A 71,510-nucleotide genomic window follows, 5' to 3' on the forward strand; every position below is an offset into this window, starting at 1 on the left:
AATTTACTAGACGTATTCTCCCAAACTACGCTAGGTGGCATTAATTTACCTTTCACTATGATCACACCAAGATTTCGTTATTCCTAAACCCACCTTTGAAACCTTCGTATTGATTCCCCACATACATTAGGAGTAATGATATTCAACAACTACGTAAATATGTACCATTTTTTAAGAAATACACACTAAATAGGCACACTCAAGTGAGGGTCCTTCAATCAACAACAATAATATCATAGTTGATCAAGTAGAGAAAATTCAATGGCAAATTTATATTAAACGCAATGAAAAATCATCCTCCAAGAGGTTCCATTAAGCCCTAGATAAAAAAGTTTAGCTACTCACAATTGTTTGCACAACTACAATATTAGAATTCATCACCAATAATAGAAAAAGGAAGAAGAAAGATAAAAACTCGTTTCCGAATCTTCCGCCTTGCTCATTGCTTGTTCTTGCCTTCAAAGATATTATATAACCCTTAAAAAGGCATTCTTTGATGTATTTATATTACTTAGAGTTGGTATGGGACGGATCAATCCAAACTCGGATGGGAAAAGCCAAAATCCGCGTCTATGCTTGCGTGTCGCGCGCCCATGGACGCGGATTCAGCTTTTGAAATTCTTCCATTTCGAGAAGCGATCCATGCCTTTGCTTCACTTCACTATTTTGTACCTTCAGTTGTCTTTTTTTTCGCGTCCGTTTTCATGCCATGTACGAGAAAAGACGTAGCTCCCATCATTCTTTCCATTTTTTTCTTTTTGGAACAATCTGATATCTTTTAATCTGTTATCATCCGAACTCACTCCTACACACAAGAAATACGTAATGAGTATATTTCATTTAAAAATCATGTAATCTCTCACACGACAAATGAGATGAAAATGCCTTCAAAAATATGCACTTTTGGTCATTTATCATTATTATTTTATACTAATTAAGTTGGAAAATGCGCAGACCAAAAAGAGTCCATATGTGCTTTTCATGTGATGAAGATTTAAAACGGAAATAACTCAATTAAATATGAGGAATAAGTGTTCGTAATAATTTTTTTGGGTCGACTCATAACAAGTTTTAAAAAAAATTGAAAGAATTACAAGAAAATACACTTGACTTCACACCATAACAAAAAATTGCCCACGTTTTTAAGTTTTACCCGACTTAGCTCATATTGTACTTATTTTGAAAGCACTAGCAAATTCAAAATCTGTATTCTTACAATCATTGCTTCTAAAAGCTATGGAGTTAAATCTGTGTTCTCACAACCATTGCTTTCACTCTCTCTTCTTCTCACATCTTCTACATATGCTTTAAGGGGCCGTCTGCCATAGTTGCTTCTCCCCATGTATCACCTGGTTGCAATGTAAGAAAATTGAAGAGTAGAAGTCTATCATTGAAGGCCATTCAAAGCTTTGCTTTCGAAAATAGGATTTTTTGAGTTTGTTAGTTGTTTGGATTGAGTGTTATTCCAATTGATTGAAAATATCAAAAGGTAGTTTAAAATTTAAATTTGAAGTGATTTGGAGTAGATTTGAGTTAAGTTTTAGAAAAAAACGCAAGGAAGAAGACGAAGTCAATTTTTTGTATAATCTTGTATAATAGTGTATAAACACATCTTATACACTATTATACACTTCTATACACCTTTATACAAGCGTCTCTAGACGAACTTCTTCCACGATTTTTAGTTGCAATTCTTGTTCAAAACCAGTCCAAATCTCTATTAAATGAATTCAAATTTTATATACAATTTTCTTATACTATTTCTAACAAGTCTAAATAACACCCACTTTAAATTTCTCACAAAATCAAATTCGAAATTTAAACCCACGTATTTAAGCTTGTTAAAAATCTAATTTTTATCACCCAAATGAATTTGGTTTGTTGAACTAATATTTGAGTCACAATTACTAATTTGAAAATTAACTTAAAAGCTTGAGCAATCTTTTTTAAAAATTAAATAGTAATTTCGAGAACCTATTGAAGTTGAATGTTGAATCTTAGCCTATTATTTTTAGGCTAGTTGGTTGTAAATTAAAATATGGGTTATAAAATTGAAAAGTAGGGAGCCCAGTTGTTCTTATGTGAAATTTTCTCAAAATTGAATAAAAACATCTCTAAGAGAAGTAAATATGTTTATAACGCAACATAAATAGGTAAAATTTCCTCTTTTAAGTAAAAAGAACACACTAGACTTAAACTTGGCAAAAGAAACCAGAGTACCCACACCAATACTTACATTAAATTATCTTACTTAATCGTAACTAAGTCATTTATTGAGATAAAACTATAAATCAATTAATCATGATTATTGTGATAATATGTGTTTAATAAAACACGTGTTATGTATTCATCACTTAGTATCAGATGTGAATAGTTTTTTTTTTCACGATTAGGAAGTATAATTTCACTTTGTGAGAGTATGCGATAAAAAGAAAGTCTTAACATTTCTATATGTGAAGCAGTAATGTTAGTAGAATTTAATTTATGTTATATTTGTATAAAAAGTGTTAAACATAATTTAACCAACTCTAATAGGTTATCTATCTTTTTGCCAGGATATCATTCCAAACAATAATGTAATATTTTTCTGCAATTAGTCTTTAAAACCTAATTATGTAAATATATTTTCACATTGCTAGCATATGAATACAACTTAAAGGCTCTCAGAAAAAAATTACTTACTAAACATTTTGCACCAAATTTAGGTCATTAAAATATATGGACGGTTTTCACTTTTCAGTATCACAAGAAAAGCTGCGTAGAAATAAAAATAAATAAATAAATAAAGGTTTGCATAATTATCAAAAAACTCGTTGCATGTAGTTGAAATTCTTATCGAATTTTATTACTATTTATATACAAAATAATGTATTAGACTCAAATATTACCTATTTTCTCTCGTTTCATTCTCTTTCACTTTTTCTTTCTCACGCATGATTGATTATTCAATCAAATTATTCTTTTAAAATTCACTAAATGCAACAATCATAATCAAAAGGACAAATTTGGGTACTCCATAATTGAATTTTCCAAGACCCAACTCCATTGTGAGTGTGATATCCATTGGATATTACTGGAAGCAAGATGCATCATAAATTTTCTAGTTAGTTCATACCTATATTTTTAAATTTTGATTTTAATTATTTAAACTAGTAGATATATGAGTAACATGACTTAATAAAAATATTTATTTCATGAGGTTCCTTTCGATTCCTTTTAAAGAAATAAAATTATGCTATGTGTTATTGGATTATTGTCATTGATGTTGAATCATTACCATTGATCAAATTGTTCAGCTTGTTCGCCTCTAGAAGAAAGATTTTGGATTCAAACTCTATTAATTCATTAAAAACTTCATTGACGACCATTTAAAAGTTTTGAAACTTTGATTTCGGAAATCGAATTTTGTGAAATTATTATTTATTTAGATTATGTGCTGTTGAATGATTGAGAATATCATTTGGAGCTTATATCTCAATTTTCAGAGAATTTTGTGAAGATTCAAGTTGATTTTTGTTGAAATTTTAGACCGAAACTCGAATACGACGACATAAATAAATTGTATATATTTTGTAGGTCGCGAATACAAACGACATATGAAATATATACAAATGACATAATTATATATAAATTATATGTAAATTATAGTTTTTGATCATGTTCTGTATATATAAAAAGTTAAATATCCCCCCGGTCCACAATAAGTAAATTTTTTACCTTTGGTACACTGCTTAAGAAAATACTAATTCCTAGATAAAAAAGATTTTTTTGACTAAATAACTTTAATTAAAATTTACATATTATTAACTTGATACATTGGAATATGTAAATAAGGAAAAATTTGAAAAACTAATGTTAATTCATTCTTGATTATGTAAAGAGAAAACTTATTTTGAACCAAAATAAAAGGGCAAAATGGTTACTTATTATAGACCGGGAGAATATTCAATTTGCATATACATTATAGCTTTTAACCCGATTTATGTATAAATTTTATAAAATACTTTATTTACTTTTTATAAATATAAAAATCTAGTTAAAAACGGGTAAATAAGTTTAAAACGTCGATAAAAATCCCAAAAGAAAAATAGGAAATTAACTGGCCTCAAACTCTTCAAATCTAAAAAGGCCTGATTTGAAGGCTCACATACAGTCCTGATTCCAACGTACTGCCCAATACATTGGCCTTTCAAAAGCCCAAAACTCCATGTTTAAAATGTAATCCACGTGGCTGTAACTGTAGTTGTTAAGGGTTTAGCTTATTTCATTTCTTTCTCAGTTCTCCCTCCCTCTCACACACAAACAGAGAAGCTGGGGTTTTAGGGTTGTTGTTGTGGTTCCAAAATGGATAGATACCAAAAAGTAGAAAAACCGAAGCAGGAATTACCCATAAATGAGAACGAGATCCGAATCACTTCACAGGGCTTGGTTCGTAACTACATCACCTATTCCACTACTCTTCTTCAGGTACTCACCATTCCGATTCCTTTTTCTCAATTTTTCCCGTTTCACTTTTGTTTTGTCATAACCAAATATTTGTAATGGATCCTGTGTGTTGTTTCTTCTTCTTCTTCTTATACATTTTTTGTTGTTGTATTGGATTGGAACGATGCTTCTGATATTTGTTTTTATTGTGGAATTAAAATGTGACTAAGGGGCTCACATGGACATAATGTAGTTTACGTGACTGCATTAACCTTTCAGCTTTATCATATATCTGTTAGGTTAAGTTATATTACAGATTGCAAACTTTATAGGAGTTAAAACATAATAAAAGGAAAAAAGTGATTGGGTGATGTTGGTGGTGGTGGTTGGGGGTGGAGATAGAGTAGGGAAAAGTGATAGGCTCTGCAAATTCTAAAGTGGCTGTGTTGATATGTACATATGTAGGAGAAGATTAGCAACACGTGAACGCACCTAGGATATAAAATGGTTAAGTGGACGTTTTGAAATATACCACAGATGTGACTCTGCTTTACAATGTGAAATATTAGGGTAACTTTTGCATTAATAGGCAACCTGCTTGCCTAATTTGATGCATCAAACGGCTGTAAATTTCCTACGCTACAGCAAATAAAAAATGGAAAGGTGGAGGAAAATGGGGTTTCTGTAATTGCTTGATATTTTTTATGATGCAGATTAGAATACTGCTGGTTTCTTCTAAAATTTTTATAATTTTTCCAGTATTTGTTCTTTGGACTGCTTTTTGTTGTGTTCTTACATCAAGCAACCAAAATTAGCTACACTTCAAAATATGTTCTCTGCTAATTCAAAAATATGCTTTTTGAATCAAGATGCGATAAACTGTTTGACAGAAGTTGCTGGTCTGAGCAACCTTTTTTTAAAATTTAACATCCTGAAAATATGATTGTTTCAAGTACTAACATGAGTGGTTATAACCAATCAATCTATAAACTACACTTCAATGCTACATCAGTTGGAGTGGCTATATGAATTCCCTATATTCATTTAATTCTATTCAAATCATTTCATTCCAATACTAAGTAATTTGTCATTTAATAAAAATATGAAATTATTGGTTTTCTGCATCTTACTTCGGACCTAATGTAAGTATAGAATATCAAAACTTTAACCTCATCTAATTGATAACACATTTATATAGATTCGGCACTTACGTTATGTTATGCTCTTAGCTAAACAACATGAAATTGTGAGAGATTTTGAATTTTTTAAGACAACTTTTCTCCATATCCTCTTTTAACATTCAATCAGCATAGTGTCGCATTTGTGTATTTGGAGGTCTAGTTAGAACATTGCAAACCATCTCAAGCAGCTTTGTCTCATTTTATCATCTATATGTTCTATTTGAGCCATCTGTCAGATGTGTTCTAATATCATATGTTCTTGCGTGACCACATGGTAGTCTTAACATCCAAAGTTCTGTGACACCCATCTTATTGATATGTGGTGCTTCTAAGGCTCAATATTTAATCTTACATGATATCGCTAGTTTCTTTAATTAACACAGTATCATGCAAATAGCATCCATTTTATGGAATTTCACCATTAATATTATTGGTCAGCTCATCCATTACTGGGAAACAAGCAGAGGTTTTAAGGAGTGGTTATATGTAGATTAAGTTTTTTTCATCCCTTTGTTTTTGGTGGGACGATTTTCTTGGTCATTTGGCCTTTGCAATAGTAAAACCAGCATTTTTCTGTTAGTTGCTAATACAAAGTTCTAAACATAATTGACTGTTCAGGAGAGGCGTGGGAAAGAGATTGTCTTGAAAGCAATGGGTCAGGCAATTAGTAAAACAGTTGCTATAGCAGAGATCATTAAGGTAGCTTGACATAGATGGTTTTCTTTCTCTACTTTTTCTCTTCCTTCTCCTACTTTTATATGATAAGATGTAACTCAATTATCTTAATCTTTTGCAGAGAAGAATGTCTCAACTGCATCAAGACACGGCTATCAGCTCAGTAAGCATAACAGATGTATGGGAGCCTCTCGAAGAGGGTCTTTTGCCGTAAGTTCCAATCCTGATTTACTCCCATAATGTTTTCTTTTTGTAGTGTATATCCCTAAGCATGAACAGTATGCATGTGGTACTAATTTCTTGAAATTGGTTTATATGCATTAAAGTGTGCATGTGGTACTAATTTCTTGAAATTGGTTTATATGCATTAAAGTGTAGAGCAAACCCGCCATGTGTCAATGATTTCGATCACCTTGTCAGCAAAGGAACTGAACACGAATTCTCCTGGGTAACTCTCTGTCTTTGTCTGATTCTATGAAGTTTGCTCCTCTTGCTGTTCAACATGCATTCTGGCAACTAATCAATGATCTTTGTCTGAATTGTTCTTTCCTATGATAGTTACTGTATTTTTTTGGTGTCTTATCGCCGAAATATTGTGGCTGTAACTGATTACTATCGTACTTTTCCTGGCTCAAAATGTAACTTCATGTTCATAGGTATCAAGCTCCTTCCGGGGTTGAGATTGAACAAATGAAGCCACAGTACAGAAATTACCAGCCTCAACTGCAGCAGCAACCACCTAGACAAACACGGGCAGTCTACTATGCTGGTAATGAAGGTAATGAGAAACCAGACAAAATCACTAGATTAAGATATTTGCAGAATTAAACTCAACTTAAGTGGAAAATTGCGTAACATCTTGAATTACTACACCTTTATTTTAGATTCATATGGGCGAGGACAAGGACGAGGTCGTGGTAGAGGGAGGGGACGTGGTTGGAGCAGAGGTGGATATGGAAACTATCAAGGTATTCTTCTGTTGCTTAAGATCTCTGGGAAGTAATATGCTCATTAAATGCAGGGATGATGTGATACCTAACTGGTGCTAATTTTATTTTAATAGAAAATAGTGATTACTCGAACTGGGGCCGGGAAAATGGTGGTTACTCAAACTGGGGTCGAGGTGGGGGCCGTGGTGGATGGGGATATCCTGGTAAGTGCACTTCTTGAGTGTCCATATAGTACTGCTTGCATGAATACTTTCTTGGGTTTTAACTGATATTTCTTACAATGTTATATTATGTATTTGCGTTGAATCTTTGTTTATACATATGAACTTAGGCTCTGATTATGGAAGAGGCAGGGGTGGAGGTGGCAGAGGTTATGGCCGTGGCCGTGGACGAATGGGCCCCCGTCCAAGAGGAGGTGGCAACCAGGCTTAGTTGGGGATTGGCACTCTGTCCAAGAGGTGGCAACCAGGCTTAGTTGGGGATTGGCACTCTGTTTTTTTGCACACTTGCCTTGGCTTAGTGGTTCTTTCTGTCCAAAAGTATGTCTAAAGAAAAGCATGAAATTGTGGGTTGTTTCTTCCTGGGTTAAGCAGTGATTGTGTTGTTTTTTCAGCATCGTGGAATGTGGGAAAAGCTTATATCCTCTATTTGCTTTTAATGAAGCCAAGGTCAAGTAGCCAATTTCTGATTGCTGTCTATTCATTCACTGTGGTTGCATTGTTGTGGCTGTATTTATTCAAGTATAGGTTATTTTTTTCCGTGTCTTTGGGAGATTTGATTTTTTGGTATCTTTCCCTTGAGGACTATACCTAGTGGACCATCAATTTGAAAGACTTGATAAAATGCCAAAACTTTTATTCCATGTTTGGTTAAGTTAACAATGTCGCTTAAGATGTCCAGCTTCATAACTCTAGCAAGGACAAATTGGCAAAAGAAATGATAAAATGATGACATGGAGAATTGTAGAACATATTATTGTGCTTTCAAAATAATCTACCTGGCGTCTTATAGACCAGTTTCAGCCGTGCAGATGATTTTTTCAATTAATATTTCTTCTCTTTTTACTACTCTGGAACTGGTCGTTCCTTTGCTACGGATAGGTATGAGGATTTTCATTAAGCAAATACCAAAGGAATTTCTTTAACAAATTAAACTAAGACAAACTCAAATTACTCCGATTACAGTTCTTAAGGAAACTTGTTTTGTTGCTTTTGTATTTGGTGGGATGTCCTGAACTGGGATTAGCCTAGTAAACCATTTAAATTTTGAAAAATGGACCAAGTTGGAATTCAGTTGAAAAATTGGGGCTTCTACGTATGGTAGAGCACATAAGAATTCCAAAACTTAATTGACACTTACGATAAGATACTTTCAATTGGCATAACGGGGAAGGGAAAAGAAAAGCCTAATAGGGTCCTAAAAGGGTATCTAGATTGTCTTTTAAGCCGATCAAATCGACTTTTAAGCTCTTTTTAGCTTTTTAAAATCTTTGACAAAATAAGAAAGTGCTAAAACAAGTTAAAAGTGCTTAAAACAAGCCAAAAAGTATAAGTTTGGTAATCCCGTTTATTATTTTTGGCTTAAAAGCACTTCTTTTTAATTAGGCTCTATAGTTTGGTCCATGTCCCTGGTAAGGTCTGATTGTTATCCGTAAGTCTTGTTTTGACTGCGGTCAAGAATTGGATGGCAGGCACAATTCTTACTAGTTCTCCGCACAACTTTTGTGCAGTTGAAGAATATCATGCATGTTTAATGAAAAACTGCCTGGCCTTCTTCTTCATTCTCAAGAGGAATGCATCAACAAAACTTCCCTTCCATATAGATCGTCGTGGCATGAACTAATTTCTTCGGCCTAAAGGCCCTTTACTAATATAATAGAAGGTAAGGCAGTCAAGCCCTATCTAAGTAAAGCTACAGCTCCTTGGGTACCCATCGGACGGCAGCCCTTTCGGGGGTTCCTTTAGAACCGATTCACTCTGCGTAGATTGACTGAACGCCAGAATGGTAATTCCTACCGATCCATGCCATTCTTCGTAGTATACCTGACAAAGCGGGAGGTGTAGCCGCAATAGCACCTTTAACACAAGGGCTGATGTCTATAATTGAAAGTGGCATCTCTGTTTGCGCACATTGGAGAAAGTAATGAGAAGGGAAAAGACCCTTCCTCGAAGACAAGGAGATAAGGGCAATCACGAAACAAATGTAAAGAAAAATTCTTTTTCTAATAAAACTTGTGAGTACCTAAGAGCAATCTCTTTTTTTTTTTTGAATTCTTTTTTTTTCTTCGTTATGGTAATGCAATGCAAGAGGTCGGAAATCAGGTTGTTTCTGATGATGAAAAAAGCTTTTATCTTATGTGAAATTTATGAAAACCTGAAATGTCGGTAATTTTAGAAGACGACCTACGACATCTGATGGTTAGATGTCGTAGGTCGGTATATCTTTGAAAGCTCAAATGGAGGCTCATTCGTAGTCGGGGGCTTCGCTGACAGAGTGTTATACATTGTCTAGGGGGCTTCGCTGACAGAGTGTTATACATTGTCTAGCCTTCGTCAACTTTCAACAGTCTTCTGCTTACGCTGCTAAAGAAGCCTTCAAAACAATCAAGAGTGAGGCGGACTAGCGACCGGCTAGCAACCAATAAAGAAGAAGAGTGACCGGAAAGCGACATGAGCGAAGGAAAAGCCTCGTCTAGCAACAAAGAGACGAGTGACCGCAAGCTAGCAACAACGAAAGAATGAGCGACATCAGCTCGAAAGGCTTTAAGCATCTTGTATCTTGCAAGAGCCTACCTCTACCCGAAAGCGAGACAGGTGGCTGGGTAGAGAATACCTAGTGGCGCGAGATAAATCTCTCCTTTGAACTCGGCTATTTATCCTAGCCGAAAGGGAACTCTTTCTAGTTGGGGTGGATTTCTTTCTATTTTATATTATTATATAATTATAAGAAAAATGAAAAGATTCGCTTTCTTTTAACCGACTCATTTTTCTTTGTCAACGCTACTAAGGACCTATAGGTTTGCCTACTTTACTTATTAAAGATAATGAGAATGGGTTATTCAAACAAAAAGGAAAATACCTTACTTAGTTGACTAACAATGACAAAGGCTTGCGAACAGGCCCTCTAGATGCCTTATAATCGTCCTTTTAGCCTATTCCCGCTTATGCGTACTTCATGGTTAATAGGCCTACAGACGCTTGACACCCCGGAATAGCCTTGCTTTCGCATTCCCCCTCCTTACTTAGATCAGGTTAGCACTTATGTTGCTTCACGCAACTATATTCAATCAATTTAGTAGAGAGGGCAATTGAATCAGTCGTCATCCTTCGCTCTTGTGCTAAAGGCTCTCTTACCACAGGTCGTTATTCCATCCTTTTTCGAAAGGGTAGATACTTTTCTCCTCGATTCATCGAGGCGCTCGGAAACAACCTTATTTTCTCTATCTGCATCATCGGAGTCGGAATGAGATCCTTTTTTATCGGTATGTCATTACTGTTTGAATGAATACCTTAACTTCGGTTAGCTTTGCTTGACTAATCGGTGGAAAACCTATCTTTCTACTCTTTCTTTCTCTTCTGAAGGCACAGTCAGGCCTATGATCGATCTATCTTTTTTAAATCCGATCGGTATAAACATGATATTAATTAGTCTTTGTCCTTTCTTAAGAGACTCCGGACGCTCCTTGTCCTAAGCCCCAGGCATCCGGTTACCTTTTGCGGATCTCCGCCGCCTACTTTTGCGCTATTATTTTTTAATTTTAATAGTTTCTGCAATTACATGGATTATATCTATTTACACAAATACCTCGATAATTTCCGCTTGTTAATACATAGAGTCGAATAAGAATATCTTGTGTTGGTACGAAAATGGGATCCCCAATAGTCGGAGACAAAAGATTCATATGAGAAAACATAAGTAAACGTGCATCTACTTGAGTCTCCAAGGATACTTTGAGAAAATGAGGATTTTTGATTAGGTGGGTTCAAAGAAAAAGAAGTATTTTTTGTTTATCTTACTTACTTTCCTTTTCCTTATATCAATAACTCAATCAAAATGTTCTTTAAACAAGCAGGTTTTGGCTTCTTTTTAAGCACCCTAATTCTCTTGTTGGCTTTGATACCATGAAATAAAATAGAGAAAAAGACCTTCAAGAGAATAAATAAATAAATAAAACCATTTTTAAGAGACAAACGAAAGCCATTTTCCCTTTCGCAAAAAGTAAATTTGGACTTCTTTCCTAAGCGAAGATTTGGACTACATGGACCTAAGCAACCCGCCGACAGGGGCAACCTTTCACTGTTGGAAACTTTGACTTTCTCAGTGGAACTAAAAAAAAAGAGTTTGAGCTCTTTTTTTTGGTTGACCTTTAGCCACGCGCGACGGCTATGCGCATGTGTCCCAAAGTGACGTATATTTTTTGACGAGATATAAATAATAATACAGGGAACAATAGAATACCGGATAATATTTGATTTTGCGCCATGACAATCTCACTCGAATTACTATTTTATACATATGGAAGTACCTTTTCTTATCAATTCGCCTTCATAAAAAAAATTGTCAAATTTGGTGACTACTATTTTAGTGTTCACCCTCTCATCCCAATCTTACCATTTTTCCACGGAAGCCCTCCCCTCACTTTATTGTTCTTCATGAGTGGGAAGAAAGACCCATAATAATTTCATTCAATTAACAATTAAGAAGTATCATAAAAAATAAAAAATTCTTCCTTCTTTATTTTTTTATAAAAAATAGATTTATCTTAACCAATACATGTTTCTTTTCTGGTTATTTGTTCTCTAGTCATATAATCATACCATTATGCTATACTATTTTCATAATTCTTTCCACGCGAAAAATATTTATGACTATAGCAATTGGAGGGCCCCAGCAGAGAAAAAAGTCAGGATAACGCGCTCCGCCAGTGGGCAAGTGCTTGATAAGCCGACAGCATTTAACCAAATATTCTATATTCATATACCTTACCCTTTATTATAATTTCCATACTCTGCCTCTGAAGAGACACACAACTAATAGTATTATATTTTGGCAACTAATAAAGTTTATGGAAGTTGGTAAAAATGGTGGATCAGTTTTGGAAGTATTATTCGAACATTAATTAACATAAACGGTCATGAATCTTTGGATAGGATACTCTTACACGCACTTTGGGATAAAATTTAAAAGAGACCTCTAAGTTGGACAATCAACTGTAAATGAATGGTCGACGCAATTAGGAAGGAAAGCTTAATCTCAAGGTTACTCAAAATATTTATTCTCTAAACATTGTACCAATAAAATTTAAAGCAAATAAAATAAAAATAAATGTATATATTTATTTATGTACGCATAGGAGTGATTCATTAGGTACAAAAATTGATAGGAAGTTCCAAATTTTCAAAGAAGTTTTCCAAGACTTTGTTCTTTTTTTCCCCTTCAATCGGTGTTCGATAGTTGATTTAGGGTTTGATTAATTCGAATTTGTACTGAAAAGTTGGGTAGAGTACTCTCAATTCAAGGTAATTTCGTTTTTAAAGTTCGGATACTTACTTGTTAGAAAACAAATGAATACCAATTTGTTTTTTAAAAGAGTTATTTAATATACTCCTAACAAACATGCGATCCCCCGCGTGGGCCATCTCTTCCACATAATTTTTCCTTTTCTTTGCCCGTTTTCTTAAGTTTTAACCAAATGTATTTCTTTTATTGTTTTTCTTCAGCCAGATTATTTTATTTGTATGTTAATTAGTATCTAAACATGTTAAATCTGTTTTATGTTGTGCAATTTCCACCCATATGAAAGTCTAGAAATACATTTTAGGGTATTAATGATATTTGAAATTGTTTACCCGAAAAATGGATAGAGTTGAATTTATACGTAGTTCTAAGGATATGTGATAAAGCTCAATACAAATCGTAAGGATAAAAGGGAATATCAAATATGGACTACAAAGAATGTAAAATAGACAAAGTTGTAAAGAAGATGATTTTTAGGACTAAGTAAGATGGATAAGTTTTTTTAGGCTTAAAATAGTAACTCTTGAATATAAGAGGATATGGTGCTTGAATTACAATGTGAGCTCTATCCCAAAAAACTCTCTCTTCCAGAAATGATAAAACTCCTCTTTATAGTAGAGGAACCTTACTTTAAATATAATTAAAAAATACTCAATGAAAAATCCATGATAAATCAGGTTTTTCACAATTCCTACCAAGATTCCCTCGTCTAGTGGGATTGCAACGGCTTATGTCTGTGAGTCCAATCTGACTCGGACTTTTGATCTCGGCTTGAGCCCGATTCTAACTCGAGCTCTCGATCTTTGGCTTAAGCTCAATTCTGACTCTAACCCTTGAATTGATTCGGGGTCAATGTTGGTTGGTTTCCGGCTCATAAGCTTGATAGCTTTAATCTGCATCATAGTTCAAACCGTCAAAATGGCTATTATAAATAGACCACCTTCATAATCTTTTCAAACTTTACTTTCAAACTTCTTCTAATCTTCAAAAGCTCTTCTATTCTCTTCAAGTCCATCAATTTTGTCGGTTTTCGTTTGCCAATCTCTTATTAAAACGCAAATTCCGCCTTTTCCTTCCTTAAACCTCATATAGCAATGGCAAAAACATCAAAGACCGTTCCTCAAGAAGAAAAGGCCTCCTCATCGCGGTCGGCCAGTGATAAAACACCAGTGGAGCTACGTATCGAAGAGTGCATCCCCAAGCCATGTGAACTTACTTCCGACTTTAAAGTCAAAAAACCCTCTTCGGTTCCTGGCCCATGCGAGCCTATATCTAGATACATCTGTTTGATATCCGAAGGCGATCTCGAGCGGATGAAAAAGGACTGCCACTGGGAGAATAAGGAGGTGGTGATTCCTACCCCCAAAGAGGACATCACCACTCATGTGAAATGGTTCTTAAGTGTGTATACTTACCCTTTCACACTTGGTTCCGTCGATCCTGTCATAATCGACTTCTGCCGCCAGTACCGGGTAACCCTAGGCCAAATCTACCCCTCTTTTTGGCGCATTGTCATTTTGCTCAGATTCTTCTCAAGCAAGATCGAAGAGATGTCTTTCACCCTCAATCATCTCATTAGGCTATACAGCTCCCGTTTTTATCGGGGCGGACTGATAAGGCTTCAGCGCCGGGCCACGAAGGTGCTATTCTCGAGCATAGACGAGGACAAGGACCAAGGATGGATGTGCCGATTTGTTCGAGTCAGGACCTCCGACTTAATCCCCGCCGAGAAGATTCCATTCCCCGAAGAATAGAATATGAAGCGTAAGTAGAACTTCACCGATAACGTTTGATTACTTGTTATGTTTCCTTTACCTCTTCTCATCTATATTCTTCTTTATGGTGCAACTTTCCCCTGGTTTCCTGGTGCAGTCCCGGACCTTACAGGTTGGGTTCGACAACTGGTTTCAACCTCATCCTATGCTGAGCGCTCGTGGAGTTATTTGGCCAAGGGTCGATGGGAGGCCAAAAATTATGGTAAGTTCCCTTGTTCGTGTTTGATGCTTTCCTGTGAAATATTTCCTTTTAACTTGATTTCTTCTCATACAAGTCTTGGAGATAATGTCGTTATGAGGGCGCCTCCCCTCGGGGAAGAGGAGATCCTGTAGCCAACCAAAGATAAGAAAAGGAGAAGGGCCTCGTCACTAGATACCCCAAAGCCCAAGAAAAGCAGGGCTCGAAAGTTGAAGACTGATCTCGCCGTTCTGCTTGCCGATGTAGTCAAAATGCTACAAGATGAAGATGAGGAGGGAGAATATACTGACTGCCTGCACGTGGCTCGGAAGAGGGAAAACATCTAAGCTTCGAGAGCTACGGTCGAGGGGGTTCAGCCGCAGACCGAGGTGATCTCGAGGAAAAGTCCGAGCAGAGTCCCCGAATCATCGGGTGTTGATGATGCCTCCTGTGATGATCAACCGGAGAGTATGCCCGAAAGGTCTAGTTCTGAGGCCCTTCAAAGAGAAGAGAATGCCCCAAGTGACTCGCTCGGGGCAATTAATATTGACGATTCGCCGCTCGGCCCCACGTTCTCTGAGGGACAGTTTCGGGATGCCCGGTCCATAGGGACCCCCGATGTGGGGGCGGCCCCTGAAGGGGATGATATATTTTGTGGTTGCTTCGCGGGGGTCGATGATGTTTTCGAACTTGACGCATCACTCATTTTTGATGAGGCTCAGTGGCTTCTGAACCAAGTGAGTTTTAGCCCATGCTACCATGCTTGCGTTTGTTCTTATTTCTCTAAGTCTGATTTCCTTTCTTTCTGTACAGGCTACAACGCTCCATTGAGAAGCGTCTTCCAAGTACCGAGCTGAGATGGCTCGATGTGAGGCTGATCTCAAAAATCTTACGGAGGAGAAAAACTCCCTCAAACTCCTCTATGTGCAAAAAGAAGAGGAGATCATGAGCATTCGAGTTGAGCGGACAAGAACTTATCGAGATCAGACCGAGCTCATTGAGCGGGTAATGTAAATTTTTAGGAGCTTGTTATGTATTAACTTGATATTGGCAACTAACACTTTGATCCTGCAGGTTCAACAGAAGGCCGAATTGGTTGAGCAACTTAGTGAGGAGGCCAAGATGAAAGAGGCAGAGATTTTGGGGTGGAAGCATGTACCGTCTCGCCTCGGAGAAAGATGCGGTTCGGGCCCAACTGTCTTCTATTGAGCGTCAACTCCAAAGTGTGAAAGTGGAGAACTTGGCACGAGCCCAGAAGGTCGAAGATCTCGAGACTCGGTTGGCCGCTGAGCTTGCAAGGGCTACATCCGAGGAATAAGCGCTCGTGGTCTCCTACCGAGCCAACGCTGAAGCTGCTAACATTTGGGCAAAGGAAATTTTTGACTCTGCTGAGGTTAGATTGTCCCGTGTTGCCGAGCATGCTAGGCGCCAGTATCGAAGAGATACTCTTGAGGAGGTACATGCTCGTGGATTCAACCTCACGGCTAATATCGAGAGTGCGAAAGTTTTGGAGGACGAGGTCGGAGCTTTGATTTTCGATGATGAAGACTCTGGGAGTGGATCTGAGAGCGGAGGAGATGAAGATGAAGCTCCCGAAGATGCAGCTCCCGAGGCGGACTAGGCACTTAGGATTTTTTCTCTTTTTGTTTTTGTGTAAGACCCTGTGTGGTCTTTGTAAATACTTTGCATATATGAAAGATTCCTTTTCTTTCCGTTTTGTCTCCGATTTCTGATTTATGATAAATTCTGTTTTGTCTTTGTCTTGTGAAAACTTTGTTGCAATCGGATTGTTGTAGCCTCTATAATCGAGTGAGCAACAGCTCGAACTCAGTGTAGAACAAACCCTTAAGTTTTTTAGTTAAGCGAAGGCGAGTCCCCGAGCTTAATAATATGTCCGGGATTTTGATTTCGGATGGCTTGATCGAAGCCGTAATTGTACTATTTTTGTAGCCGAGTTTGAGTAAGTTTCAAACTCACAGTAACAAACCCCTTAAGATTTTATATCAAATAATGATGAATCTTCAAGCTATATTCAAGTCAATTTTATTTGAGCTCGGAATAGTGGAACCCTTAGGTCCGAATTGAGAGAGAACAAAATCTCGAACTCTAAGTGTATTGGCCCTTAGGCTCTTTAGATTGGGCATGACCTCTAAAAGATGGCTACTTTTTCCCTTTTTCGGCTTAGAAGACATAGTAAAAATGCCTTAACACGTATTCTTTACCCATTGGTTTTTTTTAGGGTTCGATGCCGATTGAAACCTATTTGCTTTTTGTGCCGTAGCACGTTTGTGTTAAGATAAGTTGATACCTCTTAATGTTTTTAGGGCTGATTTCATAGAAGCCCTTTTGCCGAGGGTAGCCTTTTTAGTCGGTGTTTCAAAGAATTCGAAGGTCTATTTTTATTGCGGGATTCGGACGTCTCCGAGCCGCCTTAATTTGGCCGTAGCCTTTGAGTATGCCTCTTGGGCTTATTTCCCAATAACACTTCAAACTTGTTCGAAGTGTTAGTCCCCGAGAGTGATGTCATCGGCCTATAGATCTAGGGGTTCCTCTTTGAGGTCTTATGAATTTGAGTTTAGATTACTCGAATATGTCGATCATCGATGGCAGTCCCCGAGTGTACGAGGTATATTTGCACTTGGCCCTTGAGTCATTTCTCACAAAATCATAAGTATAGAGCTTGTATAGTAGAAACTTTTATTTGAGACACAAGATGTTCGATATAGAAAAAATACTTCTTTGTATAATTTATACATGCGTGCATGTTTTGCCATCGGAGCTCGACTAATTTATACGGACACGGTTCATTTGGCCGTTTGTCCCATTACAAATTCTCTATCGAGACCCTTTGACACGAAGTAATTTCCTCGACAACGTAACATCCGAGGGTGATGCCCCCTAGTATTCGAGGTTGATTGTAAAGAAGCCTTGGATACTGTTGAATTATCCTCAAGTAGCACATAATTGTTGCCTCATTAAAAACCTCGTCGGGAAAACCCACTTGGGATAAAAACCGATCTAAGGAAAAAAGAGTGCAACGCGTGCTTTAAAACCTGAGGTCTCGATGTCTTCGATCGAACACCTGCAGTGAGTTATTGTCGAATATATAAATGAAAAAGGGATAAAGTCATACCTTAGCAATAATACCGTTTGAGAAGCGATATATTCCAATTATTTAGCAGTTTTTCGTCGTCCATCGTGCCGAGCTTATAAGATCCCTTTCTGATGATGTCGAGGACTTGGTAGGGTCCCTCCCAATTTTGGCCGAGCTTCCCTTCATTAAGATCTTGAGTGTTGATGGTGACTTTCCTCAGGACTAAGTCCCCGACTCTGAAGTGGCGAAGGTTGGTTCTCCTATTGTAGCATCTTTCGATTTGTTGATTTTGTGCAGCCATTCGAACGAGTACGACTTCTCGTTTTTCATTCAATAATTCGAGGCTAGTATTCATAGCCTCATGATTTGACTATTCTGTTGTATGTCGAAACCTGGCATTGGGTTCTCCGACTAGAATCAAGGCTTCGGAGCTATTTACTAAAGAGAATGGGGTTGCCCCCATACTGAATTTTGATGTTGTTCGATGTGCCCAAAGAACTTCAGGTGGAATTTCTCTCCATTTCCCCTTAGCGTCGTTCAACATTTTCTTTAGGTTTTGAATAATAGTCTTGTTCATCGGTTCGACATGTCTGTTCCCACTAGGGTGATATGCATCCTTTTTATTTTGTGGTCTTCGAGAAATTTCGTCACTTTGTTGCCGATAAATTATTTTCCATTGTCACAAACTATTTCGGCGGGTATCCCAAATCGACATATGATATGATCCCAGATGAAGTCTATAACCACTTTCTCTCTCACTTTCTCAAACGCCTGTGCTTCAACCCATTTAGAGAAATAGTCAGTCATAAATAAAATGAACTTAGTTTTACCTAGGGTTGATGGCAGAGGGCCGACGATATCCATTCCCCATTTCATGAACGGCCATGGGGATAGGACGGAATGAAGTTGTTCTCCGGGCTGATGGATCATCGGTGCAAAACCTTTGACATTTATCACATTTTCGAACAAACTCCTTAGTGTCTTTTTCCATGCTATCCCAATAGTATCCTACTCTAATGAATTTTTGAATTAGTGATTCGGCGCCGGAGTGGTTCCCACAAGTGCCTTCATGGACTTCTCGTAGAATATAATGTGTCTCCTGGTCCTAAGAATACTGCCAATGGTCCATCGAATGTCCTTCTGTATAATGTTCCATCTTCAGCCAATGTGAATCGAGCAACTTTGGTTCGTAGGGCCCTCGACTCTTTAGGGTCCGATGGGAGCTTCCTGTTCTTCAAGTATTCAATATATTTATTCCTCCAATCCCAGGTTAAGATTGTAGAGTTTATCTCGGCATGACCTTCCTCGATTATGGATCTTGAGAGTTGAACGATAGTCCCCGAGATGATCTCATCTTCCTCAACCGATGACCCTAAACTTGCAAGTGCATCGGCCTTATTGTTTTGTTCTCGAGGTATATACTGTAAAGTCCATTCCTTGAAACGGTGCAAGGTTACCTGTAGCTTGTCCAAATACCTTTGCATTCTACCTTCTCGAACTTCGAAGGTTTTATTTACTTGGTTCACCACCAGTAAAGAGTCACACTTGGCTTTAATGACTTCTGCTCCCAAGATTTTAGCTAGTTCGAGACCTGCAATCATGGCCTCGTACTCGGCCTCATTGTTAGTCAACCTAGAAGTTTTGATAGATTGCCTAATAGTGCTACCTGTGGTCGGCTTCAAAACAATGCCTAGCCCGGACCCCTTCACATTCGAAGCACCGTCTGTAAAAAGGGTCCATACCCGCGATGATGTACCCGATTTTAACAAGAGTTGCTTTTCAACTTCGGGTACGAGGGTTGGCGTGAAGTCGTCCACGAAATACGCTAAAATTTGAGACTTGATGGCCGTCCGGGGATGATATTCGATATCGTACCCACTGAGTTCGATGGCCTATTGGGCCAATCGGCCCGATAGTTCAGGTTTATGCAAAATATTACGAAGTGGGTAAGTGGTTAATCACATATGGGGTGATATTGAAAGTATGGTCTTAACTTTCTAGAGGCGCTTATCAGTGCAAGTGCCAATTTATTCAAATGTGGATATCTGGTTTCTACTTCTGCTAAGGTTGGACTTACATAATAAACGGGAAATTGCGTACCTTGCTCTTCTCGAACTAGGACACCACTAGTTCGAGACTTGCAATCATGGCCTCGTATTCGGCCTCATTGTTAGTCAACCTAGAAGTTTTGATAGATTGCCTAATAGTGCTACCCGTGGGCGGCTTCAAAACAATGCCTACCCGGACCCCTTCACATTCGAAGCACCGTCTGTAAAAAGGGTCCATACCCGCAATGATGTACCCGATTTTAACAAGAGTTGCTTTTCGACTTCGGGTACGAGGGTTGGTGTGAAGTCGTCCACGAAATCCGCTTAAATTTGAGACTTGATGGCCGTCCGGGGTTGATATTCGATATCGTACCCACTGAGTTCGACGGCCCATTTGGCCAATCGGCCCGATAGTTCAGGTTTATGCAAAATATTACGAAGTGGGTAAGTGGTTAATCACATATGAGGTGATATTGAAAGTATGGTCTTAACTTTCTAGAGGCGCTTATCAGTGCAAGTGCCAATTTATCCAAATGTGGATATCTGGTTTCTACTTCTGCTAAGGTTCGACGTACATAATAAACGGGAAATTGCGTACCTTGTTCTTCTCGAACTAGGACACCACTTACCGCGATTTTCGATACTGCCAAGTACACGTAAAGTTTCTCATCTGCCTTTGGAGTGTGAAGCAGTGGTGGGCTCGATAGGTATCGCTTCAATTCCTCTAATGCTTGTTGTCATTCCGGGGTCTAGGCAAAATCATTTTTCTTTTTTAGCAGAGAGAAAAATTTGTGGCTTCGATCCGACGACCTCGAAATGAATCGGCCTAAGGCAGCTACCCGTCCAGTTAGCCTTTGCACAGCTTTTACACTGTCCACGACGGTGATGTCTTCGATGGCCTTGATTTTATCGGGGTTGATCTCGATCCCCCGATTCGATACCATGAAGCCAAGGTACTTGCCCGAACCGACCCCGAAAGCACATTTCTCGGGGTTGAGCTTCATGTTGTATTTCCTTAAAATCTCGAACATTTCATGTAAATGAGCCAAATGGTCCTCTGCACGGAGGGACTTAACTAGAATGTCATCAATATAAACTTTCATTGATTTACCTATTTGCTCTTCGAACATTTTATTTACTAGGCGTTAGTAAGTAGCTCCTGCATTTTTAGCCCGAAGGGCATTACATTATAACAATATATTCCATACTTGGTGATAAATGGAGTCTTTTCTCGGTCCTCTGGGTTCATTTGGATTTGATTGTACCCGGAATAGGCATCGAGAAAATTAAGGATCTCATGGTCGGCCGTGGCATCGATCATGCGATCGATGTTAGGCAGTATAAAAGAATCTTTGAGGCACGCTTTGTTTAAATCCTTATAATCTACACACATTCTAAGTTTGTTCCCTTTTTTAGGGACTACAACTACATTGGCTAACGATTCGGGATATTTTACTTCCCGAATGGACCTTATTTTGAGAAGTTTAGTTACCTCGTCCTTTATGAATGCATACGTTACTTCGGATTGGGATTTTCTCTTTTGCTTCACCGGTTTGAACCTAGGGTCCAGGCTTAGCCGATGCGTCGTTATCTCCGGTGGGATCCCTATCATGTCTAAATGGGACCAAGCAAAACAATCTATGTTATCAATAAGAAATTGAACAAGCTTTTTCCTGAGTTCGAGGGTTAATCCCGTTCTGAGGTATACCTTTCGCTCGGGAAGATACTCGATCAATATGACCTGTTCCAGCTCTTCGACCGTTGATTAGGTAGCGTCAGAATCTTCGGGAACAATAAAAGTTCGAGGGGTCAGAAAATCCTCCTCTTCTTCTTCTATCTCATGCTTCCCTGATTCGGTCGAGGCTGGTGGCTGTGATTGCTATTTGACTTCCTATTTACCTTTGATGCTCGACCTTTCTGAGGTTGATAGTGTCGATATCGGCGTTACCTCATCGACCACAAACATTTCCTTTATGGCATGTTGCTCCCCGTATACTATTTTTACACCGGCCGACGTCGGAAATTTCATCATTTGGTAGAGAGTCGAAGGGACTACCCTCATATTGTGGGTCCAAGGCCTTCCGAGTAGGACATTGTACCTCATGTCGCCCTCGATTACATGGAACTTGGTATCTTGAATGGTTCCATCCACGTTCACCAGTAGAATAATCTTCCCTTTAGTTATTTCACTGGCCATATTGAAGCCGTTTAAGACCCGAGTTACGGGCACGATTTGATTTTATAGGCCAAGCTGCTCCATAGCCATCGATCGGATGATATTCGCTGAGCTACCTGGATCCACCAAAACACGCTTAACTTGAACTTTATTTAATAAGATAGAAATTACCAGAGCGTCATTGTGGGGCTGAGAAATGCCTTCTTCTTCTTCGTCGTTGAATGATAAAGCGCCTTCGGGCACATAATCTCGGGTTCATTTTTCCCTAGTGCTTGATACCTTAGTACGTTTGAATATGGGTCTCTGTGGGATGTCGACCCCACCGACGATCATGTGAATGATATGTTAGGGTTCCTCATGTTCATTTTTCCTATTGGCGTCCCTTTCTCTAAAATGATTCTTGGCTCGATCGCTGAGGAACTCTCGAAGGTAGCCCTCATTGAATAGATGGGCTACCTACTCCCTTAATTTCCTGCAATCCTCGGTCTTGTGACCATGCGTGCCATGATACTTGCACTCAAATTTGGGTTTCTTTGGGAAGGATCAGTTTGTATGGGTCTGGGCCACCTAGTATCTTTGATCCTTCCGATTGCCGATACAATGCCCGATGCATCGATGCTAAAGTTATATTCCGATAACCGAGGTGCCTCTGTGGGATCGGCATACTTGTCAAAACCACTTTTTCCCATAAGTCCCCGAGAATTCTATCCTCGATCACTTATTCGATAGTTCCGGGCAAAATTGCGTCCTGAACCATTGTTCCTTCGATCTGTTGTATATGGTTGATATCGGTCTCTGTTCGATCTTGGTTCCTTGTCAATGCCCTTTGGTTTTTAACTGCCGACCTATTTGGATGTACTGAACCGGAAGGGGCTCCTAATTGGTCGTCCTTGATCCTGATCTTCGATTGATATCGATTGAGCACATCTGCCCAAGTTACAGCTGGATACTCGATCAAATTTTGTTTCAACTGACGTGATGCTATCGAACTCCACTCGTTCAACCCTTGGGTGAAAGCTTGAACGGTCCAATCATCTGTGACCGGTGGCAACTCCATGCGTTCCATTTAAAATTGGAACACGAACTCCATAAGCATTTCATTATCCCTTTGCCTTACCTTGAAAATGTTTGATTTTCTCGTTGCGACCTTTATGGCCCCGGCGTGTGCCTTTATGAAAGAATCCGCTAACATAGAAAATGAGTCAATGGAATTTGGTGGCAGGTTGTGATACCCAATCATTGCTCCCTTCGAAAGGGTCTCTCCAAATTTTTTCAACAGCACAGATTCGATTTCATCATCTTCTAAATCGTTACCCTTGATGGCGCATGTATATGAAGTAACATGCTCGTTAGGATCGGTGGTCCCATTATATTTGGGTATGTCTGGCATACAGAACCTCTTTGGAATAGGCTTCGGAGCAGCACTTGGAGGAAACGACATTTGTACAAACTTCTTCGAATCCATCCCTTTCAAGATTGGCGGTGCTCCCGATATCTGGTCAACTCGAGAATTGTATGTCTCCATTTTTTTATCGTTGGCTTCGATTCTCTTCTTCCCTGATTCGATTCTTTTGGTGAGCTCCTCGAGCATTTTCATTACCGCAGGATTAGTCCCAGATTCGTTACCATTCGACCTTTTCGGTACTGGTTCGATGCGGCGAGTAATTTCCGACTCGACCCTATTCGAAGCTCTATGTTGATTTTGTAACTGAGCAATATCGGCTTGCTGAGCCTGAAGCATCTCGAATATCACTTGGAGACTGACTCCTTCGTCTCCTCTGCCATGTGTTCCTTAGTCACTAGATCGACCTTCTTTGCATACGCTCCCATCGAGACTTGCGCCTAGGTCCGCATTTAGAGCAACATGCGAACTGACATCGACCGGGTTGTCAACTGGTGCTTCCCCGAGATTAGCTTGTGGTACCTCGACTCCTGGAGCAATCACATTTTCGTTTTTACCGTGGAATCCGAGGCTATTGTCACCGTGTGTGGATGCGTTTTGTGAGTTTGACATGTTTTAACCTGAAAACAAAGATACATGACAAGAACAAGCGTAAAATAGTGTGTTTTACCAGAATCAGTACTGAACAATCACTATTATCCTTAGCCCCTCGGTGGGCGCCAAACTGTTTACCCTAAAAATTGAGTAACAATTAAACTTATATTGTGGTTTTAAGGATATGTGATTTAAACCAGCACCGATTGATAAGCAACGAATTAAATAGATAAATTGGACAATAAAATAAATCAAACCGGTCTGCAAATGATGCCTTGACCTCGATTCAAGATAGTCTCGAGGTTAGTTAATAATAACAATAGAGAATAGAACAAACAACGATGAACAGTGATGAACAAAGAAAATAACGTATATGTATATTCTTATCAGTGAATAATGATGGTGTCCTACAAGTGAATGAGATCCCTCTTTATATAATAGAGGAATTCTAAATAAGGTACAACTCTAATAACGGAAGTAGATCCCATGATTGGCACTAGTAGCCGCTTTGATTTGATTTGTTCCGGGATTTCCGCCCTGACTTTCGACCGGTTACTGATATCCCGCTATTCCATTATTACGCCTTACTCGAAGTGAGTCATGCTCGATCTCGATTATTGTTGGCCTCGATCTCGATGAACACTTCGATCTCCAGGCGTGATGTTCTATTTTCGAGCTCAAGCCCGATCTATTATGAGGTTACCCTCGAGGCAACTCCCCTGCCAACGAAATCGGGTATGCTCGATTTCGACCGTATACAATACGGGAGATTGAACATTTCACTAACATTTCACAAAGTGTGTTTCCAATTTCCAATCACTATTTCAGTTAAATTATGTTGTCACCTCATAGGCTTGTACGTATAATATGTGCACAAGTTTGATGAATAGGTAAAGTCGACTATTGATTATACTAAAAAGGTTCATGTGACAATTGATACACGAGACTGGAGTTTGCTCATAGACATGGAATGAATTACACCAACAACATTATATATATGGACTAATTGTAATGTAATGTATGCAGAAATGTGGAAAAGTAGATGAACAAATAGCGCTGTTGAAACAAAAGTTGAGACAGATATACCAAGGGCAGTTCTTCAATGGTAGACCTACAAAAACTGCTCGCTCTCATGGGAAGAAGTTTCAGGTTTCTGTCAGGCAAGAGACAGCCAGAGTTGTGGTAATTAATTATACTACTACCTTTTACTTTCTTCTTTAATCTAAAATATTCCCTTGACTTAAATGTCAAAGCATTAAGCAATTAACTACAGCTTGAAGATGAGTCCCGAAATATTCTTGAAGATGCAATTATGCGGGCTCTGAAGATCCAAAGACAAAGAGCCATGTGGATGAATTGGTGTTGGAATTGGACTCGAGCCAACCTCCACCATTCTTGCAAAACCTGGATGGAGACTTCATGAATGGGCTTGAACAGCTTATAAATGAATGGCCCCTTCAAAATCAAGAAGGCTACCAATATTTGAGGAGATCTCTACCAATATTTGTCAATATTCAAATGATTTGGGTAGGATTGAAATATATTTATTAGTCATTCAAGTTAGGTGAAAATAAATAAGCTAAGAGCTATGATCTGTGTAAATTGTGATGTAAATGAGATCTTTGGACAAAGTTTGGGGAAATGAATTGCTCTACTTTTCGTTGCTCCTTTAAAACACTCCTTACCCAAAGTCCTCCTTTGAAATCTCTAGTCTCTAGTTAAAATACTGAAACTCTAATTATCTTACCACACCCCTGGACCCCCCCTTGATGATAATAAACTACTCTGAGTTAACTGTTAAGTGGGTGTGTTATCTTTCATAGAGTTTCAACTCTCTCAAACATACCCTTCTTTAACAATGCAATACATTCATTTATTTCTTTTTCGACTTTTCGTGAAAAGTATATATTATTTCTTCTGGGGAAAAATTCTAGTCAGAAAATGCATAAATTATTTACCTCAACTCAAGTTTTACATGACTTTCTCGAACATCAGATACATATACACCACGAAGAAGTCGACGTCATCGTTACTTGAGAATCACACTATTTCGGCCCTCCAATCAAAACAAAATAATTTGGAGAAAAGAATTAAATGATACACAATTTGTACTCACATTCCCTATATTAATAAAACTACCTCTCATTATATTTGTTTGTAATTGCAGCCGTTTAATTTACATATTCTCAATTCGTCGCGAACAACTATGAGAGTGCTTAGCTAAACTTATAAGTTGGTCAACTAACTTAAAAGTACCTTTTCACTTATGTGCGCGTATAACAAATACTCAAAATGTTTATCAGTCAAGTGCTTATAAGCTAAATCAGTCATAAGTTGGTCACACCCAACTTATGACTTTTCGGCTTATAAGCACTTTTAGTTTGACCAAAATTTTTACTAGTTTATCCTTAATAATATTTTTTAATTCACAAAATACTTTTCCCAAAATAAATTTCCGAACTTTCTCGCCATTCCATATTCGTTGTTCATCCTTTTCTTTACAAAGAAAATTTTTAATTTATAATCTTTTATAAAAAATTTAAGAATATTTTAGTTATTTTAATAAAAGAATAACTTATCAATATTTTTCTGCCAAATATATCAACAGATTATTATTATCACGTATATCCAAATACATAAATACTTAATTAAAAAATCAGTTTTCATACTTTATCAGCTATTTAAATAATTTTTGACTAATTATGAATTTATGACGCGAATCTATTAGCCGCCGGGCACATCCTCTACCTTATCACAGTGTGATCTATGTCTCGGTCTAATCCATCGGCCCACTTTTACCAAAATTATCCTTTTTAGGAAAGTTCAATCGTTGACATAAAGCAAATTCTTCACCTGAAACTTGCTGAGTACCACCTATTGGCGGCTGTCCATCTTATAACCTTCCCAAACAATCCTATAGTCATACATAGTATCGATCGGCATAAACATAGTCGGTCAAAATCTTGGTCAGTTACTCCAAGTGGATAGCTCCAATAAACACAATCAAGCAAAAATACTCCACAATCTTAATTGAAAATGGCAGGTAAAGAACCAGTTATCATCACTGACAAGGAAGAGATGAGAAAATGGACAAGAACCATGAGATCCAAAAACCATACAATTGGCTTTGTCCCCACAATGGGTTACCTCCACGAGGGCCATCTTTCTCTAGTGCAAGAAGCACAAAAACACACTGACCTTATAGTTGTGTCCATTTATGTAAATCCAGGTCAATTTTCACCCAATGAAGATCTTTCCACATACCCTTCTGATTTTCAAGGCGATATTCAGAAACTCAAGTCTGTTGCTAATGGTGTTGATGTTGTATTCCACCCCAAGAATTTGTATGACTATGGGAATTCTGAAATGGGACTAATTAGGTCAGCTGAGAGGATTAATGAAAAAGAGAATGAGGGTTTAAAGGTGGTATCTTGTGTTGAAGATAAAGGGATGGGGCATGAAACTTGGGTTAGAGTAGAAAATTTGGAAAAAGGGTTGTGTGGAAAGAGTAGACCTGTTTTTTTAAGAGGGGTTGCTACTATTGTCACCAAGTTGTTCAATATTGTTGAGCCTGATGTTGCTGTATTTGGCAAGAAGGATTATCAGCAGTGGAGGATTATTCAAAGAATGGTAAGCTCCTCTTGGTTTTGTTTTGAAATGTTGGATTGGTTTGTAGATGATCTTAGTTGCGCTCGGTGTTTCTATCAAATTAATGAAATTTAACTTTAAGAAAAGCACTACTCACAAATTGAGGTAATGTTTAACCTTAGTTTAGTGATAAAATTTTATGTTAAAAGATGCATGTTATGCATATGTTGTTTTGGTGCAAACACAAGTGCGAATGAGATTTTTCCTTTTGTGGATAAAGCAATCCAATATTACCAAATCTGCCCGTCTGAAAATAGAAGTGCTAGGTGGGAAATGTTATTGAAAAGTTACTTGATTTTTGTTACTTTGCTAGTCTTAATCAAGTGGTATACCGTAAAGCTGAAGTCTGATGTGATTTTTAATCGATAGTCTCAAAGTAATTCTGTTTCAGGTCCGAGATCTTGAATTTGGCATAATGGTGATTGGTTCTGAAATAGTAAGAGAGCATGATGGCTTAGCAATGAGTTCCCGTAATGTGAAACTCTCGCCTGAGGACAGAAAAAAGGTGCTTCTTCTGCTGCCACATATTTCTCAATATGATGATAAACCTGCTTCTTTTACTGTTCTGGTCAATGCTAGGAGCACGAACCGAAAAGGAAACTTGGTTTTCTGTTGCCCTATATGCTTATGGCAAACATTAGTTTATTGAAGATCAAATGTCCAGGACAATACATATGCAAAAGTTGATATACCTGCTAAGGCTCTCTCGTTAATATCTTCTGGCATTTGTGCTAATTGAAACTTTTTGCTCTTCTGCTATGCTGCAGGCTTTGTCAATTAGCCGTGCATTGTCTAAAGCCAAAGTTGAAGCAGAAAAGGGCCAGGTAAGCTGCAGAGATCTGATAAATGTAGCCATTCAAACCATAGATGAAGCCGGTGGAAGGGTTGATTATGCTGAGGTGAGAACTTAAACAAAAACTAATGTCTCAATTACTTTAGGAAGTATGGTATAATCTTGTCAATTGTGCTTTCAAGGTCCTCTAGCTGTAAGTTACGAGTACTATTGACCTGTCATGATGTGTGTCAAAGTGGCTTTTTTAAGGAGTGAGTAACATGATAAAGCTCTCTCCAGTTACCTTTCCACCACTTAAATTCCAATGACATAAAAGTTACACCACTGTTTCCTTTACTCTCCTCTTGAACCCGTAGATGTATAAGCAATATTTTGTATGGTTAGCGTCTCAGAAGCTTTATCCGGACAGTATCTGTCCAGTGTTCCATAATATTTTCGCTTAACAACATAAAAAGGTTATCAATACAAAAAAAATTCTTTTCAAATCATATTATGTTGTTTTACATTGGTGACACCTTCTCTGCATCAGATTGTGGAGCAAGAAAGTTTAGAGCCGGTGGAAACAATCAAGAGGCCAGTTGTATTTTGTGTAGCAGCATGGTTTGGGAAGGTCAGGCTCGTTGACAACATGGAAATAAATATATGAGATGGAGCCACCAAATATACGATAACCAAATATTAAAAAAACTGAGGTGAAATACAAGTCCCTGGTTTGCAAGAAATTTTTGCAGTTTGTAAAAGCCATCTAAAAATGACTTTTCTCAAAGGAAGCCAACTGGAGAAGAAATGGCTTCAAGAGGAGGAATCATTTTTCCAACTGCATGTAGAATATGGATCACTTAGCTAGTTTATTCATGCTGAGTAGTACTAGAACCATATATTTTTTACTGATTCTTCGAGAAGTCTGATCATCCTCCGGACACCCCCCCCCCTCCCCCCCGGGTAAATAAATCATTTCTTCGTTGTGGACGTTTTACAGCCCATTCTCTCTCTTTCTTGACGTAAAGTAGCATTTGAAGTACATCAGGATCAAGTCCTACAATGCTAAAACTTATAAAATAAATTCCTTTCCAAAAGAAATTTATTACCACCACATTTCAGAAAACGGCACCCCAAACAAGAAAAAAAGAGACTGATGTCCATAGTTTGGTACAAGGTGCAAAGTTCGACAGTTTCCAGTTACATTTTGTTGTTTGAAAGAGACAGAAACCTTACTCCCTCTAGTTAGAGCATTTCACATCTTGTTCCTTAATTAGCAGTAACATGGAAATAAGGACCGGTCTAGAACAGTTTGTCAGATAAAAGAAGATATATCACAAGCCAAATAGAGAATTACCAACAGGCAGTGCTCTAGAATTCTGTCCGGGCACCTTTCCACAATACAAGATGGTTCATACAATCATACGATAATGCTGTCTCAATCAAAACAAGCCAGAGATATCAATAAAAGGCTTTCGAATTCTCAACACACTCGACAGAAGCATATTTGCAGCCACACAAAAACCAACAAAATATAGAAGAAACATGATGAAATCACACATAGTGAATTTATCACAAGCGGACCTCGCATAATCCTTTAAAATTTAAGTGGACTATTAACTTTCCCTGCAAAACAGCTTTTAAAAGTCCAATCATAGCACAAGATTTAAACTAGTTCACATATAAGGAGCGCAAGAAAAAATGATAGCATAATAGTGAAGCCCGTTCAAATAGAGAGGAGGAAAAGAAAGACACAGTTCACATTATTTCTCCTCTGGTTCCTTTGTTTCAGAGTCTTTTCCATCCAATTCAGAACCAACAAAATCAAGAATCACTATGTGTGACCTAGTGAACGAGGGAGACTCATTCAATAGTATACTCAAAAGAATTCAGCATTACAAGCTATACAGGCAGTGTCTCATGATACAGAGCATAGAACAAAAGATGTCACAACAAAAGAAAAAAAGAATTATAAGGAACTGACATGCCACTGCTACAAAGATTAAGTGTCACAATTTTCAATCAACATCCAGCCTAGTAAGGATGAGGAACCACACTAATGACAATTGAAACCACCACATACTGACAAAACTATGATCAGAATCAAGGCGATAATAATTCCCAAGACTATAAGCTTGATCTTCATGTTCTGCAACCACATCTTCCTCCTCATTGTTGTTCCTTGTGTCCTGAAATCTTGTGCCTGCAATAAGACAACAATTTCACTTAAATATTTCATGTTCAGATGGAACAAAAAAAAACAATAACAGGAATGCAAGTTCAGAAAGAAGGTAAAGGAACAATTAGGTGTAATGATGTAACAACACCTCACAGGGTTCAGTCCACTGGAGCAAATAAACCTTTACCAAGTTTCCTATAAAGTTAAAGGGAAGGAGGCCACTAGCCTTTGACCTAATGGATTGCACAGGAAGTATAGCTTAACTAAGTGATCCTCAAAACATATGGAGTAATGTAAAACAACATAGCCAAATGATTGCTCGACAGCGCAGTTGCCAGGCTACTATTTGCTATTAATGGCCTCAGCTTAACCACTAGAAATTTCTTTTTCTTCTTTTCTTGTTAAAGGTAATTAACCACTAGAAATTTCTTGCAACAGAAAATATGCAGCTAAATCATTAGCATATCCTTCAAATTTTAAGGAAGTAAATATATCCAAACCACTTTGAAGTAAATACAAGTAAAGTAGTTGGGCCTCATGTTGGATCTGTCTCAATTGTAAATGGGCCATGTGTGTGTGAACTGCCCAGGTAAACATCATTCCACCATAATATTTAGTGACAAAACTTTGTTCGTAAACAAGTGAAGAACAATTTGTTTTTTAAAAGGAGTTGTTTAATATACTCCTAACGAACATCCGATTCCCGCGTGGGCCATCTCTTCCACATATATATATGTCTTCCTTTTCTTTGCCCGGTTTCTTTAGTTTTAACCAAATGTAATTCTTTTATTGTTTTTCTTCAACCAGATTATTTTATTTGTGTATTAGTTAGTATCTAAATATTATTTGTGCATAGAAGTTCACTTCTTGCCACCACCCAATCAAAGGGGGAAGAGAGGATAAATTAATGAGGGGGGAGGGAGAAGATAAAAGAAATGTGGGACATATCTTACGTGGGCACTTGATACTCTCTCTACACCTAAGTAGAGAAAATTATTAGTTAGCTAATAGAGACGGATATTCGTCCAGGTTCAACAATGATGCATTACTAGTTGCTGTTCCACTCATATTCATATAAGTACATTTCTACAACTGCATCTCTCTATCTGTTTTCTGAATCTCGTCTCCAGATTCAACTTTTATACTCCCTTAATTAACTCCCTTGTATTAGAGAGATGGAAATGATGAAGAATAAAGAGAACAAGGAGCTCTTTCATGTTGTTCATAAGGTTCCTTCAGGTGATGGCCCTTATGTTCGGGCCAAGCATGCTCAGGTTTTTTATTTTTATTTTCCCCTTAAATATGTTATTACTCTACTTATGTTTGCAGAACTAAACAGGTTTAAGAAACTTACAAACTGGTTTCTTGATATATTGGAAAAAGAGAGAGAGAGAGAGAGAGAGAGAATGAGACAGTAATCTGGTAATCCGATCCGTTGTTGCTATAAATGTATTTCATCAAGCTAAATTATGCAGATTCATGATTTAGAGTCATATAGGCCGCCACGGCTAAAACAGTTAGATCCACCCATGAAAACTAATTAAACAAATTAGTAGGTCCGAAGTAAGGCTAAAATGTCATTAATTAGCTCAACTATTTTAGTTGCACTTTCATCTTCATGGTTACCGACAAGAGAGAGCAAGATTGACTTACCCAAGAGAGAATGAATAGCTAAAAAAACCAATGCTTGTTCAAAGCTGCTAAATCTAGTACTTTATTATGAACTCAAAATTAATTTCGTTCCTTGAAATATATGCTCAAAATTGTTCACCGTTTGAACATGAGATCCAGGGATTTTTCTCTTTTGTCTTTTTTTGTTCTTCTTTCCCCTCTATTATTGCTCCTTCTTAATTTCTTTACCAAAGATGGAACACAACTTGCGAGAATAATGCATCCTATTCTAGCCACATAGCTTTCTTAGATCGTAATTAAATAGCTAGTTAGATGAATATTGGTAATAAATAGGTCCAAATATATGCGCACGCGAAGATGATTTTAGTTTGCTGAATCCTAAAAAAAGAAAATTAGTTCCACGATACTCTATGTTCAAATGTATAATCGCTCCAATATTAGAAAATATTCAAAGGATTTATACTCAGCAGAAACTGAAACTTATCACGTATGAGGATAAATTAAAATCGCCTGAGATGATAATCTTGTTATGTCCTATATCGACCTCCACCGATCTGTTATTATGCAACTTTAGGAGTTAAAAAAGGAGACGAGGTACACCTAAAATTAGATGGAAGGAAATTATGTTGAAACACCCACAATCTCTAGTAATAAATTGGGAATTAGCGAGAAATAGAGCACAATATAAGATAAAGATCCATACATCGTTGCTAGTAGCGAAGCCAGAAAATTCAATATGCAAGGGTGTTCAAAGTCTATTTTTTAATCAATAGCAAATAATATTTTACTTTATACGTAGTATAATTTTTCGGCGAAGGATGTTCATTTGACCACCCGGGCCAACATATATTGCTTCGCCCATCGTTGCTATGTTCACTTTAGCTTCAATGTTTGCTATGAGCTTTTAGTCTTGTTAGAGATTTATATGTCATTAAAGACGTAAAGAAATTTGATCAAGACTGATTTAAATATACAGGGATACAGACATCCGACCACAATTAGCTTATAATTGAGGTGTAATTTTAGTTATTTCATGGAGTTAGAAATTCTCAGAACCGCCCCGTGCCTTTTATGGATGTTTTGAGTTTTGACGTCTCTTCCTAGTTACGGCGACTTCTTCGATTATTAGCGAATTTGAAGCAAAAAAAAGTGTTTCTTTTTTACAATTTCTATGCATGTCTTAATACGTGAACCATGTGACGGAGATAGCACTTTTCCTCTTTTACGTGTCGTTTTGTTCTTTTTCTTACCTTTTCCATTTCTTTCATCCATTAATCGTTTTCTCATTTCTGGAAAAATTAAAAAAATAAACAATAATAACGTTGTAAAACTATACAATATCCTAATTTTCAGTTGGTAGAGAAGGAGCCAGAAACAGCAATAGTATGGTTTTGGAAGGCAATAAATGGAGGAGACAGAGTGGATAGTGCCCTTAAAGACATGTGTGTGGTCATGAAGCAACTTCATCGAACTGAAGAGGCTATTGAAGCCATCTACTCTTTCAGATCTCTCTGCTCCCAACAAGCTCAAGAGTCCCTCGATAATGTCCTCCTCGATCTTCTAAAGGTATCCCTATTGAATTACTATATATTATCTTTTTCTTTTTGGTCATGTATTGGAACAACGGTAAAGTTGTCTTCGTGTAATTCATATATAGGCCACGAGTTCAAGATGTGTAAGCAGTCACTAATACTTGCATTATGGTAGGTTGTCGATCTATAACACATTCCCTGGGGCGCGGCCGTTCTACGAACTCTACGTGAACGTGGGACGCTTTGTGCATCGCGTTGCCTTTTTTTCTCTTTTTTTGTCACTATTAGATAGGCCGGCAAATCACTTTACTCTTAGTTAAGTCTACTGGATGAGAATCCAAATTTTTGGAATATTGTACAATAAAACCAAAAATAAATAAATAAATAGGGAAAAGGGATAAGGGAAGTGACGTTCCAATTCCCAGGCACTAATTCACTTAGATTATTGTCACCTCATATAATGAACATGGGTACGTATTATAACTTTATAAGCAAAAGCTTGATGAATATAGATAATGTCGACTATTCATTATACTAGAAAAAGGTTGATGTGACAATAATTGATATACAAGATTGGAGTACGTACTTTTTCATAGACATGAGATGTTCTAGCAGTCACCAAATGCGTATTATACATGCCAGCTATTATATGGACTAATTGTGTAATGTACTTTTCATGTGTACGTAGAAATCTGGAAAAGTAGATGAACAAATTGCACTGTTGAAACAGAAGTTGAGACAGATATACCAAGGGCAAGTCTTCAATGGTAAACCTACAAAAACTGCTCGCTCTCATGGAAAGAAGTTTCAAGTTTCTGTCAGCCAAGAGACAGCCAGAGTTCTGGTAATTATACTACCACCTTTTACTATTTCTTTAATCTAAAATATTCCCCTAACTTAAATGTCAAAGCATGCATACACATAGGTAAAAGAGCTTAATTGATAGTGTAAGAAGAAATTTTAGATTATCAAAGCATTTAAAAGATAGCTATAGCTAATGGTCCATAAAAGTGAAATTGGTCACTTGACAAATAAGACAAGTTAGTCACCGTAACAAGTTAAAATACACAGATTGTTTTTTTTTTTTTTTTTTTTTAAATTTGTACCGTAAATATATAAAAGTTAAACCCAACTTTAAAATAGTACTCCATAATAGAATGTTCAAACATAAAGAAAACACAAAGTTTTATGCACTAGTGTACAGAATTCTTGTACTAAAAATACAATTTCACAGGCTGTAACACTTAAACCCGTTTGACTCTTACAGGGAAATTTGGGGTGGGCATATATGCAAAAAGGGGATTTTATGGCAGCGGAAGTTATATATAAGAAAGCCCAAATGATTGATGCAGACAGCAATAAGGCCTGTAATCTGGCCCATTGCCTAATCAAGCAAGCCCGGTATGATGAGGCCCGCAATATTCTTGAAGATGTTTGGAGAGCCAATTATGCAGGTTCTGATGATCCAAAGACAAAGAACCGAGTGGAGGAATTAGTGTTGGAATTGGACTCGAGGCAACCTCCACCATTCTTGCAAAACCTTCCGGGCCTAAATTTGGATGATGATTTTGTTAATGGGCTTGAGCAGCTAATAAATGCATGGGCCCCTTCAAAATCAAGAAGACTACCAATATTTGAGGAGATCTCTACTTTCAAAAATCAATTGGCTTGTTGATGATTTTCATGATTTAGGTAGGATTTGAAATATGTTTAGTCATTCAAGTTAGGTGAAAATAAATAAACTAAGAGGTATGATATGTGTAAATTGTGATGTAAATGAGATCTTTGGACTAAGTTTGGGGAAATGAATTGCTCTACTTTTCATTGTTGGTTCAAACTATACTTGTTAATCGGGTCGGGTTGACCCGAATTGTATAAGCCCGGTACTGTAGCGTGGGGGCGGGCTGGGACGGGTTGGGCGGGGAGCGGGTTTCAAACGAACAGTTTTTTGATATCGGTGCACCGGAACCCGCTAAGCCCGTTAACGGGTTGTTAACGGGCTTCAGCCCGGTTTTTAACGTTTTGTTTTTTATTTTTAATTTTTTAAAATTTTTTTTTGACCGTTGCCAACGGTCAAATTCAAATATGATCGTTGGCCAACGGCCCTTTTTTGCAGAAATGGCCATTTCGGCCTACCCCTTAAGAAAATAGCCCCCACACCCCTAGTATTTGATAAATTATAATTTTAACCTTTTAAAAACTATAAATAGCCCCCCTTCTTCTTCATTTTTCCTCACAATTCACTCTCTTACTACTCTAATTCTCTCTTGATATTATTTATTATTGTTCTTAAATTCTCAATTACTTATTATTTCAAGTTTCATCAAATATTTAGTTTAGCCATTACAAAATTATTATTATCAAATATCAAGTATTCAAGTGAAGTGTGGTATCAACTATCAAGTATCGATCTATCAATTGAGGTTTGGTTTTCTATATCAAATTTAGTGCGTCATCCGAAATCCCGGTACACTCGTTCTATATCTTTCTCTTCTTTGGTGTACATTTATTTTATTATTTATAATTATTAATTTAATTTACATAATGGATATATTTAGAGGAACAAAAAAGCGTACACTAGTAGAGGTGGTAGTAAGAAAACTTTCAAAAGATCAAGAGGTGGTGCTTGTTCTTCTAGTAGCTTTACACATATTTCTGAAAGTTCACCTGAAAATTTAAATGTAGATTATAAGGGACTTCAAGAAAATTATGGTATAGATGATGATTTAGATGATAATTTAGATGATATTCCATCACCTGATAATCTTGAAACATCACCAGCTACACCTGATAATGCTAATCAAACTCACAATATTAGGGGTGGAAGTCGTGGTAATACAAGTAGGCCTCCCCTCCCTATTAAGAAGAATCGAAGATTAAGAAGTAAGTGTTGGAATTTTTTTGAATTACTAGAAGAAGATAAAAATTATGTAAGATGTAGAATTCGTAAGGATATTTATAAACATAAGACCGGTAATGGAGGGGGAACGGGTCAACTTCGTAGGCACATGGTAGACAACCACTCTCTTGATTGGGGAGTAGATGAGGAAGATGGGCAACAAAAACTTAACCCGGGTACTGGAGGGTTAATGGGTAAATACGATATTAAGAAAGATGAGGAAGAATTAGCTAAAATGATTGTTTTAGGTTGTTTACCTTTTAGTTTTGCTGCTTTACCATATCTTGTTACTTATATTCAAAGAATTTATAACCCTTTGTTTAAAGGTATTCCTAGAAGTACTTGTAGAGCTGATATCTTTAGGCTTTTTAGACAATATCAGACATATATACATTATTTGTTTGTCAGTCTTTCTTGTAGAATTTCTCTTACTTCTGATATTGGTCGTGCTGTAAATGGTAATGATTATTTGACTGTTACATGCCATTAGGTAGATGGTAATTTTTATATGCAAAAACGTATTATTGCTTTTAAATATGATGAAGATCAAAGTCATACTGGTGCATTTATAAGTAATACTATCCATGAAGTTGCTATATTTTATAATCTTGCAGAAAAAGTTTTGTGTGTGTCATTTGATAATGCTTCTAACAACAATGCTGCTATTACAATATTAAAATTGCATCTACACCCACCATTTCCTGAAATATTTCATGTTAGATGTGCATGTCATATTTATAATTTGATTGTGAAGAGTGGCCTTAAATTATTTAGAGATGATATCACTTTAGTTAGAAGAGTTGTTGGTGTAATTCAAGGAAATTAAATGCATTTAAAGAAAAATATGTACACTATGGACTAAAACCAAGACTCATGCCTGAAGAAATAGTTACTAGGTGGAATTATATTTATTTATTCTTAAAATGTTGTTATAAATATAGAATGCCTATAAGTGAAGTTGTTAATTCTCATTGTACCGATCCTAACCGTTTGTTAATATCTAGAACTTGGGATGTCATTGAAGATGTTGTAAAGTTTTTACAAAAAATTTATGTGGATACACTTGAGTTTTCTAGAGCTTATTATCCTACTATTGCAAATGGTTTAGTTCATATTGCTAAAATTTCTCTTTTACTACATAATTTGAAGAAGAAAGAAGGATATACTTCTGTTGTTGAATCTATGCTAGATAAGTTTAAAAGATATTTCTACCCAATTCCCCCTATTTACCTAATTGATGCTATTTTAAACCCTTATATCAAAATGGCCATTTGTCGCCAATTAATCACTGTTTTATATTCTTATATGGATATTGGACCAACTGAAACTCCTGATATTGACACTTGTATTTCTGATCTATACAAACATTTAGAAATATTATATAATTATTATGCTAACATTGTTGATGCTTCTTCTGTTGTAGATGCAAATATTCCTTCAAGTTCAGTTTCAACATCTGGGACCAGTGCTTTGGATGATAAAGATGGTGTTGAAGATTATTTGATTTGGTCTACACTAGGGGAGCATCAACAAATCAGTAGCAGGAATATTGATGAACTTCAATTATACTTGCAAAAGTCAGCAGAGCCCCGCACAAAGGAATTTCTACCACTGGGTTGGTGGAGGAGCAACTCAAATCAATTTACTGTTCTTTCGGCCATGGCTCGAGACGTGCTAAATGTGCCGATTTCAACAGTCGCATCAAAAAGCGCATTTAGCCAAGCAAGGCAGCAACTAGGAGATACCTGTCATTCATTGGGTAGTAACGCTTTGAAAATTCTAGTGTGCTTCAGAGATTGGATAAGATCAGAACGACGAAATCAAGGGCGTGACGAGGTAGATGAAGCGGAGGACCAAGAAATTGGAGATATAATGGTTTATGGTTCTGATTCAACCAATGCCGGAAATCAAGAACCTCATGTTGATATGGATGAACTTACAAAAATGATTCAAAGCATGTGATGTACTATTTGTTTTTTTATAATTGTTGTAAACTTTTAATTTGCAAGTTCAAAAATAACAAAATCAAAAAAGAACTTGCAACTTAATTTGAAGTATTATATATTATTCAATAAAAATATCAAATAAAAGTTTTCGGAGCTTGATCCTTACATATTGCCTATTGGTCTTATGAAATAATTTTTTGTAGCCACTTACTTTCAATTTTTAATTTTAAAATTATAAAATTCAAATTTAAAATTTAAAATTTTAAACTTCAAAGTTTAATTCTAAGCCTTAAAAGTTTGCAAACACTTAAGTATCAATAACATTGAATAAGAAAAATAAAATTTACTTTAAAAAAAAAAAATCCAAGGCCTGCTAACAACCAGCTAACAGCCTGCTAAGCCCGAACCCGGACAGACAAAAAAAACCCGAAAAAATACAGCCCGCAACGTTAAATGAACGGGCTAATTCTTTTTTGTGTCCAGCCCGTCTCACCCCGCCCGCTAAACACCCATAATTCAAACACTTGCTATTGACTCCATAAAACCAACTAAATTGGATAAAACACTCCTTATGAAAAGGTACAGAAACTCTAATCATCTTACCACACCCCTTAACCCTTAACGATAATAAACTATGTTGAGTTAAGTGGATACCTTATCTTTCATAGAGTTTCAACTCTCTCAAACTCGTCCTTCTTTGACCATTATAGATATTTCCAAAATCACAATGCAATTTATTTCTTTTTCGTTGTTTTTGTGGAAAGTCCATATTGTTTCTTCTAAAGGATTTTTTTAGTCAGAAAATGCATAAAATATTTACCTCAACTCAAGTTCTACATGACTTTCTCGGACATCAAATACATATACACCACGAAGAAGTTAATATCGTCGTTACTTTGAGAAAAACACTATTTTGGCCTCAATCAAAACAAAGTAATTTGGAGAAAAAGAATTACTCCCTCAAGTCCACACCATAAAATGGTCACTTATTGTGGACCGGAGGGCGTAAAGGATACACAAATTATAGTCGCATTATTTGTGTTACTAATTATATCCTACCTTATCGCAGTGTGATCTCTATGATCGGTCTAATTCGCCTGCCCACTTTTATCAATATTATCCTTTTTAGGAAAGTTCAATCGCTGACATACAAGCACCTCACCCTAGAGAGTCCAGAACTTAAATGTGGTTCTTTTTGTCAAGTAGGACGGAAATAAGTGTAAAAAAAGAGTGACTTATCTATGTATAGCGCTCTTTAAAAGAGCGTTATACATATAACTCCTTTAAGAATCGCATTTTATATGGAAGTTTATAAGACATGTAAATATAGCGCTCTATATAAAAAATGCTATATACCGTGCTATACTTACATAAGTATCGTCCCTTCCCTTTCCCCCATGCAGAACTAGAATCCCTCCCTCCATTTTCAAAAATCTTCAGCCCCTCCCCCTGTCACGACCCAACTGGAGGGTCATGACTAGCACCCGGGCCATACTTGCCGAGCACCAACGTACATTTTATCTAACCTTCCTTATTATCTTTAAGGGCCGACAAGATCAATATAAATAGTAGACATGGATCATGAACATCCAACAATGAAAGATAATGTCATGAACATACATAACATGGGACGACAAGACTGTCAAGAAACTATATATAAGGTACGAGCTATCATGATGCCATGAAAGACTATACAACAAAAATCAGCCGAAAAGGCATTCTAAACCATACATAAGTCGACACCTGTCTATGAGCCTCTAAAGGAACATAAGTGCTACAACATTGCCGGAACAGGGCCCCGACATACCCATAATGTCTATAACAAAAATGCATACCAAGACCACGGCAAGTCCGGAGAAGGGATCTCGCCAATAACCGTTGAACTGGACATCCTACTGTGGTGGGGGAGCTACGTCTACCTGTCTATAAGGACCTGCAGCATGACATGCAGCGTCCACAAATAAAAAAGACGTCAGTACGAATAAAGTACTGAGTATGTGAGGCAAGAAAGCATAAGTAAGAACAGTAATGTAAACAAGGATAGAGAATATACAACCTGTGACATCTGGGTACCTCTGAGGGCTACTGACGTGAAATACATGATACATACATATATATACATAAACTTTTAAAACATATGCCTTTGTGGGCATCACCATCATCATATCGTACCCGGCCATAATAGGCTCGGTAAAACGTACCCGGCCATCATAGGGCTCGGTAGAATCGTACCCGGCCACGTGGAGCTCGGTAAAACCTAACTGATCAGTGGTTGCACAATAGGTGCCATACCCGGCCGACTATAGCGCGGCTCGGTAGAGTAAAATAGATACATATATATGATGCATGCTGGACTCATTGGAATCACATTTTGAACCTTTCAGAGTGACGTAAGGTCGGTATCCTTCGTAAATGTTATTAGGATTAACTCTTCATCAAGAATCTTATAAGAATAAGGAACTACCAACAACATTGATAATATAAGAATAAGAGAAGTAACATCAATATCAATTGTTTAATAAGAAGGGCAGCAATGTAAGTACTGCTAGCTTCTAAGAGTAGAGTATCTTTGGGAGCTCGTTCATTACATTATGTACAATCGGAGTCGTGCAAAAGAATGAAAGGGATAGCCTCACATACCTTGTATATACTGCCCAACCTCAAGCTATGCAAATGTCACGACTCCTTAGTCTACAATAAGACAAATGACACTATCATTATCGTTTAAGCGTCGTAACTATTATGTATCGACCACAACCTATTTTACGATGAAACGGACAGCACCTCCCCTATTTATATGACTTCCCACAAGTCAATACAATCACCAAACAGCCCAAACAACATCATTAATAATCATATTGAGCCTCCAAAACAGTCCACCAACCAACAACATTACTACCAAGCCTTTCGATATATATTTCACAAGTTCTAGCTTCAACGACTTAGCTGCAACTTGGATAATCTTAAATATATATAGAGTAAGAGGTTCCTTACCTTTAAACAGAAAGAACAACTCCAATTTGACCTTAATTTTCCACGAAATATCCCTTCAATTCTGCCACAAGAACAAGGAAGCGAAACTAGCAATTAATTCGGGTTTTTCGGCACTAGAATTACTTTAGAAGACTTGAAATCACCTAGGGTTGATATTAAAAACTTGAAGGTGTATTTACAGAACATAAAGCACTTAAAACAACCTCCCACACGAGCTGGAACAACACAAAAATCAGCAACAACAAGAAGAACAAGAAACTTACTAGCGCCACGGGATTCCCGACACTTGATTTGTGTTGTTTGCCCTTTGTTTGGGTCTTGGATCATGAGAGAACCTTGAGAGAGTGTTTTTAGGGTTCTAAGGTCTGAATATACTGAAAATAATGACTTAAAACGGGGTTGAGGTATCTTATATATATCCATATGTCTTAAACCGCCTTTGTGGGCCCCATAGAGAGCAGCTTGGCGCACTCTCGCGAAAACGCAAATATCTCTCTATTCCGAGATCGTATCGACAAACGATTTAATACGTTGGAAACTAGACTCATAGATCTTCAATTTGATAGGTAGATCACCCCGTAATTTCAAGCACATTGGGAGAAAAATGCAGTAACATTTGACCTAAAGTTTAAGTAAAATTATAAACCTAAGTTGCGACAACTTTTATCGACTTTTGTTTCATAACTCGCTTGACTTCAAGACTTATGATGCGGATATTATATGATTCAAATACATTAAAACAAGACCTCTTGGGACAATTAATCACCTCTAGTGTTACCCGAAAATACAGGTTACAACATCCTCGATTCGTTTAACTTCAAATACTTGTTAACCACTCTTATACACCCTTGTATCGTTTAAGACCAATAGGATTAACTTCTTATCATCTCAAAGATAATCTCTTCTTGGATTTATGTCTACTAACTAACGACGTGATCTAAGGTACGCGAATTTGGGTTGTAACACCCCCCCCTCCTATTTTGTCGATAAAAAATTCGAGTGGATCCCACCCGTCCCATAAAAAGACAAGATCGTTGGTCCCACATCCTAGCCATTCATTCCTATTGTTGTGGTTTGCTTGTTTCGGACTCAAATATTCAATTCTTCAACTTTTTGAAAAACATAAATCGAGGTATTCCGATTTAGTTTATGTCGAAACTCGTATAAATAATACATATTAGGTGTTTTGAATGTGTTCCATGTTGTTTTGTATTTTCTTTTACGTTTAAACTTGTATGTTATTTTTATCCGTACTAAGATATTAGTGTTCTAAAAAAATATGTAAAAATTAAGAAATCATTATTATTTGTTAATAAAAATGTTAATAAATTACTTTTACTATTTTATATGTATTTTCGTGAATGTTTTGTGATTAAAATATATTTTTTGATTTTATCTAGTTTAGATTATTTATTTGTTTAAAGACTAGTAATATAGTGCCATTTTAGCTTAGTAAAATGTAGAGCCTTTTAGCGTAGTATCCCTGTTGTTTAAGTATATCTTATACTGATAGATCAAATACAAACTCTGTCCAATATACAAAAATTAATTATTTAATTTACAAACAAACATATAAAATTATGAAACTAACATGTAAAATAATAAAATTGACACACATAAGAATTCAGGATAGTTTGGTGCTACTGGGCCTCAAATATCAAGTCTGGAACCCATATATGAATACTTTGTCCAATTAAATATTGTATAATTATAAAAAATAATTATTTAATTTACAATCAGGCCAAACTCTTTCAGCCGGAACCTGTCCGGCAAAAACTGCTCCAGAATAACCACCCGACGACTGAGGGTTATCCCTACTATGCTTAACCTCATTATTGCGAACGTCTTCGACCTTGACGTACATTTCAAACATTTTTATCACAAGACATTCTCGGTATTCATCCGGAGTCCTAAATAAATCCCTCAAAGTTTCATCATCGTCGATGTTAAACTCAACGTAACAAGCAACCCCTTGCGAAGTGACAGAATACAGATATCTTCCGGTTATTTTAAGGTTCACCGAACGTTTCCTCACACTCATTTTTTTTATATAACAACGATACCAATATATCGTACTCCATTTTAAGTGACAACTTAACATGACACTGTGGAGATAAACTATAGTTCACAGTGTTCCCCCTCCTCCCAATATAATAAAACCCTTATTTTTCGCTCTTTAGACATTATGAAAAAATGCTTGAGAATTTAACAAGAAGAAAAATTTTAACAGGAGTTACGAATATTTTTTGAATGGATTTTTGTAAAATCCTAACGCCTTTAAATAAGGCAATGCCTAGCTCGGGGGGGCTAAATTGTTTTAGGTATAACGCTCTTTTAAAGGGCGCTATACCCATTTGAATTATTGTTATGTTAGTTAAATACAGGAGACTTATTGGTGGGCCCACAAAATAGGTATAGCGCTCTTTAAAAAAGTGTTATACATATAACGCCTTTAATAACAGCGTTATAGATGTATAGCGCTTTTTTAAAGAGCGTTATACCTTAACGTCCAAAACGTCTGTTAATGTATAGCGCTCTTTAAAAGATCATTATACATAGATAAGTCACTCTTTTTTTTTACACTTATTTCCGTCCTACATGGCAAAAAGAATCACATTTAAGTTCTGGACTCCACCCTAGACAAAGAGTACCACCTATTGGCGGTTGTCCATCTTATAGCCTTCCCAAACAATCCTATTATCCGGGGTTGACTTGGATAATGAATGAACCCTTATAGTACCATCTTAAAAATCTATTTTTGTGGTTTTTAAATTAGTTTGTCCTGTAAAAATTTTGATACCAGAGACCATCTTCATTTAAGTTGCTAAATTGAGGCAATTATATATCACGGTAGAGGCATTTTTGCTAATTGCATTTTGTTCTTGTTTGTAATATGGCCATTAATTTGGCTTCTTCTCAAGTGGGGGTCAAATTTTCATGACATTTGTCATGACATAATATCCACTATAACAAATTTTGTGAATCATGACATTTGCCATGATATAATATCCACTATTAGGCCAAAAATTTCTTGCTATAAATAGATGAGCTTCTCCTCATTTGTAAATACACCAATTCAAGAGCTTTTCACTCTTGTCTTTCTTTCTCCTCCTTTATTTCATTATAGAGTATTTTGTAAGAGAGTGAGTGTTGGGAAACACTTGTGTGAACCATTTCTTTGGAGTGATCTTGTGAGGTTATTCTCTTGTGGTATTCTAATTTTGTACTCTTGTTGGTATAGTGAAATTGCTCCATTCCGCTTGTGGACGTAGGTCACCTTGACCGAACTACGTTAAATTTTTGTCTTCTTTATCTTCTTTAATTGCCGTTATTATCAACTTGCATTGTCTTTGTTATTGCCATTATAACATTGTTTGGCTAAATTCTGCACTACCCGGTTTACCGATCCTAACAAATTGGTATCAGAGCCAGATCTAACCGGGTTAGTTTGAATAGCCAAAATGACTCTAACAAAGTCTTATGTTGAGAAATTTGACCGGAGTGCAAACTTCGGAATGTGGAAATTAAAGATGAAAGTTATCCTAATTCGGGATGGCTTAGATTTGGCACTGCAAGAAAAGGAGAAGATGCCAGATAAAATGACGGACGAGGAGTTCGCCGTCGTAGACAAAAAGACAAAAACAGGTATTATTTTAAATCTTTCAAATGAGGTTTTGCGTGAAGTTGCAGCAGAAAGCTCAGCCAAAGGCATATGGGAAAAGCTTAAAAATCTATATATGAAAAGAACAGTAGAAAACAGGCTTTACCTAAAGCAAAAGCTCTACACTTTTCGTATGGATGAATGTATCTCTATACTTACACATCTTGATACTTTTGATTCTCTTCTTATGAATTTAAGTAACATAGATGTTGAAATCAAAGATGAGGATCAAGCCGTGTTATTGCTTGTTTCCTTACCCCAGTCGTTTAAACATATAAGAGATACTATGCTTTATGGAAAGAATAATATCTCTTATAAAGATATCAAATTTATTTTGAAATCAAAAGAACAAATAGATAGAGATATTACTGGGGAAACTAGTGGGAACCAAGGGGAAGACTTATTCATAAGAGGTAGATCCAATAAGAAAGATTCAAGTAGTGAGAAACCTAAATCAAGGTCAAAATCCAGATACAGAAATGTCATGTGCAAATATTGACATAAGAAAGGTCACATTATTTCTGAATGCTTTAAATATAAAACAAAGAAAAGCATACAGAAAATAAAAATGAGCATAAAAATATTGACACTGCCGAAGCAAGTGTAGATGCTGATGAGACTGAAGGAACTATTTTTTTAGCAACTAATAATAGTTTCAAATCTAACAATGAGTGAATTTTAGATTCGGGTTGTTCTTATCATATGTGTCCCAATCGGGATTTATTTACTACATATGAATCTATTGGAGGTGAAGTTGTATTGATGGGCAACAATGCTGCCTGCAAATTATTGGAAAAGGTACAGTCCGAATCAAAATGTACGATGGTGTGGTAAGAACTCTCACCGATGTTAGACATGTTCTTGACTTGAAGAAAAATCTCATCTCTTTGGGCACTCTAGAATCTATTGGGTGCAAGTACACAGGTGAAGGTGGAGTTCTGAAAATTTCTCATGGTGCTCTTGTGATCATGAAAGCACGCAGATCTGGTACGTTGTATACTCTTTTGGGATCTACTGTTACAGGTTCTGCTGCAGTTTCAATATCAGATAAATCAGATTCTGACATCACCAAATTGTGGCATTTGCGATTGGGGCATATGAGTGAAAAAGGTATTTCCATCCTCAGCAAAAGAGGTCTCTTATGTGGCCAAAGTACCGAAAATATGGAGTTTCGTGAACATTGTGTGTTCGGGAAGCAGAAAAGAGTCAGCTTCAAATCTCCAGCGATTCATAGAACAAAAGGTACTTTAGATTACATTCATTCAGATCTTTGGGGTCCTCCATGTACCCCATCAAAAGGTGGTGCCCGGTATATGTTAACTTTCATTGATGATTATTTAAGGAAAGTTTGGGTTTATTTCTTGAAAAATAAAAGTGATGTTTTCTTAAATTTCAAACAATGGAAAGTTTTGATTGAGAAGCAAACAGGAAAACAGGTTAAGCGGCTTAGAACAGATAATGGCTTGAAATTTTGTAATGATGAATTCAACGAATTTTGCAAGAATAAAGGAATTGCTCGACATCGTACTGTGAGAATGATACCTCAGCAAAATAGTGTGACAGAAAGGATGAATAGAACTCTTTTGGAAAGGGCTCGTTGCATGATTTCAAATGCTGGGTTGACAAACGCCTTTTGGGCAGAAGCTATCTCTACAACTTATTATATTGTCAACCGAGCTCCTTCTGCACCTTTGAACTTTAAAACTCCAGAGTAGATGTGGTCAGGTACTCGTGCTAATTATTCTAATTTAAAGATATTTGGTTGTCCTGCATATATGCATTTAAATGATTGAAAATTAGAGCCAAGGGCTAAAAAGTGCATTTTCCTTGTGTATGCATCTGGGGTGAAAGGATACTGACTATGGTATCCTGATCCCACGACACCAAAATTTATAATTAGCAGAGATGTAACCTTTGATGAATCCTCTATGTTACATTCTAGAAAAGAGTCTTCTAGTTCTTGTAATACAGATAAAGGAAAGAGTACACATAACCAAGTGGAGATTAAGATTGGCATTCCTTCTGAGCCAAGCTCATCAACTTTGGAGCAAAATACAGTTGAAACTCCTGAAGTTGAGACTCCTGAAGTTGAACCAAAAAAAGAAGAGTATTCTATAGCCAAACATAGACCAAGAAGAGAAGGTAAACAACCATTAAGGTTCGGAGATTATGTTGCATTGGCTTTTTCAGTTGCACAGGAAACTGAAAAAATTGGAGAACCATCAAAATATTCAGAAGCAGTTTCTGGTGCTGACTCAGCCAAGTGGCTGATTGCAATGAATGAAGAAATTGAGTCTCTCCACAAAAATGGTACTTGGTCTCTTGTGAAGCCGCTATTAGGAAAAAGAATTGTTGGTTGTAAATGGGTCTTCAAGAAAAAGGATGGCATTACAGGGGTTGAAGATACGAGGTATAAGGCACGATTAGTTGCAACGGGCTATAATCAGGTACAAGGAGTTGATTTTAATGAAATTTTCTCACCTGTTGTTAAACATAGCTCTATTCGTATCTTGCTTGCCTTCGTTGCCATGTATGATTTGGAATTAGAATAACTTGATGTTAAGACAGTTTTCTTACATGGCGAACTTGAGAAAATCCTTGTACGGATTAAAGCAGTCTCCAAGATAATGGTATAAAAGGTTTGATTCCTTTATGTTGGGTCATGGTTATTCGAGGAGCATGTATGATAGTTGTATTTACTTCCGGAAGTTAAATGATGGTTCATTTGTGTACCTATTATTATATGTTGATGACATGCTCATTGCTGCTAAGGATTTAACAGAAATTCACAATTTGAAAGGTCAGCTGAAAAGTGAATTTGAGATGAAAAGATTTGGGAGTAGCTAAGAAAATCCTTGGCATGGAGATCAAAAGAGATCGAAAAGCCAACAGGCTATTTCTGACCTAGAAGAAGTACTTGGAGAAAGTCTTGGAGAGGTTTGGCATGAAAGATGCTAAACCAGTTAGTACCCCTCTTGCTGCTCATTTTAAGTTATCAGTTGCTCAATCCCCGCAGTTAGAGGAAGAAGAGAGGTACATGGCACAAGTTTCTTATTCCAGTGCAGTCGGCAGTATTATGTATGCAATTATTTGTACACGTCCAGACATTTCACAAGCAGTGAGTGTGATAAGCCGGTATATGGCTTGCCCTGGTAAAGCACATTGGCAGGCTGTGAAATGGATTCTCAGATACTTGCGAGGTACTTCAAACACACGTTTGGAGTTTGGGAGAAATACTAACACTTTGGTTGGTTTTGTAGACTCAGATTATACAGGTGATCTTGACAAAAGAAGATCACTGACATGCTATGTATTTTGCATTGGTGGTTGCGTTATTAGTTGGAAAGCTACATTACAACATGTAGTAGCTTTATCTACTACCGAAGCAGAATATATGGCAGTGACCGAGGCAATCAAAGAAGTCTTATAGTTAAAGGGTCTATTTGCGGAACTCAGTTCACACCAAGGTGGTCTTACCATTTTCTGTGATAGTCAAAGTGTCATTCACTTGACTAAAGATCAAATGTATCATAAGAGGACGAAGCACATTGATATAAAATATCATTTCATCCGAGAAACCATTGATGAAGGAAAAGTCTTTGTTCAGAAGTTCAACATTAGAGACAATCATGCTGACATATTCACAAAACCTCTTCCAGTGTCCAAGTTCAAGCTTTTGCGTGAACTTGCTTGGCATTTATGAAGAATGATTTTGCCCATTGGGGGTTTTGCGGAGAAGGTGGAGCAAATTTACTATATATAAGCCGAAATTAGGCCAAGGTGGAGATTTGTAATATGGCCATTAATTTGGCTTCTTCTCAAGTGGGAGCCAAATTTTCATGACATTTGTCATGACATAATATTCACTATAACAAATTTTGTGGATCATGACATTTGCCATGACATAATATCCACTATTAGGCCAAAAATTTCTTGTTATAAATAGAGGAGTCTCCTCATTTGTAAACACATCAATTTAAGAGTTTTTCACTCTTGTCTTTCTTTCTACTACTTTATTTCATTATATAGTATTTTGTGAGAGAGTGAGTGTTGGGAAACACTTGTGTGAACTCTTTCTTTGGAGTGATCTTGTAAGGTTATTCTCTTGGGGTATTCTAATTTTGTACTCTTGTTGGTATAGTGAAATTGATCCTCTGCTTGTGGCCGTAGGTCACCTTGACCGAACCTCGTTAAATTTTTGTCTTCTTTATCTTCTTTAATTGCCGTTATTATCAACTTGCATTGTCTTTGTTATTGTCATTATAACATTGTTTGGCTAAATTTCGCACTACCCGATTTACCGATCCTAACATTGTTCCAAAGCAAAGTTATCACTTGTGACCAGAAACGATAATGAGAAGGAAAAGGAATTATGTAGCTAAAACTGTTCGAGGACTGTGGAATTCAATTTTACTTTAGATCTGAAAATAATATGTATGACCAACTTCGAAATCACTTCACAACATTAGTTTCTTTCATCTGTAGGTTAAAGAACGTCTTGATTTGACGATAGCTTTTATCTATAATACAAATTTCTACAGCAGTAAATCAGGTCTAGAGACTTCAGGTAACACAACTGACACTAATATTGTACTCGAAGCAATGAAGCATTATTTACTGTCCAAGGAGAAAAGGTATAATATTAATGGTGAAATGACAGTCTCTCAAGAAAATTTTCTTTGCTCTCCTACAAGTATAATATTGTTTCATTGAATATATAATCTAAGCTAGGGTGTAGGATAACAAGATTACATCACGATGATAAACACAAACGTATAACAACAGAAACATCAGTCTCCGTTTGACAGCCCTAGCTTAGAGTCCTTGCTTCCATCTTCTGAATCAATCTTAGCAGGTTGGGAATTTATGCTTGTTTGTGGACTAGTTGCTGAATTAACACTAGTACCAGCTGTCGATGTATCTGCTGCAAACGAGTTGGGAATAAGTCCCTGTGTATCCATTGTTTCACGTGCTGCTTTCTCTTTGGCTTGTTTTGCTCTTTCAAGAACCTCCTCCTGTTTTGCACAAACCTTTTATGGTTAGACATTTCTACTAAAGTTGTGCATAAACTTCATCCACTATTTGTTCTGGATGGAACAACTCTAGACAACCAGAAAAGAATTTTCATAGTGATCATGCTTAGCCTGTGTATAATATTTTCCTGTACTGTATAAGGGAGTCATGGCTTCTCAAGAGACAAGAAATTGGTTCTGCAATTCATAATCTCAGGGGAGCTCAATTGCATACAAACTCAAGTGGTTCTAGCAAGCTTCTCCCGGTAAAAATATATAAAAGCGTTCACGATATATTTTACCTTCATCTGGGACTTCAGTTAATTGAGGTTTAATTATATCAGTTGAAGACATAGTTAACTAAATAAAAGAAGTGCACTCTCTAACAGAGTAAGTTTTTAGATGAGATGGTCACACATTTCAACATGGCATGAGAGCAAGCAGAACTCATGGGTTCGAGTCTCACCATCAACATTATTAGAAAATAATTTTCACGTACTTATCCCATAAAAAAAGACCGCACATGAGGAGGCGTGTTGAAAACATAATTAAGTAAATAAAAAATATGTTCTAATGGAGAAAACGGAAGGAGAATACACTCATACAGGTTTGGAGTTGTTCAACAGCATAGAAATGGAAGTGATGCATCAAATCGTATACGTTGCCCATAAGCTGCAGCAGTCCCAAAATTAACAGGGAAGACCAAGAAAATACGCTGCTTCTTCAACAAGATATGTCTGAATAACAAGCAGGAACATAAATTTTTTTGAACCCTCTCCTATCAAGTCCACTGGTTGTTTGGATTACGGGAAAAAGCTAGAACTTTGCTGAAGAATTGGAAGGTAGTCATTATGACACATAACTTTAGTAAAAAAATCTTTAAAAACCTAATTATGTGTAGACCAAAAGGAAATATTGGGCTCTCTTTGCAGGTTATGCTAAATTTCAGCTTTATCTAATTTTTAACAAGTTTCCTTGATACTGTTGGTGAAGCCATATGCCACTATTAAATGTCATTGAATAAGGGCCTCCTGAAGAAAACTAAAACCAATCTCTCATAACATTCTTGTTAACTTATAGCTTCTAGGTTTCCTACTTGAACTACTTAATACCTGAAAGTCCTGAACTTGCTTTTGTTGCTCTGCTTGCAATCTGCCAACTGTACTTAGGAACTCCCCAACTGTAGACTCTATGCGCTCGGTAACTGCTTCTGCCAGAGCTTTTCCTAAGAAGAATGCATCAAGGATATTCTTACTCTCATTTTCACCTGCCAAAGAGATGTTTTTAGCTCAATGGTTCAAGAGTGAAAGATATGCGGGAATTTAGAGGAGACTGTGATGAAACAACAAAATTAGTTAAAATTTACTGTTGAAATCCAAAAGCCAACCCCCATAGACTCCTCCCTCCCCAACCAACCAAGACAAAAGCAAGTGGAAAAAGAAAGTTGAAAGTCTTAAGACAAGCCAAAAAGAAATGGGAAGAGCTAAAGAAAGGTGTATTCACAATCTCACGCTACAAACCAAGTTTCTTTTAAACACTACTACAAATCATAAAAAATGGGACTCCTCAAATGGAGCCAAGAGAAAATCCAGGAATGGCAGAGAAGAAAACTGAAAAACTACTTACCCTTAAAAAGAAAAAAACTGAAGAAATTGTAAAGAAAAATGAAATCTCCAAAAGAGAAGAACTTCTCTATGACCAATCATGTGAGTACCCCATAGGAATTGTACTTGCTACTTCCTTTGGTCACTCTCTGATCATCCCAGCTATAATCACATACTCATAGCTTCTAATCAATAACTTCTCTATGACCAATCATGTGAGTACCCCATAGGAACTAGTTTAACACAAGATAGGGCATGGATAGTAAAACAGTCCAAAGGCTAGGCAGGAAATCCTGTAACTCTTTCAATCATCCTTCGCTAAACAATAATTTCTAGCAAACAAGTAGTACATCACAACACCAAGTTACTTCCGAGGACGAAGGATATAGCCAAATTCGAGTAAGAGGTGATATTCCCGTTGAAAATTAAAAAGTTATACTGAAGTAGCAACAAACAGATGATGGCAAATGATCATATCATGAAACAATTCAAGTTAGCTAAGACAGTTTTCAAAAGCAGAAACCATGAGTCAACGGATGAATATGGACACACAAAGTTTTGTTTTTTGAGTTTTAAGTTTTATGAACTGGCACCGTAAAAAATCTTTATACAACTAAATCATTATCATAAGCATCAACTCCTAACTGGTTAAAAATGGTACGTAACCTGTTAAACTACACTGAGTGAGTAAAAAAGCTATACACTGTCATTGTATATAACTTAAATCATTCTTTTAATCTCCCCCCCCCCCAAAAAAAAACTCTCCGGGATCAATAGTGATTCCTAATTACTCCTTGTGATTCGAACCCCCAACTAACCAATTAGACAGTTTGCAAAAGGGGAAACTGTAAAATTATTACCACGGATATCACAGAAACAAAAGACGGATCCAAGATTTTGAGTCAGTACCATTTAAGTCACTAATGCCACATAAGCGGGCAATATCACAAACACTTAGTGGGTGACAGTAACTTAGTATGAATATAACAAATTGTTCAACTATACCCTCGACCAAGATAGATCCGCAAAAGGGATTGGACGTACCGGGAGAAGGGCCGCCAGGAGTTGAGCTGCAATTACAAGTGAAAGAGTGAGCTGTAACACTTTTTGCCGAGGTGGTGAGCTTGATATTAAGGGAAGAGAAAGGATGGGTAGTTGGAAAAAGAAGAGCAGAGGAATTCCAACGTTGGAGCCGAGGAGGTTTAGATTGAGTGGGAGAAGAATAAAGTAGTGAGGAGGATAAGGATGCTGGAACTACCCGACTCATATTTCCTCTTTTCTTGGAAGTTGGCTTTCACTTCCAGATCCGATTGATTGATTCTCGGATGGGTTTCTCCTGCTTTGTGGACATGTAGTGGTCAGGCGCCGCTCAAGTACATGCGGGCCCTAAATGCAAAATTAAATATTAGGCCTAAGTTTTTAGAAAAAAGTTATACTCGCTCCGTTCAATTTTGCTTGGCAAGGATACTAAAAAAAGATTTTATTTTTTCTTATCACTTTACACATATAAAGAGAATGATCAAAAAAAAAATTGTTATACTCACAGTATTTATTACTCATTTCAAATTATTTTTTCAAATCCAATAAAATATGCATCAATTAATATGAGTATCATGGTAAATTATGCACTTCATTTATTATTTCTTAAGGGGCGTGAAAAGTCAAAGCGTGCCAAGTAAAAGTGAACGGAAGGAGTAACATATATTCTTATTTGAAATCTATTCTTTTAGATTTTTGAGATATAAAGTTGTTAATAATTTTTTTTATTTTTTAACAATTCTTTTTCAATTGATATTATAGTCAATTCACTTAGTTTTTCTTGAGATATTGTTGATTTTAGATAAGATATTATAGAGCAAAACAAGTATAGAAGTATTGAAAGTTTAAAAGTATTGTTGAACGCTTAAACTAGTAAAATCTTGAAGAAAGAATGTGAATAAGAATATTAAAGAGAAAGACAAAAAAATATGTAGGGGTTTTTGAAATATGAAGATATTGGGAAAAAAAAGATTGACTTGAATAAATTAAGAAAGGGAGAGTAAATATTTTATACGTTATCTAATGAAGGAGTAAATAATAAAAAATTAAAACATTGAAAAAACTATTCATCTACCCATTTTTAAGCAAGTCAAATTATTATTTTATTTATATACAAGGAGCTTTTTTTTCTTTTACACTAAAAACTCTACTTTTGTATTAAAAGTACTAAATATTATTTTTTAAATACCTATAAATCTATTATTTTTTAGAAAACGGGGTCCCCAAATTTGGGGGCCTAAGGCATAAGCTTTACTTCTCGTAACGTTAGAGCCGGCCTCGGTGGTGTTGTACTCTTTTGTTTTCTCAAATTTTCGAAATTATCTTATTTTCTGACTCGTTTTCTTTTTCCTGGAAGATGGAACTTATTGGGAAGAAAGATTAGGTGAAATTAATTTTTTTTTAAATTAAAATATAGGTATTGAGGAATTATATACTTAGACGGCATTCTTTTCTTTGTCTTTTTATAATACTAGTATTATTTGGGAAAACTCAAAGAAATTTTTGTTTGATTACAGTTTTTCAAACACTTCAAAAAATATTTGAGCTAAAAAAGTTTGTGATCGTAGTACTTTTCATCTAGGTCTAAATATGTAAATTAGCTATAGAATGTCTGTGATGTGCAGTATTTTTGTGTAACTTTTAAATAATTTTATTTTAAGTATTCTAGTTTATGGCGGAAGTCATACTGAAAATTAAATATTTTGGCTCTTGTACTTTAAATTATGTCATCCTTTTAGGAATAAAAAGATTAAATTGTAAAAAAAAAATCATATCATAATGATAAAATACTTTTGAAATGTTAGTTAAAAGTACACTTTGTAGTTTGTTCGACTCTCTCAAGAGGAAAAGTGACAAAAGTTTTTTGATTGATGGAGTAAATTTTAAGTTAAAATATTGTATAAGTATTCGAGATGAATTGTCTTTGTAGTCGGAAAAAGAAAAGGGATTACCTCATATTAGAATTTCAAACTTTAAAGTATGAGGAGGTTCAGTCCGTTTTTCTATATTTATTTTTTTGGATAGGAATCAGACAAATCCCACATGGAACCAAAATGAAGACATGAATAAATTAAATAATCAATACTTATATTATAGTGATAAGAGAAATTATTTCATTCATTAGGATTGTTATTGCAAAAATAATATTGTTATCATGGTTTGTAAAACATAATTCTTGATCATCTGAAATGATTCGACTAGTGTAAAACGTGTTGAATCATCTTGAACTTTCTATGTAAAATAGCTTTTGACCATACGAAAGGCGATAAATAACGTAAACAATGTGTTGGCCCCCTTTTTGACATTTAATTAGAGGGGTTGGCAAGCTAAGGGAGGAAACATCAAACGGCTTTTAACCTGACTTTCCAATGAGGTTAATTTGGAGCTTCTAATAAACAAGGATGGAAAGAGACTTGTTTCAGTAGTACTGTTACGCGGCGCCTTCCTGAAGTTCCTTGGAAGGGCGACGTAAGGCTAAGCAACCGATGTCAGTACGGTTGCCGTCCGCCAACTGAGGTCCCCTCCGTACGCTAGACTAGATTGTCAGTGCCGTACGGGAAAACCAATGTCGTGAGCAATTGAAAGAGAGCAGAAAAGAGAATTGAGAATGAAAGAAAGCTTGATTGCATTGAATGAAAGCTATTACAGAAAACAAGACGGTGTCGGGGGGGAGAGACACCAGTACAGAGAATTGTTTGCTTGCTTGAAAGTTTTGATTGCTTGGTCCCCCTTAATAATGCTTAAAAAAAATAAACCAAAGTTACATGACTAGACCTATGAAAGCTGGAAAATCACACTTAAAGAAAATGCAGCAAAACTACTCTATATTTACAATGAAAAGGACTTAGTCTTCTACAAAGCAGCAACAAGTCCATTGGCAGCAACTTTGTCTTTAGCATCAGGGTCTGCGCGCGCGGCGCTGTTGGCTTTTGCCTGTGGCTGGGCGCTGGCGATGGCTATCGGTGGGGCGACAGAGGCACATGCGCGCTTGTCACTTGGAGCTGCCGAGACCACGGGGCCGACCGTGGCGACGGGCGTTGGGAGGCTGGCCAGGACGCCACGGGGCGCGTCCAAGGGATCATGGGGCATGGCTGGAAAGCCGCCCATGACATTCTCCCCCACCTGAGTTGGCGACGTCCTCGGCGCCTTCCTTGCAAGGTAATCATCAATCAGGCTCTTGTAGGCTTTGAGGTTTGTTCCCCTCTCCCAAGTATTCTCCTCTGCATCACATCCCTGCCATTTTACCAAGAACTCCTGGTGATCTTTTCTTGAGGCGTGAATCACTCGATCATCAAGAATAGCTTCAGCACGCCTTTTCCCGGTTGAATTGGGGCCTCGAATACTTGGTACTGTGAGTTGGCTTCGTGAAGGATCCTCCATATCTTCCCGAAAAGGTTTCAGGAGACTGACATGGAAAACAGGATGGATTTTCCACCAAGCTGGGGTATCCACCCGGTATGCAACTTTCCCAATGCGCCTTTCAATGGACAAGGGTCCAATATATTTTTGCAATAGGCGAGGGTCATGGACCCCTGCAAACAAGTACCGCTTTGGGATTTTGACCATCACTTTGTCTCCCACCTGATATTCCACAAAGCGGCGATTCTGATCAGCATGCCTCTTCATCCGCTTTTGGGCTTTGACAAGATAGCTCCGCACTATCTCCAAATTTTGCTTCCATTCTTTAGAGAAGCTAGCAGCCCGAGGAGATTTTGACATGTTTGGTGCATTCACTGTGTGTGGGAGTAGCGGTTGCTGTCCGGTAACAATCTCAAAAGCGCTTTTGTTGGTACTTGAGCTCTTTTGTGAATTGAAACACAGTTGAGCAGCATCCATAAGCTTCACCCAATTCTTCTGAGATCCGGTCACAAAGTGCCGGAGATATTCCTCTAGCATGCCATTGAATCGCTCCGTCTGGCCATCAGATTGCGGATGAAAACTTGAGTTGTGACTCAATTTCGACCCGAGGCACTTAAAGAGTTGGGTCCAAAAATTGCTAGTGAAGCGTGAATCGCGATCACTAACAATGTCTTTAGGTAAGCCCCAATATTTGACGACATGAGAGAAGAATAGTCGAGCTGTATCTTCTGCTGATATATATTGTGGGGTTGCTATAAAGGTAGCATACTTGGAAAACCGATCCACCACAACCAAGATAGTTGTGAGATCTCCGACCTTGGGCAATCCGGTGATGAAATCCAGGGAAACGCTTTCCCAAGGTCTTTTTGGTACAGCTAGTGGTTCCAAGAGCCCTGCCTGCGTCAAGCGGTCTGACTTATCTTTCTGGCATACTAGACAAGTCTTCACATATTGAGCGACGTCATCGACCATTTGAGGCCAATAATATGCACGGCGAAGTAATGTCATGGTGCGTTCCTCGCCGGGATGACCGGCCCACAAAGTATCATGGCATTCTGCAAGAAGAGTCCGTCGCAGATCTCCTCCTTTAGGGACATAAAGTCGGTTCCCTTTCACCTTCAGGAACCCATCTTCGGTGTAGAACTGGCGAGTCTTGCCCTGTCCTACCAAATCAACCAAATACTGTGCAGCAGGATCCTTGATGAGTAGATCCTGTATCTGGTCTTTGATGGTGGTGGTTACTTCGCTTCCCTTTAGGGCGGCGAGTACACATATCGATGCTAGATCGGATCTCCGACTGAGTGCATCAGCAACATGATTGGTCTTTCCACTTCGGTACTCCAGGTTGAAGTGAAATTCTGCTAGGAGTTCCTGCCACCTAGCCTGTCGTCCATTCAACTTTGGCTGGGTCATGAAATGGCTAACGGCTGTGTTGTCTATCTTGACCACGAATGGGGTTCCCAGTAGATAATGCCTCCAAAGGCGTAAGCAATGAACGACAGCCAATAACTCTTTCTCATGGGCGGCATAGCGCCGCTCTACATCCTTCAGTTTCCGACTCTCGTACGCTACGGGATGCCCTTCTTGTAGCAATACTCCACCAAGTGCATAGTCGGAGGCATCCGTTTCCACTTCGAATGGCTTGGCCAAGTCAGGGAGGGCCAAGACTGGGCTACTAGACATAGCCATCTTCAATGCGTCGAAGGCCTCTGCCCTCTTGGGGCCCCAATCCCACGGGGTGGCCTTCTTGAGAAGTTCTGTCAGCGGCACTGCAATGAGAGAGTAACCTTTCACAAACCGCCGATAGAAATTGCATAGGCCAAGGAACGACCTCAAGGCATGTATATCCTTAGGAGGCGGCCATTCTGTAATGGCATGAATCTTCTGCTGGTCCATCTTGATCCTTCCTTCCTCGATGACATGTCCGAGGAAGTCAATTTGTTTCTGAGCAAAGGAGCACTTGGATAGCTTCGCATATAATTCGTGCTCCCGCAATCGGGCTAGGACCTTCCGCAAATGTTCCAGATGTTCTTCTAGTGTCTGGCTATATACCACAATGTCATCCAAATAAACCACGACAAATTCATCAATGTATTCCCGAAAGACTTGGTTCATCAGGGTGCAAAATGTGGCTGGCGCGTTAGTCAAGCCAAAGGGCATCACCAGGAAGTCGTACGACCCATATCTTGTCACACAGGTCGTCTTGTGCTCATCGCCATCTGCAATCCGAACTTGCCAATAACTTGTCCTCAGGTCTATCTTGGTGAATACCGTCGCACCACCCAGTCTATCAAACAAGTCTGCCATTAGCGGAATAGGGTACTTGTTTTTCACGGTGATTTTGTTTAGAGCCCGGTAATCCACGCAGAGTCGTAGACTACCATCATGTTTCTTTTGGAATAGCACAGGGGACCCGTATGGGGACTTGGAGGGTACAATGATCCCTGTGTCTAGCATTTCCGTCAATTGTCTCCGAAGCTCGGTGAGTTCGGGTTGTGACATTCTGTATGGCGCCCGGGCAGGTGGCTTCGCACCCGGCACCAACTCAATCTCATGGTCCACAGTTCGCCTAGGCGGAAGGCGCTTTGGCATGTCTTGTGGCATGATGTCTTCAAATTCCAGAAGCAACTCCTTCACGGGTGCAGGAATGGGACCCGAGGAGCGTTCTATATCTTCCATGCAGAGGGTAGCCAGGAACGTGGGTTCATGTCTCTTTACCCCCTTCTTCAACTGCAAGGCCGAGATGTTCTCGGCTGCCATCTTCATGGGAATGCACGGAATAATGCAGGGCTTGGCCCCATTTGCTCCCATCATCAGCAGCATGTCCGCATATGGTGCGGGCATGGTGTTGGTCTGTCTCAGGAATTCCAACCCCACTATTAGCTCAAAGTCATCTATGATCACTACGCGCAGGTTGAACTTTCCTTCATAAGGGCCAAGCTTTACTGGTACTTCTTTGGCTATTCCACCCACTGGTTGAGGTGGTGAGTTGATAGCCTTTACACGACCTTTGCCCTTTCCTACAACTAGTCCAAGACGCTCCACCTGAGTAGAGGCTAAGTAGTTGTGAGTGGCACCCGTGTCTATCATTGCTCGAATGGGCTTACCATTTACCTTCATGTCAACGAACATTAAGGTCCTCTCTTGATGAGGAGGAGTCCTCAAATTCGCCTTCTTATTTCCTTTCCTGGCAATTGGACAGGGGTCCTTCTTCTTGCGGATACGGCACTGGTTCCCGCTAAGGGCTCAGAAATGGAGCCAACAATTGCATTGAATGCACCTACTGGCTCAGTCTGATCCGCATCATCGTCGTCGTCATCCGTCCCATCCTCAAAAGATTGATGGGCGTTCATCTGTGCCTGTGGACATTCATTATTCCAATGTGGTCCGCCGCAATGACGACATCCTGAGGGGGGCTTCCTCCCCCGATCATTGTTGTTAGATGCAGCACTAGTACTGCCGGAAGAGGGAGCCTTGTGTTTGGGTGCACTCCGATCTCCTCCACTTCTGCTAGGGCCACCAGTGTTTGGTTGGCCCCTTTGTATCCTCCCCGGACATGCTGTTGAGGCCTATCCTTCCGGGCTTCCACTTGGTAATCCCCAAGGCACTCTGCGGCTTGGATTGCCTTAGGCAAAGTGTCTACCATTTGTCTCTGCAACTCCATCCGTGCATAAGGTTTCAACCCTTCCAGGAAGGTGAAGAGTTTGTCTTTGTCCCCCATGTCACGGATGTTCAGCATGAGCGCGGAGAATTCCCGCACGTAATCTCGCACTGACTTGGTCTGGCGAAGCTCCCGCAACTTTCTCCTGGCATTGTACTCAACATTTTCGGGGAAGAACTGTAGGCGTATGGCTGCCTTCAGTTCCGCCCATGTCTCGAGGGCATCTTCGCCAGCCTTGATGGCTTCATACTTTACCCGCCACCAGAGTTTGGCATCACCCTGAAGATACATGGCAGCAGTTGCTACCTTCTTAGCTTCTTCTAGGCCTCCCACGGCATCGAAGTATTGCTCAATGTCGAAAATGAAATTTTCCACTTCTTTGGCATTTCGAGCTCCACTGTATGGCTTTGGCTCAGGAATCTTTAGCTTTTGTGCCATAGGGGCGAGGTTCACACCACCCCCAAACTGGTTTCCGCCTCCTCGAAGTAGGCCTTGTAAAGCAGCATTGACAACATTGAGCTGGCCTGTCAAGTTGTCTATGGTTTGTTGCATGGCAGTCACCCTGTCTGCCTCTTGTTCCCTGTTGTCTAAATCCTCGGCACGCTCCTGCTGGAGGACCTCAAATTTACCAAAAATTTCAGCTGCCTCTGTGGCTGCTGTTTGTCGGTCCCCTTCAGAGTCGCGACTGATGTTTTCTATGTCAACTTCGGCCTGGATGAATCTGCGGTCCAGGTCGTCCAACCTTTGCACTAGGCTGGTCTTTAGATCGGCCACTGTTTCCACGATGGGCCGCAATGAGTCAACTGTTCCCTCAAGGGTCGCGATGTGATCCCCGTAATTCACCATGGTCAGAAATGGTGGTAATTGTAACGTAATCCCTCGTCCGATGTCGAGCCTAGGCTCTGATACCAACTGTTATGCGGCGCCTTCCTGAAGTTCCTTGGAAGGGCGACGTAAGGCTAAGCAACCGATGTCAGTACGGTTGCCGTCCGCCAACTGAGGTCCCCTCCGTACGCTAGACTAGATTGTCAGTGCCGTACGGGAAAACCAATGTCGTGAGCAATTGAAAGAGAGCAGAAAAGAGAATTGAGAATGAAAGAAAGCTTGATTGCATTGAATGAAAGCTATTACAGAAAACAAGACGGTGTCGGGGGGGAGAGACACCAGTACAGAGAATTGTTTGCTTGCTTGAAAGTTTTGATTGCTTGGTCCCCCTTAATAATGCTTAAAAAAAATAAACCAAAGTTACATGACTAGACCTATGAAAGCTGGAAAATCACACTTAAAGAAAATGCAGCAAAACTACTCTATATTTACAATGAAAAGGACTTAGTCTTCTACAAAGCAGCAACAAGTCCATTGGCAGCAACTTTGTCTTTAGCATCAGGGTCTGCGCGCGCGGCATTGTCTGCGCGCGCGGCGCTGTTGGCTTCTGCCTGTGGCTGGGCACTGGCGATGGCTATCGGTGGGGCGACAGAGGCACATGCGCGCTTGTCACTTGGAGCTGCCGAGACCACGGGGCCGACCGTGGCGACGGGCGTTGGGAGGCTGGCCAGGACGCCACGGGGCGCGTCCAAGGGTCATGGGGCATGGTTGGAAAGCCGCCCATGACATCATGATTTTACATTAAGTAGTCCTATTCTTATACTTCAAATAAGAATTGAATTACTGAATAAGGAAGAAAAAAATTGATTCAGTTTTCGTTTTCACGGATATCAGAAGAAATACTTTGAGATACAGAAAAGAAGAGTAAGAAGCTAAATATGATAAAAATGTGCAATTAAAAAGAACTAATCAAGCTTCTTCACAAGTAAAGAAATGAAATACTTAATGATTAGTTCCCAAAAGATTTAAAAAGTGGGGGATTTCTCGGAAGGAGGATTTTGGGGGCGAAGAATTCATCCCAAAAATGGTGGATTGTATTACGAAGTTTGTTGGGTTTTTAAGCTTAAATGTAACTTAAAATTATTGGGGTTTTAAGCTTAAATATAGCTTAAAAGATGGTGAATGAGAAATGGAGAGAAATTGAAAATATTTGAGTTTCCCTCCTTGACAAAGGGACATTGTCCCATATTGAAAGAGGAAAAGGTTTTGATGGGTATATATACAATTGCACTTCTTCTAACTCTTAAAGAGTTAAGAAGAAGGCAAGCCTCGTGCCGTCATCGTCGTCGCTCGGCTTCGGATTCGGTTGATAAATTTTTTGGACCAAATTTATTTGTTAATAGTAAATATTAAATATCCGATTTTTTGTAAACGGAATATTAATATTAAATCCAACGGAATAGTATATGCCCTTCGCTTTTTGTAAAAGACATTTACAATATGGCCGAAACAGTTTGCACCTCTTCGGATTTGAAAAACAGTTTGCACCTCTTCAGATTTGAAGAAACTGTTTGCACCTCTTCGGATTTGAAGAGTTGCACCTCTTAAGTTTTGAAGAGTTACACCTCTTCAGTTTGAGCTCAACATTGGCTATAAATATCAGTCCATTCTCTCAGATTTTCCATACGAATTTCTGACGTCTCCTCCTTTCTTCTGCATTGTTTTAACTACAAACAAAGCATAAGTAAGTGTGATTTGCTACCGATCTTTGTGTTCACTAAAACATTGGTGTTTGAAGTATCGCTACATCAGTGTGTAATTCGTTCTATCCTGGGAGAAAATAATCCACAACCTTGGGTACTAGGAGGGGATTAAATTCCTTAAGGAAACACTGTGAATTCAGTGGGCTCGGATTAAATTCTGTTTCTTTTACATTTCTGTTTATATGTTATTTTATCTTCTCCAGAATTATTTTACAAATATAATTTTAATAACAAGCTTAAGGAATTTAATATTTTTTGTATTTGTATTATATTCACTGCTTCTGGAGACTAAAACCTGTATGGTTTTCTACTCCAATGGAGATTAAAATCTACGTGATTTTAATGTTATTTTGTGTCATTATTTTACAGAAATGACGAATGACAACGGGAACCAGACTGTTCCTATGGTGTGACTGCCAATACATCGACAAGCCGAACAACACCGGCATTGGCACCGACAGAAAAACCCGAAAAAAAATTCGGGATCGATTTCAAGCGCTGGCAGCAGAAGATGTTCTTCTACTTGACGACTTTAAGTCTGCAGAAGTTCATTAAGGAAGATGTTCCTGTTCTGCCCGACGAAACTCCAGAAAATGAACGCTTTCTCGTCACTGAGTCGTGCAAGCATTCTGATTTTTTATGCAAGAATTATATTGATCTGTATAACGTCTATAGTAATATGGAGACGTCAAAACAACTATGGATAGTGCTTGAAAGGAAATACAAAACGGAAGATGTTGGGTTAAAGAAATTCGTTGCCGCTAAATTTTTGGACTATAAAATGGTAGATAGAAAGTATGTTATTACCCAAGTCCAAGAATTACAAGTGATTATTCACGATCTCCTTGCTGAATGTATAAGTCAAATTAATACTAATGTTGAAAGTATTAATTATATTATTTCAACTAACAAAATTTTCATTGAAGGTCTTGTCATCAATAAAGCGTTCCAAGTTGCAACAATGATTGAGAAGTTGCCTCCTTTGTGGAAGGACTTCAAAAACTACTTGAAACACAAACGAAAGGAGATGTCCCTTGAAGATCTCATTGTTTGTTGAGAATCGAAGAGGATAACAAAACTGCTGAAAAGAAAGGCCGTGGAAACTCAACAATAATGGGAGCAAACATTGTTGAAGATAGAAAGAGGAAGAAGGCTTATGGACCGAAAAGTAACCCAAGCAAGAAGCGGTTCAACGAAAATTGCTACAACTGTAGAAAAGCTTGACACAAATCTGCAGATTGTCGTGCTCCAAAGAAATACAAGAAGAAGGGCCAAGCAAACATGGTTGAAAAGCACGAAGATATCGATGACTTGTGTGTTATGCTTTCTGAATGCAACCTGGTGGGAAATCCTAAGGAGTGGTGGATTGATTTTGGAGCCACTCGCCATGTTTGTGCTGTTAGAGAAGCGTTTGCTACATATGTTCTTGTTGGACCCGAAGAGACGCTTTCTGTGGGAAATTCTGCAACAGCCAAAATTGAAGGATCTGGAAAGATATTTATGAAAATGACTTTTGGTAAGGTGGTGACCTTGAACAACGTCCTTCATGTTTCCGAGATTAGAAAGAACTTAGTCTCTATTGGACTTCTTGTTAAGAATGGGTTTAAGTGTGTTTTTGTATCCGATAAGGTTGTAATAAGTAAGAATGAAATGTTTGTAGGAAAAGATTACCTCAATGAGGGCCTTTTCAAGCTGAATGTAATGGTTATTGAGAATAATAATAAAATTTCAGCTTCTTCTTACTTACTTGAGTCAAATGAATTATGGCATATACGTTTGGGTCATATCAATTACAAAACCTTGCGGAAAATGAACAAGTATGTAGATAGCAAGTATGTTATTACCCAAGTCCAAGAATTGCAAGTGATTATTCACGATCTCCTTGCTGAATGTATAAGTCAAATTAATACTAATGTTGAAAGTATTAATTATATTGTTTCAATTAATTATATTGTTTCAAATTAATACGATCTCCTTGAAGATCTCATTGTTTGGTTGAGAATCGAAGAGGACAACAAAACTGCTGAAAAGAAAGGCCGTAGAAACTCAACAATAATGGGAGCAAAGATTGTTGAAGATAGAAAGAGGAAGAAGGCTTATGGACCGAAAAGCAACCCAAGCAAGAAGCGGTTCAACGAAAATTGCTACAACTGTAGAAAAGATGGACACAGATCTGTAGATTGTCGTGCTCCAAAGAAAGACAAGAAGAAGGGTCAAGCAAACATGGTTGAAAAGCACGAAGATATCGATGACTTGTGTGCTATGCTTTCTGAATGCAACCTGGTGGGAAATCCTAAGGAGTGGTGGATTGATTCTGGAGCCACTCGCCATGTTTGTGCTGTTAGAGAAGCGTTTGCTACATATGTTCTTGTTGGACCCGAAGAGACGCTTTCTATGGGAAATTCTGCAACGGCCAAAATTGAAGGAACTAGAAAGATATTTATGAAAATGGTAGATAGCAAGTATGTTATTACCCAAGTCCAAGAATTGCAAGTGATTATTCACGATCTCCTTGCTGAATGTATAAGTCAAATTAATACTAATGTTGAAAGTATTAATTATATTGTTTCAATTAATTATATTGTTTCAAATTAATACGATCTCCTTGAAGATCTCATTGTTTGGTTGAGAATCGAAGAGGACAACAAAACTGATGAAAAGAAAGGCCGTAGAAACTCAACAATAATGGGAGCAAACATTGTTGAAGATAGAAAGAGGAAGAAGGCTTATGGACCGAAAAGCAACCCAAGCAAGAAGCGGTTCAACGAAAATTGCTACAACTGTAGAAAAGCTGGACACAGATCTGCAGATTGTCGTGCTCCAAAGAAAGACAAGAAGAAAGGTCAAGCAAACATGGTTGAAAAGCACGAAGATATCGATGACTTGTGTGATATGCTTTCTTAATGCAACCTGGTGGGAAATCCTAAGGAGTGGTGGATTGATTCTGGAGCCACTCGCCATGTTTGTGCTGTTAGAGAAGCGTTTGCTACATATGTTCTTGTTGGACCCGAAGAGACGCTTTCTAAGGGAAATTCTGCAACGGCCAAAATTGAAGGAACTAGAAAGATATTTATGAAAATGGTAGATAGCAAGTATGTTATTACCCAAGTCCAAGAATTGCAAGTGATTATTCACGATCTCCTTGCTGAATATATAAGTCAAATTAATACTAATGTTGAAAGTATTAATTATATTGTTTCAATTAATTATATTGTTTCAAATTAATACGATCTCCTTGAAGATCTCATTGTTTGGTTGAGAATCGAAGAGGATAACAAAACTGCTGAAAAGAAAGGCCGTAGAAACTCAACAATACTGGGAGCAAACATTGTTGAAGATAGAAAGAGGAAGAAGGCTTATGGACCGAAAAGCAACCCAAGCAAGAAGCGGTTCAACAAAACTTGCTACAACTGTAGAAAAGCTGGACACAGATCTGCAGATTGTCGTGCTCCAAAGAAAGACAAGAAGAAGGGTCAAGCAAACATGGTTGAAAAGCACGAAGATATCGATGACTTGTGTGCTATGCTTTCTGAATGCAACCTGGTGTGAAATCCTAAGGAGTGGTGGATTGATTCTGGAGCCACTCGCCATGGTTGTGCTGTTAGAGAAGCGTTTGCTACATATGTTCTTGTTGGACCCGAAGAGACGCTTTCTAAGGGAAATTCTGCAACGGCCAAAATTGAAGGAACTAGAAAGATATTTATGAAAATGGTAGATAGCAAGTATGTTATTACCCAAGTCCAAGAATTGCAAGTGATTATTCACGATCTCCTTGCTGAATATATAAGTCAAATTAATACTAATGTTGAAAGTATTAATTATATTGTTTCAATTAATTATATTGTTTCAAATTAATACGATCTCCTTGAAGATCTCATTGTTTGGTTGAGAATCGAAGAGGACAACAAAACTGCTGAAAAGAAAGGCCGTAGAAACTCAACAATAATGGGAGCAAACATTGTTGAAGATAGAAAGAGGAAGAAGGCTTATGGACCGAAAAGCAACCCAAGCAAGAAGCGGTTCAACGAAAATTGCTACAACTGTAGAAAAGCTGGACACAGATCTGCAGATTGTCGTGCTCCAAAGAAAGACAAGAAGAAGGGTCAAGCAAACATGGTTGAAAAGCACGAAGATATAGATGACTTGTGTGATATGCTTTCTGAATGCAACCTGGTGGGAAATCCTAAGGAGTGGTGGATTGATTCTGGAGCCACTCGCCATGTTTGTGCTGTTAGAGAAACGTTTGCTACATATGTTCTTGTTGGACCCGAAGAGACGCTTTCTAAGGGAAATTCTGCAACGGCCAAAATTGAAGGAACTAGAAAGATATTTATGAAAATGGTAGATAGCAAGTATGTTATTACCCAAGTCCAAGAATTGCAAGTGATTATTCACGATCTCCTTGCTGAATGTATAAGTCAAATTAATACTAATGTTGAAAGTATTAATTATATTGTTTCAATTAATTATATTGTTTCAAATTAATACGATCTCCTTGAAGATCTCATTGTTTGGTTGAGAATCGAAGAGGACAACAAAACTGCTGAAAAGAAAGGCCGTAGAAACTCAACAATACTGGGAGCAAACATTGTTGAAGATAGAAAGAGGAAGAAGGCTTATGGACCGAAAAGCAACCCAAGCAAGAAGCGGTTCAACGAAAATTGCTACAACTGTAGAAAAGCTGGACACAGATCTGCAGATTGTCGTGCTCCAAAGAAAGACAAGAAGAAGGGTCAAGCAAACATGGTTGAAAAGCACGAAGATATCGATGACTTGTGTGCTATGCTTTCTGAATGCAACCTGGTGGGAAATCCTAAGGAGTGGTGGATTGATTCTGGAGCCACTCGCCATGTTTGTGCTGTTAGAGAAGCGTTTGCTACATATGTTCTTGTTGGACCCGAAGAGACGCTTTCTAAGGGAAATTCTGCAACGGCCAAAATTGAAGGAACTAGAAAGATATTTATGAAAATGGTAGATAACAAGTATGTTATTACCCAAGTCCAAGAATTGCAAGTGATTATTCACGATCTCCTTGCTGAATGTATAAGTCAAATTAATACTAATGTTGAAAGTATTAATTATATTGTTTCAAATTAATACGATCTCCTTGAAGATCTCATTGTTTGGTTGAGAATCGAAGAGGACAACAAAACTGCTGAAAAGAAAGGCCGTAGAAACTCAACAATACTGGGAGCAAACATTGTTGAAGATAGAAAGAGGAAGAAGGCTTATGGACCGAAAAGCAACCCAAGCAAGAAGCGGTTCAACGAAAATTGCTACAACTGTAGAAAAGCTGGACACAGATCTGCAGATTGTCGTGCTCCAAAGAAAGACAAGAAGAAAGGTCAAGCAAACATGGTTGAAAAGCACGAAGATATCGATGACTTGTGTGCTATGCTTTCTGAATGCAACCTGGTGGGAAATCCTAAGGAGTGGTGGATTGATTCTGGAGCCACTCGCCATGTTTGTGCTGTTAGAGAAGCGTTTGCTACATATGTTCTTGTTGGACCCGAAGAGACGCTTTCTAAGGGAAATTCTATAACGGCCAAAATTGAAGGAACTAGAAAGATATTTATGAAAATGGTAGATAGCAAGTATGTTATTACCCAAGTCCAAGAATTGCAAGTGATTATTCAATATCTCCTTGCTGAATATATAAGTCAAATTAATACTAATGTTGAAAGTATTAATTATATTGTTTCAAATTAATACGATCTCCTTAAGATCTCATTGTTTGGTTGAGAATCGAAGAGGACAACAAAACTGCTGAAAAGAAAGGCCGTAGAAACTCAACAATAATGGGAGCAAAACATTGTTGAAGATAGAAAGAGGAGGAAGGCTTATGGACCGAAAAGCAACCCAATCAAGAAGCGGTTCAACGAAAATTGCTATAACTGTAGAAAAGCTGGACACATATCTGCAGATTGTCGTGCTCCAAAGAAAGACAAGAAGAAGGGTCAAGCAAACATGGTTGAAAAGCACGAAGATATCGATGACTTGTGTGCTATGCTTTCTGAATGCAACCTGGTGGGAAATCCTAAGGAGTGGTGGATTGATTCTGGAGCCACTCGCCATGTTTGTGCTGTTAGAGAAGCGTTTGCTACATATGTTCTTGTTGGACCCGAAGAGACGCTTTCTGTGGGAAATTCTGCAACAGCCAAAATTGAAGGAACTAGAAAGATATTTATGAAAATGGTAGATAGCAAGTATGTTATTACCCAAGTCCAAGAATTGCAAGTGATTATTCACGATCTCCTTGCTGAATATATAAGTCAAATTAATACTAATGTTGAAAGTATTAATTATATTGTTTCAATTAATTATATTGTTTCAAATTAATACGATCTCCTTGAAGATCTCATTGTTTGGTTGAGAATCGAAGAGGACAACAAAACTGCTGAAAAGAAAGGCCGTAGAAACTCAACAATAATGGGAGCAAACATTGTTGAAGATAGAAAGAGGAAGAAGGCTTATGGACCGAAAAGCAACCCAAGCAAGAAGCGGTTCAACGAAAATTGCTACAACTGTAGAAAAGCTGGAAACAGATCTGCAGATTGTCGTGCTCCAAAGAAAGACAAGAAGAAGGGTCAAGCAAACATGGTTGAAAAGCACGAAGATATCGATGACTTGTGTGCTATGCTTTCTGAATGCAACCTGGTGGGAAATTCTAAGGAGTGGTGGATTGATTCTGGAGCCACTCACCATGTTTGTGCTGTTAGAGAAGCGTTTGCTACATATGTTCTTGTTGGACCCGAAGAGACGCTTTCTATGGGAAATTCTGCAACGGCCAAAATTGAAGGAACTAGAAAGATATTTATGAAAATGACTTATGGTAAGGTGGTGACCTTGAACAACGTCCTTCATGTTCCCGAGATTAGAACAAACTTAGTCTCTGCTGGACTTCTTGTTAAGAATAGGTTTAAGTGTGTTTTTGTATCCGTTAAGGTTGTAATAAGTAAGAATGAAATGTTTGTAGAAAAAAATTACCTCACCGAGGGCCTTTTCAACCTCAATGTAATGGTTATTGAGAATAATAATAAAATTTCAGCTTATCCTTACTTACTTGAGTCAAATGAATTGTGGCATATACGTTTGGGTCATATCAATTACAAAACCTTGCCGAAACAGTTTGCACCTCTTCGGATTTGAAGAACAGTTTGCACCTCTTCAGATTTGAAGAAACAGTTTGCACCTCTTCGGATTTGAAGAGTTGTACCTCTTAAGTTTTGAAGAGTTGCACCTCTTTAGTTTGAGCTCAACATTGGCTATAAATACCAGTTCATTCTCTCAGATTTTCCATACGAATTTCTAACTTCTCCTCCTTTATTCTGCATTGTTTTAACTACAAACAAAATATCACTAAGTATGATTTGCTACCGATCTTTGTGTTCGCTGAAACATTGGTGTTTGAAGTATCGCTACATCAATGTGTATTTCGTTCTATCATGGGAAGAAATAATCCACAACCTTGGGTACTGGGAGGAGATTAAATTTTTTAAGAAAACACTGTGAATTCAATGGGCTCGGATTAAATTATGTTTCTTTTACATTTCTATTTATGTGTTATTTTATCTTCTCTAGAATTATTTTACAAGTAACAGTTTTAATAACAGAGTTTATGTTCATTAGAGGTCAAATCGAAGGTAGGAGGATTCTTCAATTTGTGTGGACATGTAGCAATTGACGAGAACTTTCCCTTTTTTATTTTTACTTTGATTAAGCAAGTAAGCTGGCAATGGCAATTACTACAAGCAACCTATTTTATACCCTTTACGTCATACTTCCTCTTTCTATTTTCAATACTGGATTTTGACATATTTTTTTCATGGTTTCTCGAATGTTAGTATTAAAATGTTGACACAATAATTTTAGGTAGGCACTGGTAAGTTAACGCATGGTTATCAGCATTCATTAAACATTCATTTGGTATGCATATATATCTGCTGGCTTAAAAATTAAGTCATGTTCTTGGTGTGGGGAAGTTATTTGAGGATCAAATTAGGATGTCACTTTCAGTAATCTGCATTATGGTTACACCAAATAGTACTCATCAAATCAAACTTCTCGCTTTTTCTGATGCACATTGGGCCAGGGAGGTCATATTCTCCAATTTTAGGAGAATAAATATTGCATTGCCTGATTAATCATCTTATATTAATAAATTTAAGATATGGAGCTGACGACCGGAATATGATTAATATCCTAGTGGTGAAACAATTGAAGTGTGCAAAAATTAATCCAAACGCTATTCTTATAAAAAAGAGTACATATAGTTAAATACTTGGTGAAATTCAAAAATAACCAGATTTACAAGCGGTAATTGAAAAATGGCCACATTTTCAAAAGTAATTGAAATTTAGTCACTTTTCATGTAAAGATAAAACTGAACGAAAACATTATTCAAAATCGGAAAAATATTCCAGCATAATATACTGGAGTTCGAATTTTTTACATGTGAACTTCCAGCATAATATACTGGAGCTCCAGCATAATATACTTCAGTTTCAATATAATATACTGGAGTTCCAACATAATATACTGGAGCTCCAGTATAATATGTTGGAAGTTCATACACATGTGCACCAATCTCCAGTATATTATGTTGGAACCTTCCGTGTTGCAGCAAAATAGTGGCTATTTTTTAATAACTTTGCAAACGCTGATTATTTTTCAATTATCAGTCTAAAAACTGGCTAGTCCGTGCTATTTTCACTTATTCTACTGAAGGCTTGGTGGTGCAATGGACGGGCGAGCCCGAGCCTTCCGACTTAAAATAAAATGTTAGATCCGTCATCTCTTGAGTTAACTTAATTAAAAAAACTGTGGTAAATGATTAACACAATGAAACTGCGAATGTAAGAAAGAAATCAGTTAGAGGCTGCCGCATAAGGCTATTCTATAGCTGACAATAATAATTGATAAACTAAAATAAACTCAACGCCATACATAGCTCGTGATTAATGCCTCAT

General features: G+C 37.8%; 4 protein-coding genes and 2 long non-coding RNA genes across 9 annotated transcripts; 3 read left to right on the top strand and 3 right to left on the bottom strand.

Moving 5' to 3' along the window:
• The first annotated feature begins 4,229 nt into the window (after nucleotides 1-4,229).
• On the top strand, nucleotides 4,230-7,989 carry LOC104109418 (uncharacterized). Of its 3 annotated transcripts, none has more exons than XM_009618717.4 (9): nucleotides 4,230-4,467; nucleotides 6,225-6,305; nucleotides 6,403-6,491; nucleotides 6,655-6,729; nucleotides 6,938-7,059; nucleotides 7,166-7,249; nucleotides 7,345-7,434; nucleotides 7,563-7,646; nucleotides 7,690-7,989. In XM_009618717.4, exons 1-9 carry the CDS (start codon nucleotides 4,345-4,347, stop codon nucleotides 7,704-7,706), a joined length of 765 nt encoding a protein of 254 aa, XP_009617012.1. In that variant the 5' UTR covers nucleotides 4,230-4,344; the 3' UTR covers nucleotides 7,707-7,989. The 3 variants fall into 3 exon arrangements, with proteins under 3 accessions (XP_009617012.1, XP_070046080.1, XP_009617011.1); XM_070189979.1 differs by having other exon boundaries at nucleotides 7,563-7,676; nucleotides 7,721-7,770; XM_009618716.4 differs by having other exon boundaries at nucleotides 7,563-7,770.
• An 18,741-nt stretch (nucleotides 7,990-26,730) lies between these two features.
• Nucleotides 26,731-29,358, top strand: LOC104109877 (pantoate--beta-alanine ligase-like). Its single transcript, XM_009619251.3, has 4 exons — nucleotides 26,731-27,645; nucleotides 28,055-28,168; nucleotides 28,431-28,562; nucleotides 28,986-29,358. The coding sequence occupies exons 1-4, from the start codon at nucleotides 27,052-27,054 to the stop codon at nucleotides 29,100-29,102; spliced, it is 957 nt and encodes a 318-aa protein (XP_009617546.1). The 5' UTR covers nucleotides 26,731-27,051; the 3' UTR covers nucleotides 29,103-29,358.
• Nucleotides 29,359-30,286: 928 nt separating this feature from the next.
• On the bottom strand, nucleotides 30,287-32,495 carry LOC138902173 (uncharacterized). The gene is made up of 2 exons (XR_011412492.1): nucleotides 32,268-32,495; nucleotides 30,287-30,638 (listed from the first exon to the last, which is right to left on the bottom strand). It is a non-coding gene; the product is annotated as an uncharacterized lncRNA (long non-coding RNA).
• Nucleotides 31,708-35,615, top strand: LOC104109876 (protein SULFUR DEFICIENCY-INDUCED 1-like). Of its 2 annotated transcripts, XM_009619249.4 has the most exons (4): nucleotides 31,710-31,888; nucleotides 33,600-33,812; nucleotides 34,467-34,622; nucleotides 35,046-35,615. In XM_009619249.4, exons 1-4 carry the CDS (start codon nucleotides 31,790-31,792, stop codon nucleotides 35,451-35,453), a joined length of 876 nt encoding a protein of 291 aa, XP_009617544.1. In that variant the 5' UTR covers nucleotides 31,710-31,789; the 3' UTR covers nucleotides 35,454-35,615. The 2 variants fall into 2 exon arrangements, with proteins under 2 accessions (XP_033515508.1, XP_009617544.1); XM_033659617.2 differs by lacking the exon at nucleotides 34,467-34,622 and having other exon boundaries at nucleotides 31,708-31,888.
• An 8,817-nt stretch (nucleotides 35,616-44,432) lies between these two features.
• On the bottom strand, nucleotides 44,433-49,672 carry LOC138902174 (uncharacterized). Its single transcript, XR_011412493.1, has 2 exons — nucleotides 49,590-49,672; nucleotides 44,433-44,498 (listed from the first exon to the last, which is right to left on the bottom strand). It is a non-coding gene; the product is annotated as an uncharacterized lncRNA (long non-coding RNA).
• A 232-nt stretch (nucleotides 49,673-49,904) lies between these two features.
• On the bottom strand, nucleotides 49,905-53,266 carry LOC104118983 (uncharacterized protein At4g13200, chloroplastic). Its single transcript, XM_009630370.4, has 3 exons — nucleotides 52,939-53,266; nucleotides 51,403-51,557; nucleotides 49,905-50,293 (listed from the first exon to the last, which is right to left on the bottom strand). Exons 1-3 carry the CDS (start codon nucleotides 53,159-53,161, stop codon nucleotides 50,069-50,071), a joined length of 603 nt encoding a protein of 200 aa, XP_009628665.1. The 5' UTR covers nucleotides 53,162-53,266; the 3' UTR covers nucleotides 49,905-50,068.
• Nucleotides 53,267-71,510: the final 18,244 nt, after the last annotated feature.

The sequence above is a fragment of the Nicotiana tomentosiformis genome, chromosome 1 (genome assembly GCF_000390325.3).
Source record: "Nicotiana tomentosiformis chromosome 1, ASM39032v3, whole genome shotgun sequence".
NCBI lineage: Eukaryota > Viridiplantae > Streptophyta > Magnoliopsida > Solanales > Solanaceae > Nicotiana > Nicotiana tomentosiformis.

Coding starts and splice junctions, on each gene's coding strand:
- LOC104109418 (XM_009618717.4), top strand. CDS start 4,345: ATGGATAGATACCAAAAAGTAGAAAAACCGAAGCAGGAATTACCCATA. Junction 6,306..6,402: donor CTATAGCAGAGATCATTAAG/GTAGCTTGACAT, acceptor AATCTTTTGCAG/AGAAGAATGTCTCAACTGCA. Junction 7,435..7,562: donor TGGTGGATGGGGATATCCTG/GTAAGTGCACTT, acceptor ATATGAACTTAG/GCTCTGATTATGGAAGAGGC.
- LOC104118983 (XM_009630370.4), bottom strand. CDS start 53,161: ATGAGTCGGGTAGTTCCAGCATCCTTATCCTCCTCACTACTTTATTCT. Junction 51,558..52,938: donor TCCTGGCGGCCCTTCTCCCG/GTACGTCCAATC, acceptor TCTCTTTGGCAG/GTGAAAATGAGAGTAAGAAT. Junction 50,294..51,402: donor AGCAAGTTCAGGACTTTCAG/GTATTAAGTAGT, acceptor TGTGCAAAACAG/GAGGAGGTTCTTGAAAGAGC.
- LOC104109876 (XM_009619249.4), top strand. CDS start 31,790: ATGGAAATGATGAAGAATAAAGAGAACAAGGAGCTCTTTCATGTTGTT. Junction 33,813..34,466: donor TCCTCCTCGATCTTCTAAAG/GTATCCCTATTG, acceptor ATGTGTACGTAG/AAATCTGGAAAAGTAGATGA. Junction 34,623..35,045: donor AAGAGACAGCCAGAGTTCTG/GTAATTATACTA, acceptor TGACTCTTACAG/GGAAATTTGGGGTGGGCATA.
- LOC104109877 (XM_009619251.3), top strand. CDS start 27,052: ATGGCAGGTAAAGAACCAGTTATCATCACTGACAAGGAAGAGATGAGA. Junction 28,169..28,430: donor CGCCTGAGGACAGAAAAAAG/GTGCTTCTTCTG, acceptor GCTATGCTGCAG/GCTTTGTCAATTAGCCGTGC. Junction 28,563..28,985: donor GAAGGGTTGATTATGCTGAG/GTGAGAACTTAA, acceptor TCTCTGCATCAG/ATTGTGGAGCAAGAAAGTTT.